General features: G+C 39.7%; 7 protein-coding genes and 1 pseudogene across 10 annotated transcripts; 6 read left to right on the plus strand and 2 right to left on the minus strand.

Annotated features, from left to right (window-relative positions):
- Window positions 1–8,606: 8,606 nt before the first annotated feature.
- has1 (hyaluronan synthase 1) lies at window positions 8,607–12,555 on the minus strand. Of its 2 annotated transcripts, none has more exons than XM_028579532.1 (5): window positions 12,470–12,555; window positions 10,810–11,518; window positions 10,474–10,699; window positions 10,213–10,345; window positions 8,607–10,095 (listed from the first exon to the last, which is right to left on the minus strand). In XM_028579532.1, the coding sequence occupies exons 2-5, from the start codon at window positions 11,503–11,505 to the stop codon at window positions 9,420–9,422; spliced, it is 1,731 nt and encodes a 576-aa protein (XP_028435333.1). In that variant the 5' UTR covers window positions 11,506–11,518; window positions 12,470–12,555; the 3' UTR covers window positions 8,607–9,419. The 2 variants fall into 2 exon arrangements, with proteins under 2 accessions (XP_028435333.1, XP_028435334.1); XM_028579533.1 differs by lacking the exon at window positions 12,470–12,555 and adding an exon at window positions 12,222–12,237.
- Window positions 12,556–15,750: 3,195 nt separating this feature from the next.
- Window positions 15,751–17,036, minus strand: LOC114556582 (trypsin-3-like; annotated as a pseudogene).
- A 7,431-nt stretch (window positions 17,037–24,467) lies between these two features.
- On the plus strand, window positions 24,468–29,238 carry LOC114556567 (chemokine-like receptor 1). The gene is made up of 2 exons (XM_028579551.1): window positions 24,468–24,552; window positions 26,081–29,238. Exon 2 carries the CDS (start codon window positions 26,092–26,094, stop codon window positions 27,232–27,234), a length of 1,143 nt encoding a protein of 380 aa, XP_028435352.1. The 5' UTR covers window positions 24,468–24,552; window positions 26,081–26,091; the 3' UTR covers window positions 27,235–29,238.
- Window positions 29,239–30,368: 1,130 nt separating this feature from the next.
- LOC114557361 (chemokine-like receptor 1) lies at window positions 30,369–34,556 on the plus strand. The gene is made up of 2 exons (XM_028580791.1): window positions 30,369–30,465; window positions 33,255–34,556. The coding sequence occupies exons 1-2, from the start codon at window positions 30,369–30,371 to the stop codon at window positions 34,343–34,345; spliced, it is 1,188 nt and encodes a 395-aa protein (XP_028436592.1). The 3' UTR covers window positions 34,346–34,556.
- Window positions 34,557–36,319: 1,763 nt separating this feature from the next.
- LOC114556584 (chemokine-like receptor 1) lies at window positions 36,320–38,605 on the plus strand. The gene has a single exon (XM_028579576.1). It carries the CDS (start codon window positions 37,251–37,253, stop codon window positions 37,899–37,901), a length of 651 nt encoding a protein of 216 aa, XP_028435377.1. The 5' UTR covers window positions 36,320–37,250; the 3' UTR covers window positions 37,902–38,605.
- LOC114556568 (chemokine-like receptor 1) lies at window positions 36,423–42,474 on the plus strand. 3 transcript variants are annotated; one of them, XM_028579552.1, is made up of 3 exons: window positions 39,085–39,252; window positions 39,604–39,609; window positions 39,815–42,474. In XM_028579552.1, the coding sequence occupies exon 3, from the start codon at window positions 39,820–39,822 to the stop codon at window positions 40,927–40,929; it is 1,110 nt and encodes a 369-aa protein (XP_028435353.1). In that variant the 5' UTR covers window positions 39,085–39,252; window positions 39,604–39,609; window positions 39,815–39,819; the 3' UTR covers window positions 40,930–42,474. The 3 variants fall into 3 exon arrangements, with proteins under 3 accessions (XP_028435355.1, XP_028435353.1, XP_028435354.1); XM_028579554.1 differs by lacking the exons at window positions 39,085–39,252; window positions 39,604–39,609 and adding an exon at window positions 36,423–36,435 and having other exon boundaries at window positions 39,806–42,474; XM_028579553.1 differs by lacking the exon at window positions 39,604–39,609 and having other exon boundaries at window positions 39,806–42,474.
- Window positions 42,475–43,420: 946 nt separating this feature from the next.
- LOC114556589 (chemokine-like receptor 1) lies at window positions 43,421–44,026 on the plus strand. Its single transcript, XM_028579579.1, has one exon. It carries the CDS (start codon window positions 43,430–43,432, stop codon window positions 44,024–44,026), a length of 597 nt encoding a protein of 198 aa, XP_028435380.1. The 5' UTR covers window positions 43,421–43,429.
- Window positions 44,027–47,158: 3,132 nt separating this feature from the next.
- Window positions 47,159–56,866, plus strand: LOC114556554 (zinc finger protein 135). The gene is made up of 2 exons (XM_028579531.1): window positions 47,159–47,295; window positions 54,167–56,866. The coding sequence occupies exon 2, from the start codon at window positions 54,345–54,347 to the stop codon at window positions 56,259–56,261; it is 1,917 nt and encodes a 638-aa protein (XP_028435332.1). The 5' UTR covers window positions 47,159–47,295; window positions 54,167–54,344; the 3' UTR covers window positions 56,262–56,866.
- Window positions 56,867–60,948: the final 4,082 nt, after the last annotated feature.

The raw sequence follows: 60,948 nt of genomic DNA on the forward strand, positions 1-60,948 counted from the left end.
TCGGAAACTCAGGTTTAGCTGTAGCCTTCTAAGCAGATGGAAGAGTTTCAAAATGTTGCGTTCTTTTATTCCAATTAGCCTGACCAGTGTTAGGCATTTTAGTTAACCCTTAAATCCGCAATACATGAAGCACAATGGTGGATCAACTGAGAAATGGCTGATAGCCTATACTGGGGCAGGGCCATCACAGAAAAGAAGTTAAACAAAGAACAAAAGCTAAAAGGGAAAGTGATCACTTTCCCTTTTAGCTTTAGTTCTTCTTTTACCTTTTTAAATGAAAGAAGTGAATTTTTTTAGTAGTGAAAATCGCTCTATTGATAGATTCTTGTTTTAAATATGTTCACCTAATAGTTAAAAAAACGAAATCAAGCACAAAAGTATTGTTATTAGCCTAAAAATATTCTCTTGCTATGTTTATCTTACTTAGATTTTATAAGACCAATCATTTTTGAGAGAATCTAAATCAAGTGACCGCAAACCTTTTTATATGCTACTTCAAAAACTTAAATGGAGCTGGTATAAATAAACCATAACTAAAACCGCACTCAGAACAACCAAAGACCACCAGAAACAACCAAACGGGAACTTGCGTGGATGTAGGGGAGCGCGGGGCACAAAGTAACGCAGGGTTAAATGTAACACAGGTTTTTTAGGTGGTTGCACAGTGTAGAACTGGATATGCTTCAGGGCATGTAGGGAGATGGGTCCAACTGCAGCTTGCAGCACGCCACGCCCCCTACTCACGCCACGCCCGCTCACGCCACGCCCCCGCTGGCACGCAACTTCCGACTTTCAGGGTTAGTTTACAAGACGCAGTTTGACCATGGATGTATTAAAGCCCATGTTGCAGGTTAACCACCACTGTTGATTCATAGGTACATATAGCACTCAATATATGTATATCATTGTTAAACATGTCTCCAAATAGTGTTAAAGGTAAACTTAGAGGTACTGGTAAACTTAGAAAATACAAAGCATCAAGCTAGCTATATGCTAGCTATGGGCTAACTTGCCAGTCCCACCTGTGAAACCCCCCGACAGTTGTAAACATATTGATTAGATATCTCACGTTTTGATGGTAGCCTACTAGCTTCAGTAACAACATATTTGCCTAGTGTTTATTTATTACTTGGACGGGGATGTTGTTCAGCTTTTCACAAGTTTAGACAGCTAGCTAATGCTACGCCGACGTTTCGCTAACGTTAGCGTAAGAACGTTAGCCTAGACGGCTAGCTAGGTAAATATTAAGAGTGCCTTCGGAGTTTCCTATATCTGCGTCCACGTTGTCAACATAAGACCTGTGGCCCTAGTGCTCCTTTTGAACCATAATGTTATTGAATGAAACGTTAAACTTCGCTCCTACGAGATGGGTGAGTTTTTTTTAGTTACACACAAAGGTAACTGGCTATAGTTAGCCTGTACGTATGTTAGCGGACATTAGCTAATGTTGCATAGCCAGCCAGCAGCTTCGGCAGTAGTTTCGGCGAGCTAACAACGACAGCTAACACATCCATGTGTCTCCATTTCAAACATCACTGCAGATTGACTGCTTTTTAGCTTTTTGATTGTGGGCGACATACTGTCGTGGTTAGCTCGCCGATTGCCGAAGTTGCTGGCTGGCTACGCAACGTTAGCTAATACCGCTAGTATACATACAGGCTAACTATAGCCAGTTAGCTTTGTGTGTAATGTTACAAAAACACCTATTTCATAGGAGCTAAGCTTAATATTTCATTCAATAAAAGTATGATAAAAAAGGAGCACTAACGCCACATGTCTTATGTTGACAACGTGGACGCAGCTCCGAAGGCAGTTGTAATACCGGTATTTAACTAACGCTGCTGTGCTAACGTTAGCAAACGTCGGCGTAGCGTTAGCTAACTAGCTAAACTTGTGAAAAGCCAACAGCATCCCCGTCCAAGCTGTGTTTCACTTTCCCTCCAATGTTATTATACACATAACAAAGACACATTGACTCGGTCGAGACCAAAAGCCATATTTTTCCAGAACAGTGGCATAAACCGTGACCAGGACAATGAAAATATTCATGTTAAACATTGTGTTTTCGTTGTTGCTGATCGTTTACATACTTAGCTAAATAAACGATAGATGTATTTAGCTAGACAACCAAGGAGATTTAATCATTATGTCGTGCTACTAGCTAGCGCTAGCAGTTAGCCTGCAGTTTCAGGAAGAGAGCTCATCCATGGCTTTATCCAGAGACTATTTAGAACAGACATGCCACTTCCTCAATCCTCAATACAAGTGCCGATTGAAGTGCCGAAATCATCTCAGTTTCCAAATTATATTCCTGTGGAATTGTGGGTCTCTGATTAAAGACACATCTCTGATTTTAGGTTTACCCCAGGTCACAGTCAAAGGTCGTTTCACATGGTAGTGCCGATTCTGTTCAAGTTTACAGAGTTTGCATTTCCTTTGTTCTAATCACGTCTGGCCCTGCAGGGAGTGGCTCCCCAAAACCAGAAACAATAGTTACCTTTCCTGTGGGGACAATGAGTCTTCTTCATATGCTAAATGTCAGACATGACCTGATTAATTCTTTAGAAGCTAGGTTTTGGGTGAGGCAGTCAAATGCTGATTAGTGTAGTTACTTGATTAACTTTAGCTGCAGGCCCCATTAAACATTGTTTTCAAAACATAAGCCGGGTTTTAACTTTTTAACTTCAACAACGCATGCGCACAGTTGAGGTTTTGCGACAGCGGAGACCTACTAAACCAGCCTAACGGTAAGTAACGTTAAAAGACTAGACTAGCTATGCTAACGTTAGCATCCGAAACAGCTAATTTTTTTTGCTAATATTAGCAACGCGACGAAGCTAACTTCATGACGTAGCATCAGTTATCAACGCTATAATGTTAGCTAGCATTAACGTAACTGTTAAAACAACAAGAAAAAGTGAGACCCAAGAAGAACAAGACACAAGAAAAATAATAATTCAAAATATTGTACTGTACACTGATAAAACAAATGACATTGAGCATTTGTTTAAGTGCTTGGCCAAAGTCCTTAAATTGTCTCTGGCTTGGCACAACCATAGATATCTATGGGCACAACACCGGCATTCTGGATAGAGGCGTAAATGAAGTTGGTGTCGTGAACCCTTGCGCATGCGTAGTAACAGTATAACCTGTGGGGAAAAAGGCATTTTAAACCTTATTTTGGGGCAAAGTCATCAAACTTTTTCGGCGATTTTTATCATATTCTACTGCTGTTTCTATACATGTAGTTTTTATGTCCCGATGACCAGTGAAAGTGCAGTTCTGACTCTCTGCCCATTCATTTAGATAGGAGCCTGGTCTTGTTAGTCCGAAATAGCTGCCCGGAGGCGTTGCCAAGATGGCGGCCGAGTGGTATGACTTGCCTAAAAGGACTTTGCTTTATCTCTCATCCACGTTACAAGCTTTACAGCATACAGCTGTAAAGAAGGGTGCTTTTATTTTGAAGGCAAAGAAAATAAGGGGGCTTTTATTTTGAAGGCAAATAAAACAAGGGGCGTGGCGTGAGCAAAGTGAGCAGGGGGCGTGGCGTGAGCGATTGCTGCAAGCTGCAGTTGGACCCTGTTGCATGTAGGGGCAATTGACGTGTTCCAGCCAATTTGGAATTCTGTTTACTTCCGCTGTCTCCGAGAGAGAGACAAAATTGTGTTTTGGCGTCATAAAAGTATTTTTTTTGGTCAGAAGTATTTTTCGATTTCTAAAGAGTGTGTGAAAGTCAGTGTATCTAATCTTATATTGCCTTGATCACCGTCCTCCTGATGTCTACTCAAATTTCTTTGGTTAAGTCCTGTTGTCTATATTATTAACGATTTTTGAAAGTCTAAAAGTTGCATAAATATCCCACATATTCCATCGCATTTTTTAAGAAAACGTGCCGCATAATCAAGGATTTTTGCCCGCAACAATCACAAAAAAACTCTGCATTTTTCTGGAAGGACTGGAAAGTGCGGTTGGCATTTGATTGACAGTAAATCCAGATCAGGTGAGCAGGATAGCAATTTATTATTCCTGCTGTCATACCAGTCCTTATTCACCATAAAGCATATGCCTGCTTCCTTTATTTTTTTCTTCTTCCTCTGTTCTGTTTCTGTATAGACAAAGAGTCACTTGGTTGTATAGCGTTGTCAGGTATTTCAGGATTAAGCCAAGTTTCAGTGAAACAGTTCCTGATATCCTGTTGGAAACTAATACGGGCATGGAAATCGTCCAGTTTAAGGACCGTTCGGTATTTATGGAATGGACCACCGGAGGAAAATAGGGGAGGGTCATGTCTTTTTATTCTTTGTTGATGTCAGGGTCATCCACATTTTTTTTAGTCTAGGTGGGAGGGTCACCCAACTTTTGTATTCATAAGAACAGCAAAATTTCAAAGTGGCTTGTTTTGGTGCTCTCTCAGTCTCTGCCCCTATTACTAGCAGATTGGTCCCTCCTTGTTTAGTCAGCCAGACAATTTGAGCTGTAGTTTTAGAGACCGTGGGACTTCCCAAACTGAATAAATCCCGCTTGCATATATGAACACAAAACGGCTTTGCTAGCTCCATTGTGTTGTAACTAACACATCTGCTGAAAAATAATTTTATTCATTAGCATGATTGCCGTAGTATTTAGTTCAAAAACATCCAAAACACCGTACAAAATCATAGCGGACCGGATGCAAGCTTTTATTTTGAAAAGTCGAAGCTCGCGGGCAGCACCTATCTGGGAGGGCATGAGACGGGAGGTCTCCAGGCTGCAGCCCTACCCGACTCAAATATCCTTTCGGTCCAGTGATTATTTGTGAACTTGTGCAAACAAAAGTCTTTTCAAGGCATTTGAGAAGGATGGAGTGGTAGCGTGCAAGCTCCCAAATTGATGCTTGTCTTCGGCAGCTTTACTTATGCTAAAATATACAATGACTGAGGAAGCTGATAGTGACGAGTCCATAGCAACCAGCAACCAATTTCTTATTACCCAGTGTGCTTTGTTGGTCTCAATGTTTTATTGTTTAATTTCATGTAAATACTAGTTTACTAGATGAGTAAGTTAGTATTTGAAGTAATGCCGTAATGCAGGAAGTGTACATTGAGTTTCCATGCTTATTGTGTTTCCACAGCAATGTTCGTGAGTAAATCTACTGAAATGGCCACCACACCATAACAGAGGAGTGTGATGCTTAAGATAAGAATGCAGAGGTTAAGTCATGTATGTCATAGCTGTACAAAATCAATGAGCATCTCTACATCTTTGCACAAGTGCTAACCAGTACAGAAGGCATCAATAAGTTGTTGGAGAGGGTTGTCTCTTTTTATTTTTCCATATCATTTTGGAGGGTCATCCAAATAAAATTCTGGAGAAGGGAGTCAAGTCAGGTCTAGCCTGACAAGCCAGACCCACATCAAGATGTTGGGTCTTGGAACTCACCATTGACAGGGCTCAAATTTGAGGGGTGGGTTAAACGGTTGTCTTTCAAATTATTTCTGCACATAATAGGATAACGCTACAACGAGGCAGAGCAATGAAGAAGGTAGCGAAGCTAGTTGATAGATTAAACTTTTGCTGTATCCGGTCGGCAAAACTCCGAACACATCTTCCTTTTTTAAGAAAGATCTAAGTGCCGTTCTATGTTCTTTTCTCAAAGAAAAGCTTAACTCCAAGGCTTCCAGGGGACCGCTGTTCCCAGCAGCAGCCAACAAGCCCGCCTTGTGTTCTGTGTCTTGTGTTATAATTTTGTCCAAACAAAAATTGTAAAAAGAATAAATACAAAAAATAGCATAAATGAAGCATTTTTCACAGAACAAACAGTAAGGCAGCTGGACAGGTCCACACCTTCTAGAATTTTTGTTTTTTGTTTAGAATTGCCTTAGTTTAATTTCCATCTATTTCTATATGTTATATAATATCATCCAGGCTGTACTACTGTAATTTCCCTCTTCCTTGGCATTTCCCAGGCTACCATATACCGGCTACAACTAGTCCAAAATGCAGCCGCCTTGTAAATAACAGGACAAAGAAGCAAGACCACATCACCCCTGTCCTCACATCCTTACACTGGCTCCCCGTTCACTTCAGGATACATTTCAAAACCCTCTTAATTCTCTCCCTCCGCCCCTGCATATAGATCAGAACTTCTCACCCCTTCCAGCACCACCAGACCCCTTAGATCAGCCCAAGGTTGCATGTTGACTGTGACCCAATCATAGTTAAAAAGACCTTTTCTGTTGCTGCTCCTCGGATCTGGAATAGCTTACCAGAAGCCATTAGACAGGCTGAGTCTGTGGATGTTTTTAAGATGCGCCTTAAAGGAACACGCCACCGTTTTGTCAAATAGGGGTTATTCACCGTCTCCCCTAGATTTAGATAGGTGGGCAAACGCATTTTTGTCTCAGTGCGTGCATTGTCTTAGTCCGGCAGCGCCATCGCTAGTTTAGCTTAGCATAGTGAATGGAATCCTTTGTTGCCGGATAGCATAGTCGGATAGTCGTGAGTAAAAGTGAGCCAACAACAGAACACAAAAAAACCGAATTACTTCTTGTGGTCTGCGTATTCACGAGTTCAAATAGCAATGCAGATTAAGACTAGGCGATATCCTAAGCAGATAATGACATGGGACTATATATACACTGCTACTTGGGCGCAGAGATATCACACAACACCTGAAACCCCCCAACTTCCGTCAACATACCGGTGTGAATATTAGCTGGCTATTTTTCCTACAGTAGACATAGTGAATGGCGATGAACATGGCAGATTTTGTGAGAGATAAAGACGATGACTTCTTAGCACTTGTATTCTCTCTCTCTCTCTCTCTCTCTCTATATATATATATATATATATATAATGATTTCAAGGGTTTCAATTTGTGTCGCAACTTTATTCTACTTGAATATTGTTGTATTTCCACCATATCTATGCATATACTGTATGTGTGTTTTGTGCTTGTATACATATTTTTTGTCTTTGTGAAGCAATTTGGTGCAACTTGTTTGCTTTAAAGTGCTATCTAAATGTACTATACTTGCATTTTCTACTGTATTGTATTTGTATTTACTTTTACTTTGTCAAACATAAAGATCACTGACAAAAGTGCAAAAAAAGTATCTGTATGGCCAAGTGCCACTTGGATGTTTGTGCATTCGGCAACACATTATTGATGATGTTATCTGTGTACTGAACATAAATAACTGTTTGTCCATCCAAACTTTTGATTGCCAGTGGAATTGTGACAACTCTGCTCTCTCTCTAGCAGTAAAAGACAGCTTTAAAGTCATTTTAAGTATTACAGAACAGGGAGTCATTAGCATCAGAAGTGATTAAAGGTCCCATGGCATGAAAATGTCACTTTATGAGGTTTTTTAACATTAATATGAGTTCCCCCAGCCTGCTTATGGTCCCCCAGTGGCTAGAAATGGTGCTAGATAGAGAGAATTTGGCCCACCCATGAGAAAGAGAGAGACATCATTGCTTTCAAACGAGCAAAGTGGCAGTTGTTCAAGGCCACACCCCCACTCGCCACATTTTTCAATTGCACTCAACATAAGTTTAGGAAGATGTTCTTATATGTAAAATATTGAAATTTTCCAATGTGAATTTATCCAAATCACAACACAGAACATGTCTTCCATTAGTGTTTGACTCAGTATTGGGGCAACAACTCTGCACTTTTTTACACAAGCACTTATTGTTCATTTTAGTGACATGAAATATATATATTATTTAAAGTTTATGTTCAGTGACAAGTAAACCCAAGTTTAAGACACCTATTCTGTGAGGCTGTATCCTACCAGCAAATCATGGGGGAAAACTTTGCAATTTGCTTTAAGAATGGGTGAACTGTACACACTCACCCTCCTCGACCAGGTTTAAAAGCCTCTGAAAACTCAGGGAGAACTTTCTCACCATCACATTTTGTAATTTGACTTTTTCTATTTCAGATGTTTGTGTTTATATCAACACTCCTGCCAACCAAGTTTCCGTCTCAGAGATAGTAATACTAATAATTTACCTTGAAGTAGCAGACGGTCAGTCTGCAACACTGCTAATCATTGGAAACAGAGATAAACTATACTTATACATGGAAACTTCTTTTTTTCTGTCTTCTGATTCATCAGGTTGTACTTTGCACTTCAATCTGTGACTTTACGGTTTATTTTACTGGGCGATTCTTGTTACTTAGCCTGACCCCTGCCTTCTAGCAGTTTAACATTTTTCTTATCAATGCAGTCAAGATTGTCATGTGATTCTGGATAACTTGGACATTCACTGCCACTCCCTCAGATGGCAGCAGCGATGCTGATGCTAACCATGAAGAAGGGTTTATATTTAGGATGCTGGTGTGTAGCAATGTTGTGTGTTGCAATCAATGTGTCTTGTACTGTATACTGTATTATGTAACTATGTAACTGTGCACTGATTTACGTCAATGTTTCAGTTTTACTCTGTAAATATTTTGATTTTGATCCAAAGAAGACAGAGCTGTGCACATTAGAAAAATATTTAATTTTTTCAGTTCGGTACAAGTTCCCCAAACCAACATTTTCACATTTCAGACAATACAAGTGTATTGCTTAGAATATATAAATTACATAAAAAACTGCATGTTACAAATTAAACAAAGTGCATCTTACACAGTACACCCTATCAAGAAAATAGGTATAAAATATAGGTATACAATATTTAAAGAAACATCAGTCCCCATTGTTTCAGGTTTCATTAAGTGACTCCATGTTTTGATCCTCAGACTCTGCAAAACTATAACTGTTTATAACAGTTTTCTATATTTTCAAGTAAGTCTGCAACGCTGCAGAAAGTGCCATCCAGGATCCAGTGCAATGCAATACAGTGGTGAAGTAGTGGTCACTAAACTGACACAGTCATACAAGTGGAGTTAATTGTGTTGTTAAAGTAATCTATATACACATATGTGGACATATGGTCTGAATATTTTTAAAAGACACATACCCCAAGATCCATTACCCACCTTTTGAATACAAAAGAATTATCTAAATAGCAGATTTCCAATCTTTAGATATAATAAATAAATATCTGATGGAAGGCCATCTCTCCCATCATAATCTGACAAAGATAAACCTGAGAAGTGCATTGGCCCAAAAGCCCTCAGTATAGTTTCATTTAAATGTGCAACAGCACCTTTATATGAATTAAACATTTGTCTTTATAGTCTTTTTCTTTTATAGTGACATTTGTCATTATAAATTTAGTTTTTCAAAAATGCTCAGGTAATATGGATCCATATCATCAATTTTAACAATATTTTGAAGTTTGTTGGTTTAGCAGCTGCATGAAAGCCCATGTCCATTAGTTACTGAAATGTGAGATAAAATAAATAAATGAAACCCACTGAATAAAATAAGGTATATTGTTGAATTCAAATAAATTATCTTCCTTTACTAGACACTTTGGGCCTACACACTCAATGCGTAACTTTGGCTGCGTTTCCTACATAACTGGCGGAACCATACCCAGTAGAGGAACATCATAAGCAGCCAGTAGCACGTGTAGGCCACACAGCCAAAGACAATAAACTTTGTTTCCAGTATCTTGGCTGGTGTAGACCAATCCTGTTGACTCTCCTTGTAGATTGTGTAACCGAGCCCACCTAATAAAATGGCTGCCCACACTGACAGAGGGAGGAGGGGCATGTAATTCCCTACAATCTTACGCCTGCCTGATGTCCCCCAACTGCTTTTGTTCATGGTGAGAATGGCAAAGTACTTAGCAGGCAGCAGGCTGGTCATGTACAGAGCCGAGTAGAGGGACATAAACACCATCCCCATGTCTCTTCGCAGGATGCAGGCGTATGCCGCTTTCACCAGCCCGATCAGCTGGATGCAGCACAAGATCCAAAGGATGTCCCACAGCGTGCCTGTCCAAAACAGCTGGATGATGGTGGCGGTGACAAAGAAGGGGAAAATACCTGAGACGATGGACTCGTAGGTCATCCAGAAGTGGTGCTTGTGCCACCACATTGCATTGTAGAGCCACTCGCGGAAGTAAGATTTTGTCCAGCGGGTCTGCTGGTTAAGCCAGCGCAGAAACTGAGCAGGTGTCTCTGTGTAGCATTTGGAGCGGGCTGTGTATCTGAAGGAAATGGCAAAAATAAAATCTATGAAATCTTTATCATCACACCAAAGATAACACCATCAAGATAATTGAGTCTGACATCATTTCTGCACCCAATATTGATAAGCTTCTTACTTTGTAGCATAGCCCATGCTCAGCATTCGGTTGGTAAGATGTCTGTCATCACCAAACGTGCAGTGACTTCCCAAAAACATCTGATTGTACCAGGACTCCAGAAACTGCTGGAGGAGATCATTCCTGTACAGACCTTCGTGAAGAAAGTCAAGAAAGAATTATCAGTTGCAAGTTACAACAGTGCGTTAAAGCCATGACAACCACTGCTCGACATGTAGAATCATTACTTTGACCCACGTCACAGAAAAGCTTTTTCCTTACCCAAAGGGCCACTTATGCAGGACACACAGTTGAAGAAGGACTGGCAGGACCTTTCGATGTTGAAAGCCATCCAGTACCTCAGACTGCTCATGAAGCTGATGTAAGAGTCTTTCAGGTTGAGGATCATCACATCTCCTCCCACAGCTCCATACTTGTGGTTACTCTCCAACACTTTACACAGCTCCATGGTTGCCAGAGGGTCCAGCTTGGTGTCCGAGTCACACACCTGGGGATGGAGAACCAGAGTTATGTCATATAAAATGAGCATTTTTCTATAAAATGATCTTAACTGAAACAAAATATAAGGAATATGAATTCTAAAAGAAAAATACATACTTGTATATAGTCAACTGATGGCCCGAGTGCTTTAAAGGCTGTGTACATCACCTCCCGCTTGCCGCCCCACTTCTGCATGATGCATACGCACCTCTTGCTCTGGATCAGGCGCTCTACCTCCTTTCGCTGTAGATCCTCACCTACAATATGATCAGCATCCCCTCCTGGGCCCATTTCTGTTGCCATTTCCACATCCTGCTGGGCCTGAATGAGGTCCCATGTATGGTAGTTGTTCTTCCACACATAACAGCCAGGGTCTTGGTCCGCAAACACCTCCCTGAACATGTCCATCATATACCGGTCATCATCTTTGTTCCCGTCTATCACCATGATGATGCGCAGCAGCTCAGGGGGATACTTGAGGGCCCTGATGGAGTTTAGGCACTCTCTGAGATACACAGGGTCCTCCTGGAACGCTGATATAGTGAAGCCAATGGTTTTGGTTAATGTGCAGGGGTCTGTGCGAGCTCTCATTCGCCGGTGCTCAATGAAGGCAAATAAGCTCTGGACCAACACGTGGAGTGAGAGGAGTAGTCCATAAAAGCCAAAGGAGATGATTCCATACTTGGAGGTGGCCAGCTGGAAACCGTCAACATAGGCCCACACCATTACGCCCAGGACCAGCAGAGCAAAGGTGAAAGTGAGGATGGCACGAACTGTTGTGCCCAGCTTCTTCAATAAAGGTTTCAGCTCCATTGTGTTTCTTCACCTTACAGACACAAAGAACCCACATTTATGGTATGGCTTGTACATAAAGGACGGATTCCTGCTGGTCCTTGTCATGCTAAAAATGTCCACAGACACTCACTGTGTTTGGATAAAAGGCTGTATTAAATGGAATTAGTTGTTTTATGTGGACGCTTGTAAGACATGTTAACTATACAAGTTGGAAAATAATACAGCTACCAGGCATACATAACACTTTAAGCTCCAGGCCAGAACTTGTTAAAGTTCTCAGTGCCAAGACTGTTAATCCTAGAATGTAGCTATATCACTGACAACTAGAACCCATGTAACAGTGCAGGGGATAATATCATACAGGCTACAGAGTATCCTTAAGACGGAATACTTTCTTAACATAATTTATCATTTTTAACTTGTTTTATTTACATATTTTAATGTATTCAATGATATCGTAATTTATGATATTATTGGGAAGAAATAATCTTTTTTAATTTGCTTGAATGTACAAATTTAAAATACTACAGGTCAACTACAAACCATACTTATTCATCCTAAATGTCCCATACAGGCTTAAAACCTTATTCTGAAACTAGCTGACCTAAACTGTGGCAATATGAAGCAAGAAGTGACACCATGTTAATCAATTAAACTATCAAATAAATAAATAAAACAGTAAAAGATTAAATATAGCCAGTAAATGATATGTGTAAAGGCATCATGCATCTTACCGCTAGCAGAAATCTGATAGGCTACCTGTTTTTATTTAAAAATATATATTTTAAATCATATCATTTTTAATGACTTGCCATGATTCTACAGTCCTTTTTTTGTTTGTATTTAAATTACAGCCTATCTATAGTAATTCCAATGTAATTATAGCCTACTGTAATTATCACTTTTTAAGTAAATGTATCAGCAAAACAACAATGAAAGAACGTGACCAAACACATTACAAAGTTATCTGTTTTAACCCTACCTGATGTCAAGTTCCCCTGCTTTAAATTTGCGAGACATCCACTTGGTGTTTCTCTTGTGCGGCAACTTGGCATAAAGTTTGTTGGCTTTATAGGCTACTAGGTTGAACACGGATGGAGCCATGTGCGCGCTTTGTATGTCTGGGGAATGATCAATTACGCGCGCCCCCGCTGACTCACAGCCGTGCGTCAGGAGCAAGGCGGTGGTCCCGACTGAGCGTGCGGTACATACGGCTGCTTTGTTTTTTCTTTTACCATAGAGATGCTTAGTCTGTCAACTCTGACCAGACTGTTTCCTAAAGAAAAAGAGGTTCCCAAACTGAGCGGCACTATTAGGAGCTTCAAATAGATTCACAGGAGACCAATCAACTCACATTTCTGTTTGGAACATCTAGGAGGATTTTGTTGGGTTGCCTATTGTGAGGTTTGCGCTACTATTTCGCATTTACAGACAGCCTAAATCGCTTCAGACCTAACACTAACCGAGACCTATTTTAATAACACCGTTTTATTTTATTTTATTTCATTGCTCAACCCGCTTTTTAGATCTGTGCACAAGAATTGTAAAAAAAAAAAAAAAACATTAAAAAAGCATTGCAGTCGATTGTTCAAGACAGTGAGTATTAAACAGTGGTGGAATGTAAGCACATTTACACAAGTACTGTAGGCCACTTAAGTAGCTTATTACCTTCGTACTTGAGTATTTCATTTTGGAGGCAAATAATGTACTTTTTACTCTTTAGTTACTTTGCAGATTGAAATAATAATAGAAAATATATATAATCTAACGAATTATGATATATTATTATAAATTAGGTTACACAGCACTATATAAAGTAATTAAAATTGGCTCCACCTTTACCAGCTGCAACATTTAAGTGATTACATGAAGTGAACAGATTAATGCATTAATAATTAGTAAAATATATTATTCTGAAATGGGCCATTCTGCATAGTGAGTAATTTTAACTTTAAATATATTTTGATGCTGACACTGGTATTTTTACTTAAGTAAGATTTTGAATGCAGGGCATTTACTTGTAACCGAGTATTTTTACAGTAATGGTTACTTTCATGTAGGTAAAACATCTGAACACTTCTTTCATCTCTGGTATTGAAAATTAAAGTCTTGAAGTTATTCTGTTTTGCTAGAAATGCAGAATGTCTGGTATTCAATCACATTAACCTTGAGAGAGAAAAGATAAGTAGCCTCAAGCTAATGCAGTCCAGCTTGTATACAAGTTGGATGTTGCCCTCTGCTGGCTCCTATCTGACATTACAGAAGTCCAAAAACCAAAGTGGTAGTAAAGTAGTGGGAGGTAGGCAAAAAGGGAGGTCTTTTTCATTGTGAAGTGTAATAGGAGTCAAAACTGGAGTCACAGAGTAAAGGAAGTCTTGTCTCTGTTCTATACTACTAATCAGTAACTTCAGAGTACTGAAGCTGCCCCTTCTGGTACACTAAGTCGCTGCCGCTGTTCTGACTTAACAATGATTACATCCCTGTAGAGTTACTTTACAGGGAAATCTGTTGACCGCTCATGAGGGTCCACACCCTAAGCCGCAGGAGCTGGCCTAAAGCGTCAACACGCTTCATGTCAGACCCAAATAGAAGCCACCAGGCAGTTGATGTCATGTGTGGAGGCTGAGCCAGTCGATGAGTTTAGGGACGGTAAACAGGCTTAACTTACTACATATGTTAACATACAGTATATGCTATGGGTTTTCTCCATGATATCTGTATGTTTTCAGAAATGTAGGCCTATATACAACACTGTATGCTTTTTGCCATTGTTTTACCACTTTTAATTCATCACCTCTAATATGTTCTCTAAAACGTTTTCTGTTAAATTGTTTTATATATTTATGTGTAAGGTGCTTTGATTAAATCTTTTCACATGCCATTATTATGAAATTGTTACTCTGTCAATCAGCTTGTCAGATATTTCCCTTTGTCTTTATTTCCTTTTTATAGCTCCATTTTTATAAAAAAGGTCACGGCTAAACTCTGGTTTCTTCTGACACGGCTAATTATTGCAGTCGCTAAAGGAATAAACTGCATTGGTCTGTAGCCACATCAAGAACATGTACTGCAAAGGACACTACACTTCAGAAGGAGGAGGACTCTTTTACCAAGCTACCAAAACTTCTAAGTAGCTCGTAAACATGGTTTGTGGAATTCTGTAGGATTTAAAACATGGAGATCTAAGTCGCCAGAACGAACATCCTGTCCAAAGCAGTGTTTTCAAAAATAAAAAGTGCATCCAGCATCATAGCAATAAGAGTTATTTTTTGTACACAGGCTATGAGTCCTCGTTATGCCTCTTTATTTGGTGGTCAAGCAAATGCCTGGTGACTCACCCCGCTGCTCTGCACCACACCCAAGCAACCAAAATCACTCGGGCATTTTGGGATTGAGTTTTCTCATATGTGCACCTGATGCTGTTGTTAATTGCCGGTTTGTGACCTTCCACAGAAAGGGTACAGCACGGTGTCACTGGCAGGGAGTTGGTGACTTGCAGCGCATACGATTCTTCCTTTAAGGGCTCAAAACTCAAAACCTCTGGTTGATAATGTCCGCCTACATTTCCATTTTACTCCAAACACAAACTGCACAAACATTCAGGCCCAACTACAGCTAAAAAACAGTTACTGGATAGTCAACTGTCTAAGTACCATATTTGTAGCAGACAGTGCTCCATAATCAGTGATTATGGAGTGTGGCCAGAGTGTGCAACATGCTTTACAGTTTCCACCCACAGAGAGCAGTGTAGCAGCATTTTTTTTTTGCCCTTTGTGATTTACTGTTGGCTTACTGTAAATGTCAGGTTTACTCCTTAACTGCTCTGTATTCTACCATGGTATCCGTGAGCAAGAGACATGTCTGCCCATTCATTTTAAAGTCATTCTCAGAGTCAGAGTTCGTATAGAGTCAAACACTGTGACAGCATGGGAGGTAGATAGATAGATAGATAGATAGATAGATAGATAGATAGATAGATAGATAGATAGATAGATAGATAGATAGATGCCATTTTGATTTACAGTCATGCTCACCAAAGCTATGAATTATGGTGCTGAGCACAAGTGGCTTTTCAGACACACTTGTTCTAGACACCCGCAGAGCAAAACACCTGTCTGTTAATTTACTGTAATGTAAAGCCAAAGTGCGTGTGGGAGGCAGATGTGTTTCTCTTCACATAGGATGTTGTATTCTAGATACTCAATGTCATTCTCATTCTAATGCCTCACTAATATAACTGTAAAAACCACACTGTACACACAGTGCATCATATAGTTGACTTTACTGCCAGTTCACATGTGAATTTTTTTATATCTTTGCTGCTCAGCCAAATGCCATGGTGTTCTTGATACAGGAGATGTAATTGCAAACTTTTGTGTACACCCCAGGTTTTTTTCTCAAAGCACAGCCATGCCCCCAAGACACGACTCCCTGGAGTTCTCCATCACAGATCATGGGACCCCCAGAGTCACCCTGAGGATAAAAAAAGATGATTATCTTAACTGGTGCATCCTTTATTTCAAGAGGCGGAAACAGTACTTTTGTGTAGCCATGAGCTCTATATTACCTGGCAGGAGTCCTTCCCTCCCTCCAGAAAGCCAGCGCAGATCATGTTTTCAGTGATTTGGAAAGGATATGAATTAGGGCATGTGTCATCACTCAGGAGAGGGGTGTCCAGGCACTGCAACTTATCAGGGTACCTCGCTGAAAAAGACGTACATTAATGGCATGAAATAGCATTTTTGGAGCATTCTTACACAGTCAGATAGTTTCTCTGTAACTTACAGCCCTCATTGCTGGGACGAAGACTCCCCCATCCAGAGATTTGGCACATTGTCCCATCGCTGGCACACTTTGAAGGCTCACGTAGCTGTTCAGAGTGGCAGGTCGACTCAGTTTAATCAGCATGATATCACTGTCCTGTGTGCGGGAGTTGTAGTCAGGGTGGCGAATAAACTTGGCAGACATAATGTGCTGTTCAGTCCCTTCAGGTTCCCAGATGTCATGCTCTCCCAGTTGAACTTCTACATCTGACCTAGAAGAAATACATCCATTTTGAAAGTGACTTTGTACTCTTACAGCGACATTTTACAAACACAATATAAATCTATAATTGTTAACCACCTGCTAGAGTTTTGTTTTACATGCTGTAAACAGAGGTAAGCAATCATCTTTCTTACTTTGTTTGGCAGTGTGCAGCAGAGAGCACCCACTCATCAGACAGAAGAGTCCCACCACAGAAGTTGTACCCAGTGAAGAGAGACACTTGGTGGGGCACAGAATTCTTCGGACACTCATACCCTCCAATAATCTTGTTATCTTCCTTCAGGGCAACTGCAGCTGTTAAAAAAAAACACACAAATAGTAATAAAGACAAAAACAGACAAAAAAGTGTTTTGACATCTATCATATCAACACGTAAGTCTGTGGCACCATTTGATACCCCATAATCACACTTTTGACAGTACAGTATCTATCAGTTCTGTACTATTACCTGCCCCTCCAAAGAGAGTCAAAAGAAGGAAAAGCTTCATGCCTACACTGTCTGTCTGTCTGTCTGTCTGCCCTCACCCTCTTAGTTTCAGGTATTTTAGTCCTCTTATCTCCTTTTTTTCAAGGTCTTCTGTCGTCAGAGCGAGGTACACCTCAAACACTAAACATGTTACATTTCCTCAGAACACTGGGTTTATTGTACAGTATACAGTAAAAGACAGAAAAACAAACTGGAGAAAACAGCTTGGCTGAGGAAACCATTTGAATTGCAAACACTGACATTTGGAATTCCCCTTTGTCAGTATGCTTTCAGTCAGAGGGACTTTCTTTAGATTTTGAGTTCTTTGTAAGTTTGAGCTCAATGTGGAATCGGTGCATTTTCATTAAGCTAAGTCACTATGGCAATGTTTTTTTTTTCTTTTTTCAGGTTTATTAGACAATCACATACTGGATATGAGCTGTGTACTGCTTTCAAGCAAAGCACAAAGTGACATTCACATGTGTGGATGTTGAGTAAGACTTGGTTGTGTGGGTGTAATTCATGTGGTTAAAGATGCTCTGGGCCAGAATAAAATTGTTTTTAATTTATGTATTTATTTTTCAACATCCAGACCCCCAAAAAATAACTTAAAGTAGTATTTCCTGTTTTAATATTCCGCTTACTCATACAAGACAGGCTGTCTGCTTATCAGCAAGTTGCTCCCCGGGAAAAAAAAGCATGCCATGTATTGCAACACAGCAATACATGACATGAATGTGTTAATATGTTCACCTTTTGCATTGCTCAACCTTAACATGAAATAATCCTAACATAGAACAAAATCTAACATGGTCACAAAATGTTATACAGAGCATTTTCAGTTTCCCTATGTTGCAGATCAGTGAAGTGAAGTTTTTTTTTAATTTATTTTAGTTCCTTATAACTAACACAGATTTTTTGTTTCATGCAATATTACACAATTTCAGAAGAAAGGAAGATTTCCTGGAAAGCAGAACTTTGTATTTTGAAATTCAATTTGTGCAACCATTTGGGAAACCAATGTTTCTTTTTTCTCTATCTCTCTGGTTTGGGTATGAAATATTCAAAAGAAACCAGCACTCTGAATGTTTCACCATCGCAAAACTGCATATCATTGCTGAGTCAATGCTTCAGAATGGAGACGTACTGAGAGGTACGAGGCTCCGTTACTCATGTATGAGCATAGGTGTTTATCAGCACCAGACAGGAAAACATTTAAATGTGAGGGTACATTTAACCAAACCCTGTGATTATACACTTAAGGCTAAAATATAACGCATTCCCATCCAGTACAGGCAAGTTCTCCCCTCATTATCCAGATGTGGCACACGTCTGCTTCATTCCTTTTACAACCTAAATATCATTGCTTGTATTCTATAATTGCAATCAAGTGCAACAACTTTCCACTGAGAAGCGTACTCTTTGTAACGTACTTTCTGTTAAGATAAAACACCCCAGTAACATTTTGATTTGTCATTAAGATATCATAGATAAGACTTGCTGTCATTACCACATTATGACAGTGTAACAAATACATTCTTTGACCTCATGTAAAGTGGTATTAATATAAACAGAAATATGGCATACATACAGATAAACTAACTGAAAAAATAAAGTGTGCACACAAAAGAAACCCTTTTCAGTTCTATGAGCTCAATTGTTCTTTGATGACAAGAGTTCAGAGATGTTCAACATTGGGGCCCATATGAGTTTGGTTTCCGTTTGTCCTTCCATCATGAAGAATGAATCAAGGGAAATACGTCTACGTTCAGAGTCTCGATCCTGTAGCTCGCCACCCAGCCCACTGAACTGGGAATCTCTAAACCCTGGAAGTCTCTGGGATGTTTAGAATCAATGTGATTCAATATCCCTCTGTGGACTGGGCCTCCCCTGTGTAGCCTTTTCACCTCCTCCACCTGTAGATAAGGCCAAAAAAATGTCTCTCAATTACTATTCAGTAATAAAATCAATTGCTTAGGCTACAATGAAAATAAAATGAGGTCATATTTCAGTTAACCCCTATTGAAATATCTAAACCTCTTAAATTTCTTCTCTTAGGTATCAAACGTATATAAATCCCTTTCATGTACCAAAAGCACATTTATATTAATAGGCAACCTTTATACAAACAATGCATTTCTAATTCAAGTTGTATGGAACCTTAGTAACATTAACAATATCCTAAATATAATTGCATGAATTGCATGTAAACATCTCTCAAATTGTATTATTTTCCCATAACTGAAGCTACAGTGTTGTAATCTAGAGGCATTATGACATGCGTGCTTATTTATCCCTCCCTGCACCGGTAACTGTAGAAAGAATGCACTAAAAGTTAGCAATAGTGTTGAAAAGCAACATTACTTTCCATAACCAATAGATAGAATCATTAGCCTTTTCAAGGGCAATATGTGGCTAATTACCCTATTAGCATATGAATACAGCACCTTAGCTAACCCGTTAGTTTAATGCTATTAGCACCGATTAGCATGGATGCTAGCAAACTCTAGTGTTAAGGAGTGACTCACCATTTTGCTGCCTATAACTCCGTGATGATAGTTGATTCAGGCACAGCTCTCTTTTGCTCTATTTACAACAAGGTATAGCCGGTATTAGATAATATTTAGTATGTAGAATTGATTTATTTATTATATTTTTATCTTACTGAGTGAATACAATACAATTGGTACCACTTTACTTGAGGTCAAAATATTTATTAGTTACACTGTCATAATGTTGTCATGACAACAAGTCTTATCCATGATATCTTAATTTGTCATGACAAAGACATCCTCTGGTCATGTCATCCTGGTTAATGTCAAGTTGTCATGACCAAGACAACGTCTGGTAATAACACTTTGATTAATGTCAAAGTGTCATAATCAAGACAAATTTAATGTCAAGTTGTCATGACCAAGACCACTTCTGGTAATATCACTTTGATTAATGTAAAGTTGTCATAATCAAGTCAAGCCAAACAATGTCAACTTGTCATGACAAAAACCGAATGACACTTAATGACAGAAGTCATAAACGTTTATGACTTGTTAATTGGGTTTATGACACATTCATGACAGTGTCATGTCATAGTTATGACAATGTCATGTCATGGTTATGTCGGTACTGTCAAGTAAAGTGTTACCGAATGTTTTGTAGTATGCGGCCCAGCATTTATAGTACTGCATCATGTTTTCTTCACTTGAGGAGCAGCTTAGAGCACATTTCATCACATTTTCTCGACTGGAATGGCACTTTAGAGGTCAGTGTCATCATGTGTTCTCCACTGGAACGGCATCCACAAGGGCACTTTTGCACTTTTATCCCCACTGTTTCCACCAGTGTCTACACTAGTGATACATTTTCATTAAGTTTTCAATAGTAACCACGAGGTTATGCAAAGAGTCCCTGCTCTATTGCAGAGAAACGTCTCTTTGATAGTCTCACATATGACACCCAGATGCCTGTTTTAGTTGCACATCTGCAAAACAGCATTCAGGGTGTGATCAATCGGATGAATAAAGAAACAAGATAACTAGTTTGCTGCAATCTAAAACTGCCATCTACCTTAAATATTGACCACAGATATTTTTTTCCCCAGAATTTGCCACCCTAACCCTCAGTTACAGTAGATATGGAAAGGATCAAAACTTCCATTGATTTCACCATCTGGTGCTCCCTGTTTAACCAGTTCCGGTTCCCCTAATCCCATTCCACTCTAGCTCAAAATACCCTCAGAGAAACACAGAGAGAGCACTGTGTCAAAGCACTGTATGACTTATGCACTACCAGGCTTGTTTGCTGTCAGACAGAGCCCAGGCTGATTATTCATACCCCTTAGGTCTGCTGAAGGGGACCAGGCATTGCGGTTGAAAGTAGGGACGAATGTAAGGAAGTGGTTTAGGTTATTGAGGTTGAGCTTTTTTTCCCTGTGTGTGGTGTATTTCATGGAAAAAAAACATCACTCAGCCCTATAGGGGCGAAAGCCGTTGGCACTGGTTTTTACTTGAAAAACAAAATTCCTGACCTCTCTGCACCCGTAAGACAAGGGTTTGATTTCCATTCAGGACCGCAACAAGATCAACAAACCCTTGAGGTTTCAGGACGCAGCAGATTCCCACTATTTGTGTCCTTACGGCAGCGTTACTGGAGTCTGGAAGTTTCAACACAACAGTTGGTATACCAGCATTTTACAAAAGGAGTTGTGGATTTCAAAATGCTATGAGCTCACGGTGTTTTGTACTCCACAGCAATGAAAAATACTGGGTGTATTACAGTGACGCTGGGAGCAGGAGTATGTCATTAGTACCACACTGTCCCACACGCAGACACAAACAGACATGCATGCATTTTGGTTGTGCCTTTCAGGTTGTTTCCCCACCCTCACAGCTGCTGTAGTGAATAATAAAGCCCCAAACTCCACCTGCATATATCAATCTCTACTAAAACTGAATTCCCTTTAAACCTCCACTAGTTGTTTTACACACCCAAATTGGTATTTGTGCAGCACACACATAATTGCATGTTGGGTTGGTAAATCAAGAACTCTGGCAAGCCCTTGGCTCTGAAGGCTTCCCTCAAACTATAGCCTTGGGATAGCTATTAATATCCCCTACAGACACCAGCAAAATGCTCTGCCTTTAAGTTCTGTTACAAGACGATACAGCAGAAAATTCAAAAAACACATTTAAGCACAGAAATGAAAAGTGGAGGATGTATTGCCCAAGAGGGTCCAAATTAAACAAAGTAGTCATACTGTCTAGACTTTAGCTAAAACAGTAATGTCTTTTAGTGTTGCAAATGGAGCTGAACAGTTCAGATTTAAAGCAAGTGAGGAAGAAAGTAACTGGGTCAGCTTATTTTAAACTGTTTCCTGTTGTTAGAATGAATTGAATTTTGATCCTGGTGTAAAATATCTCTCCGTGGGGACGGATATTCATGTGTTGAATATTGATGTATCCCCCAAAAAACTGCCATGATAACAGAGAAATGAGTCCTCCTACACACTCAAATAAGGGTGCTGCTCTGAGCTCATGCAGAGCGTGTACCCAGACACATGTAGTGTCTCTCACTCACTCACTCTCTCTCTCTTTCCTTCCTTCCTCCCCCTCACATCTGGACTATTGGCAGGACATAGTTCCTGTGTGGTGTGTGTGTACATTAGCAGGGGGATTCAGCTTTTTAGGGTTGGGCAGGTTCTAGCAGCTCACACTGTGTGAATTTGATCAGTTCAAGATACTGAGGCTCAGTGTGTTTCACTGTGTGAACTGTTGTGGTGTAGATCACCAAAGCCACTTAGATGCTCCTTAGTCTGATTGTTTGAATTATATATTATGACGTTTATTTACTCAGGCGTATATCAATAACACTTGTGTTGGTTTATTGATATTAAGAATGGCCTTTATTTTTGGAAAAGAAAATACAGATATGTGTACTTTCATGTCAAAGTATGAGTTTTAAGTCAGTTTTAGTTTTACTGCATATTATTTATATAATGAATTTATACTGTAAAATTCTTTAAAACTTCCAATTCAGTATGTGCCATCAAGTTTGCTTCCGTGAAAGATGTTGGCCAAGTGCTTCTCAACATCTGTTTAATCTCTGTTGATAAAGTTTGTTTTTCGAGGTACTGTGCAATGATGTCAATTGACGTAAAAAATATTTCATCTTGCACAATGGTGTTCTTCAGTGTGTTTGCAGAAAGAAACACTGATTACTGAGATTGAAGGAAAGAGATCATGCATCATGTGTGCAATTTTCCACATAACATAAAAATGGAAAAAAAAAACATGTCATACAGATGTGTGGGTAGTTTTGCAAAAACATTAAGAGGAAAGAGGAACCATGTGGGAGGAAATAGGATCATGAAGTCAATAGATGAAACGGATCTTCCCCAGTGAAAGGTAGGGCTGTACTCTGAGGACATGAGACTGATTATCAGTCCCTCCAGCCAACACCCCCCATGTCCATGCCTTGATCTTGCTATACAAACAATTTAAACTTTTAGTGAGTCTGGAAGTTTTTCAGTTCCTTCAGATGTTCGTGTTTGCCCTTTTATTTGTTCAAAACAAAGTTTTTAACTCTAATTATTCATCTAATCTCTAGGTCCATGTTATTGCAAGGTCATGGGATAGATTTAAATTTTCAGGACTCTGATAACTTGACTGGGTTATATCTGAAGTACAGAAGCAGCAGGAATGTGCCAGGCAGGTTTTAAAAGATAAAATTGCTTAGATTGATGGCTTAGATTTGCTTCAGGGTGGGCACATAAATTCCCTTTTGTTTTAAGGTTGCAGTCAGGTCTGCGGCTGTTTGCCAGTCCCGTTCTGTCGTGATGCCTACACTTATGCACCTTTACTTTAAAAGTCAGATGTTTCAGGAATGCACGGTTCATTGTAATGAGTAACCAAAAATATCCCATCCAATCCCAAGAAGTTCCACTTTTAGCATTTTTATTTCAATGTACCATAACATAACTAAGCTGCAAAACACTGTTGTTTTTTTAATGTTTGAGCACTGCCAGTAGTGTTTCAGCTCACTTCACTTACGACAAAAAAGATCAGATTACAAGTGCAAAATGGGAAGCTGACGAGAAAATACTGTATGCCTAGGCATATGCGCAATTTACTGGGGGGATAATCAAAACTGGCCAGTGAAACTGGCCCAATATCTAATAATAATAATTTCCTTTACATGAATAAAGACATTGGTACCATGGGTTGAATCCACTGAGGCACTGTCGTTTTTGTGCCCAGCTTTAAGTGGACAGTGGCACAGAGGGAGTAGCCTGCTATTTTATAAAACTTCACAGCAACCCTAAATCATGGACAGATTCTGCTGTGACTTTCTTATACGTGCTGCAGGGTGAAGAGAGGGGAGATTGGAAATATGTAACCTACATGTTCAGATGCCGATTCACACAGTCAACACAGAGTTTAACCACAAGCTAACGTGAGGTCAACCCACAGAGAGAAAAACACATTATGCAGTGGGATCACTGGTACATATGAGAAGTCATAGCTTCACTCTTTCTCAGGTAGTCATCTCAACAACCCACAATTTATGTATTTAGTTGTTTGGCTACTTGGTGTTTTCACTTGTGGAGTTTCCCAAAGGATAAAGGCTCTATAGTTTGTCATCTGAAGAAGGCATGTTTTGGCAGGATTTTGCATCAGACTTCAGATTAGTCAGCAGCATGTTTCACTATAAACAGAATGTCTGTATATTATATACACATACACTGCATCTTCATACAGTATGCATTAATGTAACCCGTCTATTGATGAAGACAAAATTGTGAATATATATTTTTTTGCTTTAGAAAATGTAAAAATATTTGTTGAACTGCTTTGCATAAACAGCCAAGTACGAGAAGTTGAATGGTCTTCAAAGGAGGGGGGTGCGAGCGGACCCGGGTCCCTCCTCCCTGTGAGCGATGACGTCACATATTTAAGGAGTCAGGGATCAGAATTCCACGATATCCACAGACTGCTCTGAGTTGTCCGGTGTGAGTCTTGCAGCGGACACCTCCTCATCGGACTGGCGCTTTGAAGAAGGTACTGTACCTTTGTTACCCTCTGTTTGAAATACGACAATAAAGGCATCTGATGCTGGTCATGTTCTGGCAAACAGCTTATGGCGTTTTTCCATTACATGGTACCTGCTCGACTCGCCTCGACTCGCTGTGCGTTCGTTTTCCATTGCAGATTTTAGTATCAGCGTGGCTGGTCGTCATAGCGACTGCCGTGGGCGTGGCTTAGTAGCTTGCTTTCCCATTGACATATCCCCGACGCATTTCCTGGTTCTCCGTCTCCGTAAACAACATGATATCAAAGAGATAGTTAACGTTTACTGCTCCAGATTTCCCACCGTGGTCACATATATATGACTCTAGAGTCGCTACTCGCTTTGTTTCTCTCACAGATATCGCCGTCACTCTCTCACTTCTCCCTCGCTCACTAGCTCCCCACACACACACATACGGCGACTCCATACACACACATCACACTTGCACACACCAGCACACCAGTATAACCATCAGGCCACTTGTATGCTACAGAGAAAGCTCTCGCTAGCAATGCAGTGATCAGTGACGCTTCTTTCCGACCAATCAGCAGCCTGCAGGGTTTCACGTCACCTTCTCGGCTCGCCTCAGCTCGCTTGGAACCTCGACTGAGCAGGTACTAAAAAAAGTACCTGTTAGCAGGTACCAGGTACTTTTTTTCGTAATGGAAAACCAAAAAAGGCGAGTCGAGGCGAGGCGAGTAGGTACCATGTAATGGAAAAGCGCCATTAGTCTGTAATTTGAACCGCTTCGTTTTAGCTAGACAGTTGCTGCTCTTTGAGGTCGACAAAGTTCTTTGTAAGCAATTAACAGCGCAAATATGTCAAACTGTTAATTAAGCCTGGATATGAAGAGTTCACTTACAAACACAGACGAGGCTAAAAGTCATCTGAGAGAGATATCTTAAATATATTTTAAAACAACTCAACACCAGTTTGACTGATATTCTATGGCTTGCACAAAAAAATTATTTAGGAAAATAAATTAAACGGATGCATGCAAATAAACCCTTCACATAGTGCGTGGGGACGCTTGCTTTTATTCAACAGTGGTTTATTTGCTGTGTTCAGACTTCCTGAGCCTGTTTCATATGTGCATAGTGCACTAATGTGAATTTAATTCAGTGCGTAAATTGGTGCACTGTTCACATACTGCATGTTGTGCAAGACTTTTCAAGTTTGTTTTTTAAGCCTTATTATGAAGTTCTAACTAGCATAAAAAGAAGGGAAAATCATTAAGATGTTTCTAAATGTCTAATGTGGCTCACCAAATGGTTCCATAATGAAGTCCAAATAGTAGTTGGGACTGTTACACCACAATTCAAGTCATGTCGTCTTCTAGGCCTTATTTCTGAGCTGACATAAGTGAAGGTACAACTTGTCATTTTCAGGAGTTGACTGAATATCCTAACTTTTAATGAAAATAATTTGGGAAAACATTAATCTCATGCATTATTAGGGAATTTGATTGGCCTCTAGGTAAAATATAAATAGCTTAACATTTATTTATTTTTATTGCAGGTCTCAAGACAATGATGGAGCTAATGGCCACTACCCCTTTCTATCACATCAATGCAACAGATGCTACTGGAAGAAATGGCTCTTTGTATGATGACGGCGATGAGTATGAGTATAAAGATGAACATGCTGAGCTGAGACAATCTCTTAACATCATGTCTCTCATTGTTTACTGTCTGGCCTTTGTTCTTGGTGTGCTCGGTAATGGAGTGGTTATCTGGGTGACCGGTTTCAAGATGAAGAAAACTGTCAACACAGTTTGGTTCCTCAACCTCGCTTTGGCCGACTTCCTCTTCACAGCATTCCTGCCCCTGAGTGTGACATACACAGCTATGGACTTCCACTGGCCTTTCGGCAACTTCATGTGCAAACTCAACAGCACTATAAGTTTTCTGAACATGTTTGCCAGTGTCTACATTCTGGTGGTGATCAGTGTGGACAGATGTGTGTCTGTGGTGTGGCCCGTCTGGGCCCAGAACCACCGAAGTGTACGCAAGGCGTCCGTTGTGAGTCTGGGTGTTTGGGTTCTGGCTCTGATTCTCAGCGCTCCATACTTCATCTTCAGAGACACTGGGCCATCATATAACAATGAAAACATCATCAACTGCTTCAACAACTTTGCTTTTTCTGATGACTATGAAACACCGTCTGTGAATCAACTGCGACAGTTTCGTCATCAGGCCATGACCATCACCCGCTTCCTCCTGGGATTTGTTGTTCCCTTCACTGTCATTGTCTCCTGTTATGCTGTGATAATCCATCGTCTCAGAAGAAACCGTACCCTGGCCAGCCAATCAAGTCGCCCTTTTAAGATCATCGCTGCAGTTATCACCACTTTCTTCCTGTGCTGGGCTCCTTATCACATCATGGCTTTAATTGAGTTGGTAAACCACGTGGCTAATTATACAAGTGAAACATTAGACCATGTCACTACTATTGGAGTCCCTATAGCAACCAGCCTGGCCTTTCTCAACAGTTGCCTGAACCCACTGCTATATGTGTTCATGGGCCAAGATTTCAAGGATAAAGTCCGCAAATCCATCCTGAATGTTTTGGAGACTGCCTTCCAGGAAGAGGTTTCTCGTTCTTATACCTACACAAATTCAATGGTTACCAGTCGGAGCAAAGAAAAGTCTGTTTCTGATGCCGAGGTATAAGGTTATCCATGACATAAAAAAACAAATACTGTAACTGTACATAGCAAATGTAACTGTATATAACAAATATCTTAGCTTGTGTTGTTTTTTATTCCCTCAAGGCGATCTGTATACTTTATCTGAAATTGAAACATTTCACCTGTTACTATTTGATTGATATAGGTTTTTTTATGATTGGAAACTTGACATACAGCTTTCACCGTGTTTAAAGTCTGTTAGAGCAGACAGGTGGTAATATTACACAATAACTTCTAGATCCATTTGTGATGCATTTGTGGGATAAAACATTTTGAAATTATAAAAAAGGTTTATAAGTAATAATAATAATAATAATAAAGCGTATTTATATAGTGCTTCACAAGGGAAAAAATAAAGAAAACAGAACACACACACACATAAATAAACACATGCAGACTAATTTGCCCAAATCGAATAACCTGTAGAGCAAGTGGCTACATTTATCTTTTGAGAAACAATGGTGCCTCTTCACTCCTCTTATTGGCTGCATTTTGACTCCCCTTCAGTCTGTACCATACTACACCTAGTGGATATGTAATGTGCCATCGTCTTTGACAAGAGAAACCAGTCATAATTTAAAAAATAATAATAAAATAGGTATTACATCAGTTTATGGTTTAATTTTTTGCAACACAAGCAACAAACCTATAACATTTAGTTGGCAAAGGGAACTTTATGTTTTTCATCTATCACATACACTCCAGATATTGATTACTATAGAATATCCCTGCCTGTATGTGATGTCAAAGAAAACAAGCAACAAAACAAGTCCCAGTTGCTTATAGGCCATGATTGTAGACCACAAAGACAAAGAACATAGTAAACTAACCTTTGAAGAGTAATAATAAAGAATCTACAGTGTGAAAGTGATGAAGAAGCACTGCACAAACAGGCTTAAAGCAAGTCAATTTCCCAACTTGCCCCTCACACACAACTAACCCCAGCCACTGATCCTATCCGATGTGTGTGCATTACAAAATTGTGCCCATTACAGTGACCACAAAGACCATCTTTGGGTACATACAAAGTGAAAGTGAGGTGGGCAGCTACTTCACATAATTATACTAGTTTAGTTTAATTCATTCAGTCTGTATAGTAATTTTCATTAAGGAAATCACCCTGTAATGTCTATAACTTATGTCGCCTGCCATGTGGCATAGCCAGAAAGTGATTTAACGGACTTTTGACTGCTACATGTCTTCTGCATGCTTTGATAAATATAAATGTTTTTTTTTTACAATTGTTATTCAGCACTAGGACAGGCAAATGTAAACCCAATAAGTACCTTAAGAGTGACTTTGAGATTATTATGTTTAAAAGTAGCAGCTGCATTGTATACTTCGCTTGGTGTAATCTTTGGATCACTGTTTTTTTGGGGGACATGTCTGATATGTAAGTACATGCATATTGTGCTATAATCTGAAAGCTTTAATGTATAATTTCCCTCATTTTTCTACAGATTATTTTCATTATCAATTAATCTGCCAGTTTCTGGATTGTCTCTCAATAACGCATATGTTTTATAAATAGCAAAAAATTGTCCTTCCCACTTTCCTAGAGTTCAATGTGACATCTACAAGTGTCTTATTTTGTCTGAACAGCACACAAAAAACTAATATATTCAGTTTAAAAAGAAAGATCAAGAAAAACACCAAGTATTAACATTTTAGAAGCTAGAACCATTAAATAATTGATATTTGTTCCCCAAAAAATAAATTAAAAGATCAGTCAGGTATTAGTCGACTAATTGAATGGAAAGAATTTGGAATGGCACACATATTCTATGTACTGTATGACTTTTATATAAGTGGCATATTGTGATTTAACAACCTCTCTTTTTAACCTATCTATGAAAGATTTATTGTGATAATTTGATTGTTTTTTAGCCTCGGTGGACAACTCTACCAATAGTCCATAAATGGTGATAATAATGTTATTGTGGTTCTTGTTATTACCATTATTTCCATTATTAAAATATTATATGGACTTGACTGTTTTTTTAATCATAATGGACGTCTCATAATCACCACATCATTTAACCAAACTGACTATATACTATATATTTACTATATAATATATATACAGTATATATATGTAGTATAGTAAACTAGTGACTATATATATATATATATATGCAATATTAAAGGCATTCCAGTCAAGTAGTCTGGAAGTCAGTCAGTCATTTGTGATGATACTATTTTGAGTAGGATTTTAGTGCTTAAGTTAGTAATTATCATATCAGTAGCTTTTACATCATGTCCTATTATTCTTATAAACTCAATTGTGTAACGTCAATGGTGAATTTGTTAATGTTATCAGTGAAATAGTATTCATGATTATTTTTAAATGACTTTAAAATATGTCGACTCTTTATATATGAACAAAAAGCACATGAAAACATTTAGATCCCTCTGTATCCTTTCACAATATAATGCTAATGGTGTATGCAAAGTATTTTTTGAAGTCATTTTTTTTTTTGTTGTTTGATGTTTTAACAATAAGGACATATTTGGGACAATACTCTGCTTCTAAAAGTAATGAAAGTAGTCAACTACAACTGTGAATTGTGGAAATGTTTCAGTCAAGGCTAAATGGCAAAAGTGGATTTAGTTACTTAACAGCTCTAATAATATTTGGGAAATGTCAATTTGTTAAGTACTAGCTGGTAAATTGGTTTGTTAAAATCTGATATGTATGCTCTTCATACATTGGGGTCACAAAACAAAATAAAAAAAGATCAACATTAGGAAGACAGGGGTATTGTACTGTATGGTGTATGTTTTACAGCATGGGTTTATTATTATTACCTGTAGTACTAATAGATCTGTTGTGTAGGACTAGATGTAAACATCCCTTAGTTGCATAGTTGAGACAAACTGCTAAAAGACTCCGTGGGATAGTCGAGTAAGAGATGGCATCCTCCGGGTTATCAAGTGGGCGCCCTCTTTCACTGATGTTTCGCTGATAGGGCCACGACACCTCCAGAGGATTCAGCGGTGAATCCCAGCATCCCAGGCTCACCCCCCAGAATGCCATCTGCTCACTTGAGGGCCCAAATGGAGTCCTTTCTTTTTATCCACAGTCAATGACTCCTTTCAGCAGCTCTGGAGAGGCCAATGACTGCCTGCCGATGGACCTTCCCTCACACTCCCATCTCCCGGGGTAGCATTGAAGTAGATGTCGCTACAAACCTTCTGCAGCCTACTTCCACTGGTCAGAACTTTGCTGTCCAGCCTCGCTGTTGTGCATCAGCTGCTTGCTCAGTGTACCTTAAGGCTTCTTGCGCTCGAAGGCCTCCGACACCGCATCCTCCCAGGGCACTGTAAGCTTGATAATGTAAATGAGTTTGAGTGAGGCTGACCATAGTATGAGGTCTGGTCTGAGGTTGGTTGACGCAATCTCAGCTGGGAAGCAGAGCCTCTGACCTAAGTCTGCCACCAGCTTTTAATCACTTGTCCCGCCTAGCCATCCAGTGCTGAAGTGGAGAGTCCGGCTTGGCCCTCGCCTTCCCTGACAAATATCATTGTTGGCTGTCATTGATGAACTTAGCTAACCCCCTACACATAACACAAAGCTTCTTTTAAAAAAAAAAAACATCCTTTAATTTTTGTAATATTTTTTAATATTAAAAAATGCTATAAATCTATTATGCGGCATTTATATATATATATAGTTTTTTTTACCTTAAAAAAATTAAAGGATGGGTTTTTTGAAAAAAGAAGCTTTGTGCAATGTGTAGGGGAGTTAGCTGAGTTCATCAGAAGTATTTTGACATGAATAGGTCAAAAGGTCAAGCCACATAATAGATTTATAGCATTTGTTTACATTAAAAAATATAAAAGAATTAAAGGACAGGTTTTTTGAAAAGAAAGAAGCTTTGTGCAATGTGTAGGGGAGTTAGCTGAGTTCACCAAAAGTGGTTTGACATGAATTGGTCAAAAGGTCAAGCCGCATAATAGATTCATAGCATTTTTTAATATTAAAACATATTTTTAAAATCAAAGGATGTTTTTAAAAAAAAAAAAAAAAAAAAGCTTTGTGTTATATGTTAGTTAGCTGAATTCACCAAAAGTGGTTTGACATGAACAGGTCAAAAGGTCAGGCCGCATAATAGATTTTTTGAATGTGTCGAATTTCCAATGGCCAATATAAAACCAACTTTACCACGGTGACTTTGGCACACTTGTACTCCTCTGAAAGACTGGAAATGGGTAGCTCTAAAACTCCTTTGCCACACTGTAGAGTCCTATGCTGTTGAGGCCCCTAGGAAGACCAAGCCACTTCCTTGCATATGAGCTGATCAGTCTCTCCAGCTTTTCCACCTTTGAGAGTGCTTCATAGATGGTAAATGGCCACATTTGGCGTGGAAGGAGTCTGAACTGCATGCAACAGAGTTTCAACTTGCCAGGAAGTGTGGTTCTGTCGATGTTCTCCAGTCCGCTTACTACAGTAGTACTACTGGTAGTAGTAGTAGTAGCAGAGGTGTGGACTCGAGTCATGTGACTTGGACTCGAGTCAGACTCGAGTCATGAATTTGATGACTTCAGACTCGACTCGACAAAATGTACAAAGACTTGCAACTCGACTTGGACTTTAACATCAATGACTCGTGACTTCACTTGGACTTGCGCCTTTTGACTCGAGAAGACTTGCTACTTCCCTTGAAAACTGGGGGAAAACATGTTCACACGGCCGCGCCGCTCTCAGTTTATCTGCATCTGTGAAAAAAATTTGAAATGTGCACCACCTGTATGCATGCAGAGAACACGCGCGCTGCCTGCACAACATCCAATCACTGTAGTCCCACGTTGTTTTGATTCGACAGCATCTAAGCAGGCACATTGCAAGACAACCAATGAAGCGCAACAACGCGCCAGTTGGCAAAATGATACCGAAGATAGTTTCGTTTGGCTATAAAAATTACAAGGTAGTCGACAAAAAACGAGTTGCAATTTGCAAAACATGCGGGTCGAAGATTACATACGGAGCTGCCACAACGTCCAACTTTGTTCGACACCTGAAGTTGCACAAAGAAAGGTAAGTTTTGAACGAATGCTAAGCACCTTATCGGATGTACCGTAACTTACTAGCTGCTGCGTATTTACTGTATCAACGAGACAGTAAACGCACGTCTCCCTTGCTGGTTCATGCTTACAAAAATAGGGATTTTTGAACCCGGATTATATGAGGTACATGAGTGTAGCACACTCAGATGGAAAACCTCACCAACATCATGTCAACGTCTGTTTTAAAGTACCATAACACAGTCACAGTAGATCCACCATTAGCCTTCCCTTTTCATATCATGCCCAAACAGCAGGCAGCACATGGACATAGAGTGCTACGTAGTCTAGGTCTGTGAGGCAGCGCACCACTGGGTTATACAGTACAGGCCAAAAGTTTGGACACACCTTCTCATTCAATGTGTTTCTTTATTTTCATGACTATTTACATTGTAGATTCTCACTGAAGGCATCAAAACTATGAATGAACACATATGGAATTATGTACTTAACAAAAAAGTGTGAAATAACTGAAAACATGTCTTAAATTTTAGATTCTTCAAAGTAGCCACCCTTTGCTTTTTTTGATAACTCTGCAAACCCTTGGTGTTCTCTCAATGAGCTTCATGAGGTAGTCACCTGAAATGGTTTTCACTTCACAGGTGTGCTTTGTCAGGGTTAATTAGTGGAAGTTTTTCCCTTATTAATAAAAAAGCAAAGGGTGACTACAATGAAGAATCTAAAATATAAGACATGTTTTAAGTTATTTCACACTTTTTTTTTAAGTACATAATTCCATATGTGTTCATTCATAGTTTTGATGCCTTTAGAATCTACAATGTAAATAGTCATGAAAATAAAAGGAAACTCATGTGAATGAGAAGGTGTGTCCAAACTTTTGGCCTGTACTGTACATGATTTGTATAAATATTATTTCTGTGGTAAGAGGACTTGAAATGACTCGAAATTAAAATGGTAAGACTTTGGACTCGACTTGAGACTTGTTGGCTTTGACTTTTGACTCGACTCGGGACTTGCCCGAGTCGAGTCAAAACAAGCATGCTGAGCTGAGAAAGTCTCTCACCACCATGTCTCTCATTATTTGCTGTCTGGCCTTTGTTCTTGGTGTGCTCGGTAATGGAGTGGTTATCTGGGTGACCGGGTTCAAGATGAAGAAAACAGTTAACACAGTTTGGTTTCTCAACTTCGCTGTGGCCAACTTCCTCTTCACAGCATCCATGCCCCTCAGAGTGACATACGTGGCTTTGAATTCCCACTGGCCTTTCGGCAAGTTCATGTGCAAACTGAACAGCACATTAGGCTTTCTGAACATGTTTGCCAGTGTCTACATTCTGGTGGTGATCAGTGTGGACAGATGTGTGTCTGTGGTGTGGCCCGTCTGGACCCGGAACCATCGAAGTGTACGCAAGGCGTCCTTTGTGAGTCTGGGTGTTTGGGTTCTGGCTCTGATTCTCAGCGCTCCATACTTCATCTTCAGAGACACTGGGCCATCATATAACAATGAAAACATCATCAACTGCTTCAACAACTTTGCTTTTTCTGATGACTATAAAACACCATCTGTGAATCAGCTGCGACAGTTTCGTCATCAGGCCATGACCATCACCCGCTTCCTCCTGGGATTTGTTGTTCCCTTCACTGTCATTGTCTCCTGTTATGCTGTGATAATCCATCATCTGAGAAGAAACCGTACTCTGGCCAGCCAATCAAGTCGCCCCTTTAAGATCATCGCTGCAGTTATCACCATTTTTTTCCTTTGCTGGGCTCCTTATCACATCATGGCTTTAATTGAGTTGGTGAGTTTAATACCTTCTTATCAAAGTGAAACATTAGACTATGTCACCACTATCGGAGTCCCTATAACCAACAGCCTGGCCGATATCAACAGTTGCTGGAACCCACTGCTGTATGTGGTCATTGACCAAGATTTCAAGGTTAAAGTCCCCAAATCCTTCCTGACGATTTTGGAGACTGCCTTCAAGGAAGAGGTTTTTGGCTCTCACACTGACACAAATTCAGTGGACACCAGTTCGAGCACTGGGAAGTCAGCTCTTGGTACTGAAGTTTGAGGCTGTCCATGACAAGAAGAAACAAATCCTGAAACTGTTGGCAGTTGACTGATCGGGAATTAAAGTGCACCACCTTTTAACTACACTTATAGTTTTTCAACCTGATGGAACTGATGGTAATATTGTACAATATGTTGTGAAGACTTTTCAGAGCTAAACCTTTGTTGAATAAGGTGTTAGTGGGATAAAACCAAGAAAGTGGATCACATCACTCCCGTACTGAAGTCTCTACACTGGCTTCCAGTGCCTCAAAGAATTGATTTCAAAATACTTTTACTGGTTTAGGGCCAAAATACATTTCTGATCTGCTACTACACTATGACCCACCCAGACCTCTCAGGTCGTCTGGGACAGGTCTACTTGTTGTCCCCAGAGTCAGAACTAAACAGGGGGAAGCAGCGTTCAGTTTTTATGCTCCACATATCTGGAACAAACTCCCAGAAACCTGTAGGTCCGCTGCAACTCTCAGTTCTTTTAAATCTAAGCTAAAGACCTATCTTTTTGATGTTGCTTTTCTTTAAATAATCAATTTTATTAACTTTAATTTCTTATACTGCACTGTAACTTTTATTCTTATACTGCACTATCAATTTTATTCTTGTTTTTTAATGTTTTTAATTTGTTTATTATTGTTTTTTAATTGTTTTCTAACTGCTCTTTAATGTTTTATGTAAAGCACTTTGAATTGCCCTGTTGCTGAAATGTGCTATACAAATAAAGCTGCCTTGCCTTGCCTTGCCTTGGGATGTTTTAGTCACACAGATCAAATGGATACAAGAGATCTACCCAATCCGCCTTAAGTCTGTACTACTGTATAAAGAGCTAAGGGTGGGGTGTATGTCTGATATGTGAGTACATGTATATTGTTCCATAATCTGAGAATGTAGCCTATACTTTTCTCCATGTTTTTTTAACAGAGAATTTTCATTATCTAATTATCTTATTTATACGTTTGTTATTTCATCACTTTAATCAGTTTAATCAGTTAATGTTATAAATTAATTTCCACACTTTCTTTAAAAGTAAATGTAAGCACTTCATTGGTTATACTGTATATTACACAAGTAGCTTGTTTAATATTTTTTGTTCATATTACAGTAAGTTTGGACATTTGATGTTATTTTACATAATTGTGGCCCAATTAACATTATTCCTTAAATTGCTATAAAATACATAAAAGTATTGTAGATTATTGATGATTATTTATTGTATTTTTTTTCACACATTCCCTCATTGGCTGTCTAATGTAATTGCCAAACTGGCGTACAGTTTATTTTGCATCCTCCATGGGTTGCCCCCTTTTTTTACTATTCATACTCCTTGATACAATCTTGAGCTACTAGTGCAGTCCGCTTTTCAACAACCACCATTTACACAGTTAAAAAATACTGCGTTAGTAGTTGGTAAATCGGTTTGTTACAAATTGGATGGGTGTGCTCTTTATCCATGGGGTCATACATTTTTTTAAAGTTAAACATTAGGAATATAGTGACATTGTGCATGTATGTTTTACTGCATGGTATAATTTGGTATTGTATGTTTGAGTGATACTAAAGTGGTGCCAGTACTGTTTGTGGAAACATTTTGTGCTTGCTCAAACGTATTTCTTAAAGTATGAGTAATAGCCAAATGCAATGACATGACAGTAGAAAACGGGATGCTGACAGGAAAGAGCTAGACGTGTGTAATTTCCTTGATAGCCAAAATAATATGTCAAAAGATATATTCTCGCTTCAGATCTCTTTTGCTTGCCGGGGCGCATCCACAGAAGCAGCAACATTTGTGGCCAGCTTAAGTGGAAAGTGGCAAAAAGGAAATGACCTCCTATTTTACAAAACTATTTGGCAAATCTGAGTTATTAACAGATTGTGCTTTGACTTTCTTATAAGGTGGGGCAGGGTAAAGACTGCTCAAATAGTTGTGTTGAATAATGTGTTTGGGCTACAAGAGATGTAGGCTAAAATAAATTATTTTTTGTGTGCGCTGGCACTTACTGTCTGTGGCTCCGCCTCAATGTGGTAATATAAATCTGTCAGTTTGATACTTCTGCCACAGATTTATCCTCAACCAACTAGAGAGCTTTGAGAAAGGTACGTAACCTTTGTTACTCCTAGACTTTGTAATTTTTACGTGAGATTCCTCCAACAAGGCTGTTAAAATGAAATATGACAAAAATTGAATTGGGTATAGAGTGTAGGGTATTGATTTGAATAATAGAGCAAATAGCCTTATTAAAATGAATTATGTAAGATAAACAGCTTTGTTTCAGAGAGCATGCTGATGTTGTGGGTCAATAATTATTTTTAAAAAGAAAACACAGCTGGTCAAACTAAAAAGCTTTTTTGGTCACCAAAATATGTTCCTCGTTTACGTGTCTAAAGAGATTTAAAAGTTTATTAGAATAAAATAGAAAAGATCTAACAGTTACTGTGAGCAAGTTTAAATGTTTTGTTGACATCCACAAACTTCAGTTGCAGTTCATCAACAAGTGTTTCTAAATAATATTCAAATGTACATTTCGCATCAAGCCCCATGACAAGAAAGCCTATTTGTATTCTGCAACCTAGCCAATATTGTATATTATTGTAATCTTTATCATTGGATCTGGAGAATTGCATGAATTCTGTTTTATTTGAAATACTTTCATCACTTCAAATCATTTTGTTCAGTTCATTTCAAAGATGTGTCCTCATTGATTCATTCATAAATGCATTGAAAACTAAGTATTATTTTAAGATTAATAAGTAGGCCTACACGTCCCATGAAAAATTGAACATCTATGTAAGGGGGAAAAGGAAAAAGTTCATATTATGAATGAATGAATGAATGAATGAATGAATGAAGGTTTATTCGGTTACTAAACACTAAACATATTAATGTTGCTATTGCATTTCTCAAGACAGTGATGGAGATGAATACTACCCCTTCCTATCACATCACTACAACAGACGTATCTAGAAAAAATGGCTCTATGTTTATCGACCAGTACGCTGAGCTGAGACAGTCTCTTAACATCATGTCTCTCATTGTTTACTGCCTGGCCTTTGTTCTTGGTGTGCTCGGTAATGGAGTGGTTATCTGGGTGACCGGGTTCATGATGAAGAAAACAGTTAACACAGTTTGGTTCCTCAACCTCGCTGTGGCCGACTTCCTCTTCACAGCATTTTTGCCCCTGAGTGTGACGTACCTGGCTACGGACTTCCACTGTTCTTTCGGCAACTTCATGTGCAAACTCAACAGCACTATAAGTTTTCTGAACATGTTTGCCAGTGTCTACAGTCTGGTGGTGATCAGTGTGGACAGATGTGTGTCTGTGGTGTGGCCCGTCTGGACCCGGAACCATCGAAATGTACGCAAGGCGTCCTTTGTGAGTCTGGGTGTTTGGGTTCTGGCTCTGATTCTCAGCGCTCCACACTTCACCTTCAGGGACACTGGGCCATCACATGACAATATCGACATCATCAACTGCTTCAACAACTTTGCTTTATCTGATGACTATGAAACACCGTCTGTGAAGCAGCTGCGACAGTTTTGTTCAGAAATGAAATTTCATTGACTTTCTTCATAATATTAATTGACCAGCAGAGGGAACTGTTTTACATATTTAAGTATAGACCAGTTCCAAAGGGGTTCTCCATGCAACATCCAGTAATAATGTGCTGCAGAATGAGGAGCATCTCAGACCAGGGACCGCCAACTTTAGAGAGAAATAAAAAGACTGCAGCACACTGATTAATGTTCAGCCATTAATAGTGTAAACTGATTTGTTTCATTGTCTGTGCTATTAAAGGTTAAAAATCATTTAGCACAGGGTGACATCTAGCTCACCCAGTAAGAGCGTGCTCCCCGTGTAGGCTCAGTCCGTTGCAGCGGTCTGGGTTTGAGTCCGATGTGCGGCCCTTTGCTGCGTGTCATCCCCAATCTCTCTCCCACCTTTCCTGTCTATCCACTGTCACTAATAAAGGGAAAAAATAAATAATCACTTAGTGTGTTTCAGTCTTTTTTTCTTCCTTCATGAGTATATTATAGTCAATTGCGTGAGTACCTCCTTAGTCAATGATTATTTTTTCTTTGAATATTTTAAGGTTTTTTGTGCCAAAGTGAATTATTACCAGTAGCTTTTATATTCCTGAATAGATGTTGTTCTGATAATCTTAATGGGATAACCTATGATGAATTTGTTTATTTTATTAATAAAATAGTTTGGACAGTTTGTGGAAAAAACATTTAGATCCTCCTGTATATTTTCACAATTTAATTTTCTGTGTGAAAAGTATTTTGTAAATTTGGACTGATAATAAAGTACTGTCAGTAGTGGTTGGGGGAAAGTTTGGTCCTTTAGTACGCAAACTAACAAGTACTTTCTAAACTCAAGATATCAGTTGCATCTTGTATGCATTTCTTAATTTAGAGGAAGTCTGATTAAGGAGGAAGCTGACAGGAAGGAACATAGTCGAGATAACTTAGACCTGTGCAATTCCTCTTATACTAATATTGATTATAATAATATATCAGACAAGGATATATTTTTACTTCAGATCTATTTCTCTTTGTTCAGAAATTTGTTCAAACAGTAACACAGAGCTTTTACATCTTGCGGCTTTCATTTGAATCAGGATAGACTTGTTTGCAGATATGCAAAGTTTATTGTACATAGCATAATAAAGTGTACAGTTTCTTTGGCGGGGTTGCAACGCTGTGATTGGCCCTTGGAATTCAAGGCCGATCCTGATTGGTTTACAGGAAAGTGAACGCCTCCAACAGCTGATTGATTTAGAAGAGAGCATAGATAAAAAGTTAAGTCTTCCTGAAAGAATTTACGCTGAGCTACATTAGTCTTTCAGATTACCACCACGATTACTGCTGCTGCAGACACATCCTCATCCGACTGACAAACTTCAAGAAAGGTACTTTTATTCTTGCTATAAGAATATGTCATCCTTCAAATTTAATCAAGGTAAACAAGACATTAAAAGCACCTGATGAAGGCTACACAGGTAGCATACCTTGACCAATATCTTAAATTGGACTTAATACATGAACAAAAAGGCTTAGATAAAGCAAAAACGCTGTATTTCAGAGAGCTGTCTGGTTTTCCTTTTTTTGATGGACAAAGATTCTTATAGCCCAGGCCTTGTATGTTAAGTTAAAACTGATGATTAAGTCAATATTTATATTTGTTTATACATCTCATTTGAGTAGGAGAAGTGGTTTAATGTGAGTAGATGCTGATGACTCATCTTTGCCAAAACTCATCAAATTTGGTTCCTGTTCTATGTTTGCTAGTATATATATATATATATATATATATATATATATATATATATATATATATATATATATATATATATATTTTTTTTTTTATTATTATTGGCACAAGAGACTGGCATGAAAAGTTCAGAAACATTTTTTAAATTTCCTCTTGGCTATGAATATTTAGTTTTCATGTTGTCTTTGCAGGTCTCAAAACAAGAATGGAGAAAATTACTACTGCACCTTTTTCTCACAACAATACAACAGATGCCACTGGAAAAAATGGCTCTTTGTATCATGAACATGCTGAGCTGAGACAGTCTCTTAACATCATGTCTCTCATTGTTTACTGTCTGGCATTTGTTCTTGGTGTGCTCGGTAATGGAGTGGTTATCTGGGTGACCGGGTTCAAGATGAAGAAAACTGTTAACACAGTTTGGTTCCTCAACCTCGCTTTGGCCGACTTCCTCTTCACAGCATTCCTGCCCCTGAGTGTGACATACACAGCTATGGACTTCCACTGGCCTTTCGGCAACTTCACGTGCAAACTCAACAGCACTATAAGTTTTCTGAACATGTTTGCCAGTGTCTACATTCTGGTGGTGATCAGTGTGGACAGATGTGTGTCTGTGGTGTGGCCCGTCTGGACCCGGAACCATCGAAGTGTACGCAAGGCGTCCTTTGTGAGTCTGGGTGTTTGGGTTCTGGCTCTGATTCTCAGCGCTCCATACTTCATCTTCAGAGACACTGGGCCATCACATGACAATAACGACATCATCAACTGCTTCAACAACTTTGCTTTTTCTGATGACTATGAAACACCGTCTGTGAATCAGCTGCGACAGTTTCGTAATCAGGCCCTGACCATCACCCGCTTCCTCCTGGGATTTGTTGTTCCCTTCACTGTCATTGTCTCCTGTTATGCTGTGATAATCCATCGTCTCAGAAGAAACCGTACCCTGGCCAGCCAATCAAGTCGCCCTTTTAAGATCATCGCTGCAGTTATCACCACTTTCTTCCTGTGCTGGGCTCCTTATCACATCATGGCTTTAATTGACTTGGTAAACCACATGAATAATTATACATGTGAAACATTAGAGCATGTCACCACTATCGGAGTCCCTATAGCAACCAGCCTGGCCTTTCTCAACAGTTGCCTGAACCCACTGCTGTATGTGTTCATGGGCCAAGATTTCAAGGATAAAGTCCGCAAATCCATCCTGAATGTTTTGGAGACTGCCTTCCAGGAAGAGGTTACTGGCTCTCACACTTACACAAAGTCAGTGGACACCAGTCAGAGCACTGGGAAGTCAGTTAGTACTGAAGTATAAGTCTGTCCATAACAAGAAGAAACAAATACTGAAACTGTAAATAGCAAATAATTTTGACCCAAAATGTATATGTCAAATTACTTTTTTTTCTTTTGTTGTCTTTATACATGGCGAGCTGTAAACATTATCTGAGATTGAAGCTTTCCACTGATGTAGTTTGATTAATGTGATCGAACTGATCTGGTATCAAAGTGTAGGCCTACCACCTTTTAACTACGCCTACAGCATTCACAACCTGATAGAACAAACTGATGGTAATATTGTACAATAAGTTGTTATGCCTTCTGTGATCTAAATCTTTGTTGAATAAGGTGTGGGATGTTTTTAGTCACACAGTTCTGTTATTAGCTGAGAATCACAGCAATGCCCCAGGGACGTGCACAGGTACGTTGCCCAGGCAACAATAACCTGTTTGCCCTGATTGGCACAGCTGCCCCTCTGGAGAAATAGCCTAAATAAACTTTTCTTTCATTTTTTTCTTTTTTCTTTTTTTTCTAGTCATGTGACTTTGTTTATTCTCACACACGGAGCACCGCCAGAGACGGTTTAGAAGTTACAGGAAAAATAGTAGTAAAATACTTTTAATAGCTGAAATATGGGATGATAAGGCCAGATAACTGGTTCACAAAGGCTTAATAATGTGTTGTAATTGTTTGTTTATACAATATATATAAACAAAAATATTCATTGTGCCAAATAATAACAAAAGTTATCTCAACCAGAATCCATGAGTGAAGCCACAGTCTATAAAAAGTCAACTGGCCGCACTAGAGTGTTCAGTTGTCTTAGTGTGTTTTTTTGCAGTGAAAAGTACAGTAGGCTATACTGTATAAGTTTATTCTGATTCAATAATTCCATTTAAGATGAGGCCCTAACACAAGGCTCCAGACCAGAGAGTGAGGGAGAGCAGGCGGAGCATCATGCAACAAATCAGACAGGGCCCTCCGAATGTCTGTGCACGTCCCTGCCTCAGGGGATCGTAAAATGCCATTTTCTGAACAAAAGAACCCAGCAGTTGTTTCAAAATAGGTATTACATAAGTTTACAGTAAAGAAAACATGCAAACAATACAAGTCCCACTTGTTTATATCTGCACCACCATTTTGGGATCTTGTAGATCTTGTATTTTCATTTTGCTCATTCAGCCTGTATGGTCATTTTTACTGCACAAATCACCCTGAAATGCATATTTCTTAAAATGAACTGAGCACCTGCATCTACAGTACGTTGTTGCTTTCCATGTATTGACACCATAGAAAGTAATTTACCTGAATTTGAACTGCTGGTTTGATAAACTTTCAATGTATTTATTGTAAGGACAAATTAAACAGGGCAAATAGTCTTATCACTAAATATGACAACATAGAACCACAGAAAAATGGAATGGCCCACTTGTTCTATATGTAAGACTGTGGGTTGAAGATGTAGCGACCTGTCTATAAGAGCTTAATTTTAATGATGATGATGATGATTGTTATTGTAATTATTCTTGCTATTATTATTTTTCCATTATTCAAATATTTTTTGGACTTCACTGTCTTACCCCTTGACATATAATCACATAATAAAAAAATCTCATAATTTTACAAAAGATTGTGCCTGTAATCTCTTTCTCTAGTATGATTGATGCATACTATACATACAGGATACTCTTTTTGTTGTTGATGGTCTTTCTAATTTAATTGACTTTCTTCATAATATTAATTGACCAGCAGAGGGAACTGTTTTACATATTTAAGTATAGACCAGTTCCAAAGGGGTTCTCCATGCAACATCCAGTAATAATGTGCTGCAGAATGAGGAGCATCTCAGACCAGGGACAGCCAACTTTAGAGAGAAATAAAAAGACTGCAGCACACTGATTAATGTTCAGCCATTAATAGTGTAAACTGATTTGTTTCATTGTCTGTGCTATTAAAGGTTAAAAATCATTTAGCACAGGGTGACATCTAGCTCACCCAGTAAGAGCGTGCTCCCCGTGTAGGCTCAGTCCGTTGCAGCGGTCTGGGTTTGAGTCCGATGTGCGGCCCTTTGCTGCGTGTCATCCCCAATCTCTCTCCCACCTTTCCTGTCTATCCACTGTCACTAATAAAGGGAAAAAATAAATAATCACTTAGTGTGTTTCAGTCTTTTTTTCTTCCTTCATGAGTATATTATAGTCAATTGCGTGAGTACCTCCTTAGTCAATGATTATTTTTTCTTTGAATATTTTAAAGCTTTTTGTGCCAAAGTGAATTATTACCAGTAGCTTTTATATTCCTGAATATATGTTGTTCTGATAATCCTAATGGGATAACCTATGATGAATTTGTTTATTTTATTAATAAAATAGTTTGGACAGTTTGTGGAAAAAACATTTAGATCCTCCTGTATATTTATATATATGTTTTTTTATTATTATTATTATTGGCACAAGAGACTGGCATGAAAATCTTTTTAAATTTCCTCTTGGCTATGAATATTTAATTTTCATGTTGTCTTTGCAGGTCTCAAAACAAGAATGGAGAAAATTACTACTGCACCTTTTTCTCACAACAATACAACAGATGCCACTGGAAAAAATGGCTCTTTGTATGATGAACATGCTGAGCTGAGACAGTCTCTTAACATCATGTCTCTCATCGTTTACTGTCTGGCCTTTGTTCTTGGTGTGCTCGGTAATGGAGTGGTTATCTGGGTGACCGGGTTCAAGATGAAGAAAACTGTTAACACAGTTTGGTTCCTCAACCTCGCTTTGGCCGACTTCCTCTTCACAGCATTCCTGCCCCTGAGTGTTACATACACAGCTATGGACTTCCACTGGCCTTTCGGCAAGTTCATGTGCAAACTTCACAGCACTATGACCTTCCTGAACATGTTTGCCAGTGTCTACATTCTGGTGGTGATCAGTGTTGACAGATGTGTGTCTGTGGTGTGGCCCGTCTGGACCCGGAACCATCGAAGTGTACGCAAGGCGTCCTTTGTGAGTCTGGGTGTTTGGGTTCTGGCTCTGATTCTCAGCGCTCCATACTTCATCTTCAGAAACACTGGGCCATCACATGACAATAACGACATCATCAACTGCTTCAACAACATGACTATGAAACACCGTCTGTGAATCAGCTGCGACAGTTTCGTCATCAGGCCATGACCATCACCCGCTTCCTCCTGGGATTTGTTGTTCCCTTCACTGTCATTGTCTCCTGTTATGCTGTGATAATCCATCGTATCAGAAGAAACCGTACCCTGGCCAGCCAATCAAGTCGCCCCTTTAAGATCATCACTGCCGTTATCACCAGATATTTTTTTTCCTGTGCTGGGCTCCTTATCATGGTATGACTTTAATTGAGATAGTGAATTCTAATCATGCAAGTGAAACATTAGACCATGTCACCACTATCGGAGTCCCTATAGCAACCAGCCTGGCCTTTCTCAACAGTTGTTTAAACCCACTGCTGTATGTGTTCATGGGCCAAGATTTCAAAGACAAAGTTCATAAATCCATCCTGAATGTTTTGGAGACTGCCTTCCAGGAAGAGGTTTCTCGCTCTCACACTTACAAAAAGTCTATGGTCACCAGTCAAAGCACTGAGATGTCAGTTAGTGTTGCTGAGGTATAAGGTTATCCACGATATGAATAAACAAATACTGTAACAGTACATATAGCAAATCTTTTTCACATAAATGTAACTGTAAAAAATAATGATTGAATGATGAATGTTTGATGTTCTTGTATTATAAATACCTACATTTGAGTTAATTATATTACAAAGGTAGCAGTTGTAGGGTTTATATAACTTAGTTTTTCGTTATTCCTTAACCCTTGGACAACATACAGACCACTTATTCTTTGTATAAATGTGGTTCATGAATATTATTTTATGTAACATGAGCATGTCTACAAAAGCATTATTCTAATGTAAATTATTGTATTTTTATTTTAATATTTTTTTGCCCGGTTGGCTAACTCTTTAAATAATCTGTAAATGATGATGATGCCATCATTATTTTCCGTTATTGAAATATTATTTGGACGTGTCTGTTTTCCACCCATAACACATACTGTAAAATCATTAAATAATAATTCACATATTGTTTCTAGTATCATATACTGAACCTGTAGATACAGAGGAGGTATGTTTGTATCACACACACAACTCATCTGATAACACCTCATGATAATTTTTCCTAACTACCAAATTGTCTATCACATAATGTACATTTTGCTCTTGGCAGTCTTTCTTTTTATCATTATAGCCTTTTTTCATCATATTCATATACCAGCAGTGGGAACTGTTTTACATCTTAAAGTATATTTCAAGTCAAATGTGTGGCTGACTCATCATTAATAGCGCTGTTTTGCATTAAAGAGCAAGATCGCCAGTCTTTTGCTGCAGAAAATACTCAGGGTCTTTTGATTGAATAAATATCTATATATATATAATTGCACAATCCTGTCTCCCTGAAAATTCCTTAATTTGAAAAATCGGCCTAGGAAATCCACAACAATACACAAACAGTGCTTTTTGCAGAAACTCAGTTAGTGTGCTCCAGTTCCCCCCCTTGATTGTCTTACATTTAATATGCTATTCTTTTTTTAAAGACATTAACACTCTTTATTCTTGGAGAAAATCATAGATCCCTACATATCCTTTAATATTATAGCTGTAATGATTATTATTTTACAAATAACTTATCCCCAACACACTAAAGATAGCAGTTGCACTTCACAGGATGCTAACAGGAAGAGATGCCGACAGGAAGATCCATACAAGTGACCTAGAGTTGTGAAATTATCTCATAAAATCTAATCAAGAAATTCATAGGCCAAGATTTCAAGGATAAAGTCCGCAAATCTTAACCTTAACTTTTGGTGCACATTTTTGCATCTTAATTTCTCAACTTCACTCTGGGAAAATATTGTAAAATTGAGTTTCTGTTTCATGAAATTCCATTGGGCAATTTTAGATTAGTGAAAGGGTGTCCATTCACCAAAAGAGTAGAAAGATTTGGATTTACATTGCTTGGATATAAATTGATAACCTGACTCCGCCAGATGGATTGCTTCGCATTTGCTCGGCATATCCATCTGGGAACTTTCCGTTGGAGAACTTTTGGGAAGGGGCGGAAATACTGGTTAGCTGATTGGATGAATCATCTGTCTATCACCTATGTTGGTGATAGACGGGCCAAATTAACCAATCAGATCCACGAAACGTATGAAAATACAACCACAAGCCCGCCCCTGCTGCTGCAGGCAAAGCATAGCTCGTTAGCTCAGCATGCAAGCAACATGTCGGTAAAGGAGATTTGCCGTTTGTGTAACGAGAATTTAGGAATAAAAGGCACCATTTCAGGTTCCCGGACCATATTCCAAAAGAAGGATCCAAGAGAAAAAAAGCATTAGCGAGCGGCTAACAGAATTAGGGCTACCGCTGTCTGAAAATATTGGTTAGCTGATTGGATAAACCATCTGTCTATCACCACCTAACCCACCTCAAAACCAACGCTGATTGGTCTGGTCGTTTGGCTAACAGCTCCAAATTTTCTCTACCTCAAGATGCCAGACTGATCTGCGAGTGGAAAACTGGAGCTCGCGAGATCAGGACGGTCTCACGAGGCTAATAAATTGACATCCCAATTATAGATTGTGGGATTGCTTTGATAACATTATCATACTGTTTTAATTTCCCTGACCCTCAGTCACTTGTGATTATGTCAGCCATAAATATCTTATTGGACTATCAGTAGGCTATCTTTTACATCTATGAGTATTATTCTAATAATTTAGGCAGAATCTATGACAAATGTGTACATGTTTCTGTTAGTGAAATAGTTTATAAGCTATTTATTGTTTTCTTCTTTTTTCTACATCCTTTTACAAGAACATTTAATGGTGAATGCAAGGTATTTCAATTCTTAATAACCCACTGTCATTTTTTTTAAACCAGTGTTAAGATGTTGTTTTATACAATCCAATAATGGATTTGTGGAAAACTTGACTCCAGTCAACTAGAATTGTGAGTAGCCTAATTGTGGGACAATTTAATCCAAGACAGTCTACGTTCAATATAGTTCTGATAATTGAGTTTCTTAGTTGTTTAGGGGGTCTTATAATTAAATATAAAGTAGCCTACCAATAAACATGGGGTGTATGGGGCAGGTATGGGGACATTTTACTGTAGGATGTCTTTTATGTATATCGTAAAAACGTCATAAACGTATGCAGCGTGCGTCATGACGTCATAGTCGTAACCATCCTACCATCGATGCTCCGGGAGAGATAGCTCCGGCCTATGCTGCAGCAGTTAACACCAGCCACAGAGCAGTGCTAACGTTTTGTTGCACATGAAATTCACTTTACTCTGAGATGTATCAGATTGCGTGGTAAGTTATGTCTATATCGAGCTAACTTGTTGGTTCCTAAATGCTTGGTTATATTGAAATCACAGTGCTTTTCACCCCTTGCTATACAGCGTTAGCTAGCATCAGCTAACGTTAGCTAACGTTATCGTCTGACCACAATAGTAATGTTAGCCCACAGTTTAACGTTTTAGTTGAAGCAGTTTGTGGGCTGGTCGTACCTCATGCCTTTCTGTAGCTTTATCTCTTTCAAGGAGCCCTTTCCAGTCCGTTGACTTTCCAGTCAATTCAATATTAGCTTTCAAGGCAGGCTAACGTTAACTAGCTAGCTGCCTATCGACAATAGATGTCTGCTAGGGAAGGATTCAGTCGCCCCCTTGCTGCATACATTTCTTTCTAACATACTCGTGAAATGCTGCACACAGACCATAGTCAATGGCTTTGGACAACGCCTGGGAAAATGTAAATATTTTTATTTTGGTAACGTTAATAATACTAACGTTATCCCCAAAACGGCTCTGCTCTTTCATATGCTCGTTATTTAATTTTGACGTATATTTGATATTTATTTTAGTATTTTGAATAACAGAATATGACTACAGTAACCCTACATTCAAATTAATGAAAAAATGTTGATGTATTTAAAAAATATAACCTACATCAAAGCTATTTTTCTTTTTATTGGAAACCGTAAATATTGTGTAGTGTCCTTTTGTGTTTTGTATGATCTGTGGAGAGAAGAAGCATTAGGCTGGATCTGTTGTTGCAGGACTGGGCAGGAGTTGTCAACTATTCTTTAACACTTATTTTCTAATGAGGTAAGATGTAGTTTTCAAAGATCAGCAACACTGTAGAAGTGGGCTTCACCTGCAGAATTATGCTAAAATAGACACAAAATACAGCTAAACAACTGACACTGACTGCCATATCATTAATTGAAAACGTGCTTTGCGGTAACATTGATCTGATGCACTTCATCTAGCCAGAAAAGTTTAACTCTGCATCAAAAAAATTATATTAAAATTTCCCCTCAAACAGCCTATGCTTAGATTGTGAATTTTTTGGGTAGGCATGCCTTCAAAAAGTTAGGAAACACTTCTTTAGGCTATATGTATAAATGAACAGTGCAAAAATAATGTTCCTAGGTGTTTTCTTTAAAGAAACTATAATCCATATATGTTAATGATGAATCAAATGACAACTTGAAAACAATGTATAAAGGGGTTTTTACACTAGACGCATCCAAGGTGGCGCGCAACATCGTGATGTCAAAATGATTTTTTTTTTTCAACGCCGTGCGACAAAGCGGAAACGAGAGACCTGAATGAGTTCGCCGACAACCGGATGCCGGGACTCTCAGAGTGACTGCAAGTCTCTCTTACTTACTGGGTTAAGATGAGCTCTTTTTATGATGAATGAAAGGCTTGATCCGACGAAGTAGGTCATCGAATCAAATCGAAGCATTGACGGCAATGCTGCTGCCAGTTCTGCCATTGTTTACCTTTTTTCTTCTTCTTCCAGTCCGTAGAAAGAGCAATGTCGGTAGCCTTTGCTCATTAGCGCCACCGCTGTTCAGGAGAAGACTGCAACTAGTGTCGCGAGCACCAGCGCAGGTATAAATAGTCACGGGATCTCATGACGTCACATTTGTAAAGGGGTCACTCATAGTGATGAACCTAAAGAGAATTATCACCTGAATCTGCAGCTCCCCTGGGTTTTACTGAGCTTTATTACTATTTTCATGTTTAGCTGTCTGGTCCTCAGTTCTACTGTTCGGGTTTACTCTCACCGCTCTCATCGTTACTAGTTTAACTGCTTCTACTTTTCAATAGTGTCACTGTTGTCTGAATAAAATGGCTAAGCTTTTCAGTAGCTTAGTGCTTTTTTTGTTTAAGTAGAGCAGTTCTTAAGCTAAACTCGAAAAATCAATTATTGTCCGTCACTGATGAGAGTCAGATATTTCTCTCAGGAGTTGGCACAGACAAAAATGCAAAGTGTGTCCAGCTCAGCTATAGTTCGCTGTATCATAAGCCTCTTGGTGACCTCCCTTAAGCGGGATTCATGCTTCTGCAGGGGCTCTATGCAGAGTTTACGCCATAGCCTGCGTAAGTTGCCTGAGGTTTATACTTTTGCGCTAGTGTTTACATCATTCTAGCAAATCTCTTTAAGAAAATAGCAGAGCCGACATATGTGTATGATCCGATACCGCTGCTAAAATGATACTTTTAAAATGGTGCCGGTGCCTAAACTGTGCCTGAATCAATACTTAAAAAAAAAAATTTAAAAAAACTAGTCACACTTTGACTTTACACTGTTGAGCTGTCAGCATTTTAATCGTATTTAAGCCAGCTACTAGCTAACAGTAGGCTAACGTTACCTGCTGCCAAGTGTAGTGTTAACTAGCGCCCCATGCAACGATGTTTCTGTTGCCTCTAGGGTTGGGTACCTTTCACATCTGAACCAATACCACTACCGGTACCTGGAATTCAGTTCCGGTACCCAACAGTACTTTTTCTGTACTTTCCCTTTCTGTAAAACCCCTCCCTCTCTCCTCCCAAACCTGTCCCTAAAACCTATTAAATTGAATAATTATTCTACTTTAACTCTTGTATTTGTATATTATTCTACTTTAGCCTGTTTTATTTTCATCATGACCGTTTTTAATTGCTCTTTAATGTTTCATGTAAAGAACTTTGAATTGCCTTATTGCTGAAAGGTGCTGTAGAAGTAAATTTGCCTTGCCTTGCAACCTCAGCCTGTCAGTCAGTCCCCAGGGCACAGAAACCACCGTTGTGCCTGCTCATGTCAGAGGAAGTGTAATGTCAACAGCACCACGACCGCTTTTGGCTCGCCATTAATATCCTATCACGGTGAAAGGTGTCTGTGAAGTTTTGAAAAGCTGTAACCACACTTGAAACCACTTTATCGGCATTGCCGTGACTCTCTGTGACTTTAACAAAACTGCAGAGCCAATGTAGTTTGCTCCTTCCGCACCTCTGCACGCGCGTGTGTCAGACCTCTGCTCTCTGTCAACATGCAGAGAGGACAGATAAGCTTGCACTTACCCTCAAGTACCAACATTTGGCACCATTTGACTTTACGTGAACCAATACTCTGTTGTACCGACGTGATTCGGTCGGTACTGGTAAAAGTACCGGGTTCGGTACCCAACCCCAGTTGCCTCTATAGGCAACTAGGGTTTCGGAGCATCAGAGAGCAGCGCAGGCATTTAAGTGGCACCGAAATCCGTGTTGCTAGATACCGGTCGTTTTGGCGCCGGTGCCGTATTAGCACTGAATTTCGGTACCCAACTCTATAGGGGACAGCATGTCAGTACCTTGTAAGTTTCCTTGCATTCTTCCTGGCTAAACCACATAATTAATTACATAATATTATAAAGCATTGCATTAAGTTAAGAGTACCGAACAAGTCTCAGTTGCACGTTCTCTCTCCTGCAAACTTTCTTTCTCTCTCCATTAGGGTTGGGCATCGTTTAGATTTTAACGATTCTGATTCCAATTCCGATTCTTTCTTTCGAATCCGGTTCTTATCGATTCTCGATTCCGATTCTTTGAGGGGTGGAGTTGAAACAGGTCACATGCCTATTTTCACAAATAAGAGGAAAGTTTTATTTTGATTCAGTGGTGGTTTGCAGTTTTACAGCTTTTTCAATGTAAAATAAAGCCACACTATAGCGCCGCTTACTGTGCTCCATGGCTGCAACACAACAAGCACCTGGCTGCTATGTAAACCCAAACTTGCGCATGTTAAATTGGGAAGTGATGATCGGATTTGAAACCAAATCCTCCAAACGATTCCAATAAAGAAACGATTCCGATGGAATCGTAATTTTTGAAACGATTCCGATGGAATCGTAATTTTTGAAACGATTCCGATTAGAGAATGTGACGTGAGCAACGTGTCTGAAAATTATAAGTCTTCTGGTAGCTGTGCCAAGAGAAATCTCAATCATTCCCAATCTTACAGATACGGAGACTGTAGGTGTATGTAAGGAGATAACATGGGCACAGGCTAATTATTGATCAGTAACATGCTAGTTAACATTAGTAATTAAACCTAAACATCTCATGTAAGTTGAAACTGCCTGCGAGCTTCTCCTGTACTATACGGTAATTCCTCTACTATGCGACAGTAAGTCACTTGGTTATGACACAATCGTTAGCCTATTTTTACAAAAACGTCTGCTACGGAGCCATAACGTGAGGTACAAGGTAATGGAGCCTTTTATACATTGTCGTGTTTCTTTGGAACTAAACAACGGACAAATAGTCTTTAAACGCTTCAGATGTAAAGTTAGTCGCAGTCAAGTGACGTAAAAAAAAAATGGCGGTCAGCGGAATGCTAACAGGAGGTGATGGCCAGTTAGCAACAAAATGGCGCCATGACGGCTCAAGTTCTGAAGCGAAGCTTACCCCCTTGCATTTAACCTATCTTTTGGTTATGAAGCAAGGTGGGTAATGTGGGTTGACCCTTTTAGATTGACCAGAGAGTTAAGTCACTTTATTGGTCTGAAAGGGGCATGAGAGACTTGGGCATGTTGGAGTCTGGTAATGCAGGGCTTCTCATAGGTCACGTTTAGACTGCAGGCAAAAGTGGCCCAAATCCAATACATTTTTTTGGGGTCAAGTGACCAGGTCAGACAAGTAGTGTGAACACTCAAATCTAGCCCAGATCCGATTTTTCGTTTCTTCAAATCAGATTCAGGCCACTTCCATATGTGGTCCTGAATCAGACCCAGATCAGATTTTTTTCAATGCGGCTGCAGTGTGAACAACCAAGGTGGATTTGATGCAACTTTTACCTCAATAACCCTCGCTGCGCCCTCTCTCTCTCCGCGGGGAGGGGCGGGACCCCCTGCTCCCGGTGCGGCTGTCAACTGGGGCGGATTGTCCTCAGTGTGCCCCAACCGCGTTGCGTTGCCAGGGCGGGGATCGGCTCACATAAAAAGGCGACGTCAGCAACCCGCCCGACCCGTCTTGAAACACGGACCATGGAGTCTAACGCGCACGCAAGTCAGAGGGTCGCCCCGTGGCGCAATGAAAGTGAGTGCCGGCGCGCGTCGGCTGAGGTGGGATCACTGGCCCGTCTCACTCGCACCGTCGGGGAGGTGGAGCGTGAGCGCATGCGATAGGACCTGAAAGATGGTGAACTATGCCTGGGCAGGGCGAAGCCCTGGAGGAGGCCTGGAGGAGGCCCGTAGCGGTACTGACGTGCAAATTGGTCGTCCGGTCACAAAGACTTGAATTTGCAGCCATAACCTCGCAAAAGGCCAATTTGTCTCTCTTTCTCTTCATTCTTCTCCTCCTCAGCACTTGCTCATTAATGTTACCGCTGCCATTACAAAGATTTTTTTTCAAATCAGATTTAGACCACTTCCATTTGGTCCTGAATCAGACCCATTTTTTCAATATGGCCGCAGTGTGAACAACCAAGGTGGATTTGATGCAACTTTTAGTTCAATCTACATCGACATTTGTCACAATTCTGCGCCAGCGGGAGTTAGCCCTAGACAGTGACATTAAAAACTTGACTAGGCCTACAACAAAACTGCATCTCTGAGAAGCTATTCACAATGCAGTCCCACCGCTCCTGGCTTGGTCTCTGCATCCACACAGACCTCTGTAGTGAATGTGCAGCCCACACAGACTTGAATTTGCAGCCATTACCCCACAAAAGGCCAAAATAGCCAATTTGTCTCTTTCTCTTCATTCTTCTCCTCCTCAGCACTTGCTCATTAATGTTACTGCTGCCATTACACAAACATTTTGAAATAAAAGCGAAAATGCTTACTTCCTCCATAACCTCCCTAACTTTTAAAAGGTTATGTGAACAGCCAAACAAAAAATCAGATATGAGCAAAAAAATCTGAATTAAGCATTAAGACTTGCCGTGTGAACGTAGCCATAGGCACTTCTTGCTACTAATATACGTTGTGGATGTTGGAGCACTCCGATAAATTGGACTGAACACCTTGTTTTGGTTTGACCCTTTTTAAGTCGAGAGGACAGAGGTATGCTTTTTGCACTAGGGGTTGGGGGCAGTTGCTCTGAGCCATGTAAACTGCAACCACTTAAGATGTGCAATGGTTTTCCATAGGATAGCAAGGCAAAGAAGAAGTTGGTTGATGACATGTTTGATACATCAAATGCTGTGGCACTAAAACGTGAGACTGGATTAATGCAACTGATAGCAGAAAGACTCAATTTTATGACATTAACAAAGAAACTGCACGTAATGTGAATTGATCACATAACGACCAAAACCTGATTCACTTAATAAGTACCGTCCGTACCATTGGCGATGCCAATTCGGTATATCTGATCGGTGCTCGCTAGTGGTCAGGCAAGGTACTAGGACCAGCACCAGGACCAGACTTTAAAGACCTGTAAATAGGTAGAGTAGTGAACAGTCTCAAAAGGCAAATTAAATCAATTTCCACGTAAAAATGAATCATTGCTTCCTTGTATATAGCATTGGTAGTCGATGTGAATTAGTCAACATGTGTCATCCGCCTGGCTTTGGTTTTTTGAAGTGATTGTTAAACCCTTGTGTTGTCCTTCGGGTCCCAGTGACCCGAAGGACAACACAAGGATTATGTACTTCCGTTTACTTTGTTGGGAATTGCTCTCTAAACCCTGTTTCTTGTAAAGTAAAACGTTTATTTCTAGAGCACATTTAAACACAGTTTAAGCTGACCAAAATGCTGTACAAACAAGCACTAAGGTGCTGTATTAACCCTTGTTTTGTCCTTCGGGTCCCGGTGACCGAACACAAGGGTTTAAGTAACCCTGCACAGTGATCTGGCATACATTTTAAATTTTTGTTTTCAAATTTTGGCTTCAGTGGTTTTTTAATTCTCATTTTATCCCCTCAGGTGCTGATACAACATGGAAACCCTTCACAGAGGGATGAACATTGATGAACAACTCGCAAGGACGTCTTGTAAAAACTCTGTTTGTCTGTCGGGAGAGTGGACATACTGATTCTCACATGGAAACCAATTTTGTGGGTGTCTGGATAGAGTTCTACTCATACTTGCAGATTAAAAAGTGATGCCATCAGCACATTGCCAAAATAATTTCATCATGGAAAAACAGAAATCAGTGTATACTGTTGCTTCAATGCAGTTGGGTGGAGAAACAAGTACCTTCATATGCACGGAGTGTGGTGATGGATTCAGTCAGTACTCTAATGTGTTGACCCACATGGCCGTTCATGGACCTCTGGAGTCATTTTCCTTCGATGGCTCATCCAATGGATTTGAAGTCTCTCGAGAATATGTGCTACAAGACAATGGCACACTGACAGTTGTAAATGGCTTGGAGTCACATTCTTCCATAAAACCAGTATCTCCTGGTGTCCTGCCATCGCATTTCCCATCCCCTATCAAACCAGTGTCTCCAACTCTAAGGCCACAGCCTTCTCCTTATAGAGATGTGTTCAGGCTAAGGCCATCAGACTTGAATTCGGACAAGTCTCGGCAGGGCCATTACAGTTGTGAAATATGTAGCAGATCATTTAACAGCCTGCAGAGTTTACATCGTCACCAGCAGTATCGAAACACAGAGCGAGGTTACAAGTGTACTTTGTGCTGTAAGATCTTTGAAGGTAGACAGGACCTTAAGAAACACCTCCAAGGCCACGCCAGTGAAAGGTTTCACTGCTGTAGTCATTGTGGTAAGCGATTCCTTAAAGTGGATGCACTTAATGCTCATCAAAAAGAAAGTCACCTGTTCCCCAAGGCTACATCTTTAGATAACTCTGTGAATAAGCTGGAAAAGAAGATAGAGAAAACATATACTTGTAGAAAGTGCAAGCTGAATTTTTTCTGGATGTCAGATTTTCAGACACATTCACTGCACCATTGCAAAGGAAAAGAGCCTGATGCTACTTTAGGATCTGAAATCGAAATTGAATTGAATTCTAAGAACACAGAAGACACTCCACTTGAAAACTGCTACAGTAATGGTCCATCTATTGATGTTAAGAATGGGGATAGTAAAATCTTTAGGGATACTAGCTATGAGATTGATACTGAATCCTCTTCCACACCATACAGATGTGGTTTGTGTGGGGATCGTTTCCAAAAGTTATCAGCTCTAAAGGAGCATCATCTCACACATCAAACTCAGGAGGAAATAGATCAGCTGAATCAAGAATCACAAAGAACCTTTAAGCGAAGAATGCCGCCTAAAGGCAGACGTAGAAGAGGGAGTAATCCAAATGGCAAGCTGCATCCTTGCAAGCATTGTCATCGGGTCTTTAATCATTCCAGTAGTTTATCTCGGCACATGAGATACCATAAGGGTACTATGCACACATGTACATTATGTGGTAGACATTTTCCACAGCGCTGTGATTTGAGAAGGCATATAGCCATGTACCACAAAGCTGAAATGGAAAAGAAACCAGGTTTGAAACACTTGAACACAAATCCACAAAATGGGTCTTCCCCCAGTTCTCTAAATGGCGAGAAAAACACAAGCTTTCCTGACGAGAAAACCAATAGCTCCTCTGACAATGAACAAATGCCATCGCAAGAGCAGCCTTCAACGGGCAAGCAATCGGGGAAAGCGGGCAGAGTTAACTACAAGTGTCAGGAATGTGGAAAGAGATTTGGGCTGTTGTGTGTGTACCAACGGCACTTGCGCTATCACAAAAAGGAACCCAGTAAGTGCCCGAGGTGTCCAGCTCAATTTAGGAATTCTTCATCCCTTGAGCTTCACCTTCATAATCACCCAAGCACTGAAGAAGCAAATAATGTTGGGCAGACATCTCACGGCACTGGTTTTAGTGGGGACCCTGTCTTAAAAAAGGACATAGAAGATGACTATATGGACCATACTCAAAATGATAAAGGACATTCTTCAGAGGTTCTTTACGAGTGCACTGAGTGCACAGAGACATTCTCATGCTTGGATACATTTCTTCAGCACCAGACTTCTCATGGCTCAGAAAACAACGGGTAACTATGTCAGACCCAGTAGTTATTTTTTGACAACAATCATGCTCTCAGGAGTTGAGTGTTTTTGACTATTTTGAATGCAAATATTTGATTAAGTATAAAGGTTGATGTATAGTTTGTTTATAGCGGTGTTTTTTAAACCACTTTTATACACTTTTTTTTTTTTTTTTTTTTTTTTTTTTTTTTTTTTTTTGGCGCAAGATGAAAATTCATGTTAATTGCTGATTTCAGAAACTAATAGGAACCAGGAAATAAGGCATGGGTGGGGAGCATACAAAATGCTACCAAATTTAAAAAAACAAAAAAAAAAAACAGGCTTTGTCTATCATCGGTAAATTGCAAGTTTAAACCTAGTATTCTCCCTACCTGTGTAGTTAAGATGATGTCCCCCCCAATTGTTGACTAGCTAGGATGAATATCTTTCTTTCATTCTATTTTCTGTGGCTACCGATGCTATTATTGTCAATCATATTGCTGCATTTTTTTACTTGAAATTGTCATTTTGAGATTGTCTTTATTATGTGCTATGTGTATGTCTTCCTTTTGAAAAGGTAGCATTGCCACAGAGTGAATTATTAATTGTGCCATTAAAGCTGTACAGAGAAATTACTTTGTGCTCCCTTTTTGCTGCTATCTGGCAATAAGAACCCCCATTGACAATACTTTGTTGGTTCTTATACATGTCATTTAGGGGTCTTATTGCACATTTTTATTGAACTGTAGTACAGCAAATTAATGGCAACTGCAGAGAGAAACCCTTGTTGGTTGTGGATCAGAAATGTTGGCAAATGTATAAGCTACTCTATTTGAAAGATGGCCCAATGACATGTAAGATGGAAATACATAAAAACGGGAAAAAAAAGAGTACATATGTTCATACCTGCACACAGCTGAGTTGAGTGCTCTTTCCACTTTCAGACTCTTAAGTGCATGTCTGCCTAAAATCCACCTTCTGCTGTATCATCATAGCTTTTCAATGGAGTATTCTGGATTCATGAACAGTTCTAAATTAAATAACCTCTCCATTATACTGCACCTTCCGCATTACTAATGTAGTAACAACCACAGCATCTTAACTTCGTCAGAGTCTGAGCCCTGTGTTTTTTATATTAAATACATTTGGATTATACTTAGCCAATATTTTTGTTATGAGCAGCTTTGTCCATTTCAAAGTATTAGCAAAAGAGCTGGCCAACCCAAAGTACTGTAATAATCTCCTGTGGCCCAAAAACGTTCTTTCACATAGGCTTCTGATTATTGAGACCTTTTTCTACCTTATAAAGTGACAGCAGTACAGTGCAGACAAGAAAACGCTTGCTTTAAGATTTCTTGAACCTGAATTGACCCAGTGTTCAACATTAAGGTTTTTTTCACTTGTTCGGTCAGGCAAGAAAAAAAAAACTTCTACTTGCCCGAAGTAAATTTTTACTGGCCCCTATACAAATAGTTTATTTTAAATAAAAAAACAAACCTCACAAGCACCAAGAAAGTAAAAATATAACAACAACAAATGTCAAACGTTAAAAAAATACAAGAAAAAAAGCATCGGAAACATTGAAAAATAAAAGTGTAAAATAATGTCCAAAACTGTCTAGGACCAACTCAATTTTTGATTGGCTAGCAGCACCTTCTAATCATCATTCAACAAGCATTCTCCGACAGGGGCAAGTGAACAATAACATAATTTATTATACGGGGAGGTTATACAGTGTTTCCTCTATGTTGATTTGACCCCCTGGCGGCCCCCCACGGCAACATTTCTGCCCCCCACGGTATCAGAAATAGGGCTGCATTGTTACGGTAAAGATCCACTTGTCCGTGCGACGCTTGTGTCGCGCCGTGCTCCACTCTATTCCTATGGGTGACGTCAAGCGACTTCAACGCTCCTGCAAAGCATTCTGGGAAGGCGGCGCATTGGAAAAAATGTTGCGCGTCAAAAAGCTGGCCGATGCCCAGCTTTATGCAAATTAATCCGTTGAACACGACGCAACTATCCAGTAGAAGTAGACGAAAATCTTTCAAACTAACCTTTGTTGATCTGAAATGAAGACAGATTCAGCTACTGCATGGCCTATTTCTTGCTTAAAATGTTTTCAGAAACACATTTCGGTGAACTATTTTTGTAAAATACGAGATCGTATTCTCAACGAGCCGCCATGACGCTCTTGAGAATGCTCGAGTAGCCACACCCACCTCACCCATGTGTCCAATCAACTGCTGGTCAGGGGCGTGGAGCATCAACCATGGCTGTATGATGTCGTGACACCACGCGTTAGTCGTGTCGCAAAAGTGTCCGTTCAACGCGATTCAACGGACAAGTGGATCTGCACCGTCGGAGTGCATGTCGGAGAATAGCGCAGACACGCGCTTCACACCACGAGTGGACACGCGCGTCACTCGGCAGAAAAATGGAGAAAGGAAAAAGAGACGCTGTCAAGATGATAAGCCAGTTGAGATCGTGTGTGTGCAAACTTTAAGTGGTATAACTTATGTTGTCAGTTCATTTAAGCCTGATCTTGCAAATTTAAATTAAGTTAACTGGTGATTTTGTTGTGTTTGTATTCTTCACCTGCTAGCTAAATTGCACGTGGCTGTTGATTCGATATAATAGCGTTTGCTCAACGCCCTTGCTCATGTTTGTATTTGAGGTGCATTATTTACATGCTGAAGTAGTTACACTGCATTAAGATAATGTAATTAATAGTGGGTTTATTGTTATTTGCTACAGAATACTTAGCCTGTATGTCAAGATCAAAGTTGGCCTATATAGTAACTCAAAAAATACAGTTCAATCACAACTGAAAATATGCCTCATTGTGTGAATTGAGGTGAATAAATATATTTGTGTTGCAGTGACGTGTCAGTTCCGTTTCATGTGGGGGGGGTGTTTGGACCTGCCCCCCACTGCTAAAAAAAAACCTAAGGGAACACTGTTATAGTTACTTGCGCAATGTGGCATTTTACCTGTCCCAGGCCATCGGGCAACCCTTATTGTTGAACCATGTGACCCCTCGCCAAGTCCCGCCTTTTTGTTGTTAGCCGATGATGCTCCATCAATCTGGCAGGGCTAGCATGGAAACCTCACTCAGTAACTGCACTCCCTTAAAATATAGACAGAAGAGTCTACAATATGCATTTGAATGATATCCAGAATGTCAAACTGATTCAGCAGCTAAAACAGGTCTTTCTTGGCAAAGCTCTGCAGCGGATGAGTCAGGGCCAGGCGCCGTTCATCTGCATGGGCCGGCTGTGGCTCAGAGCAGTTGTCCAATCGTAAGGTCAGTGGTTTGATCACTGGCCCTGCAGTGTCGAAGGGTCCTTGGGCAAGACACTGAACCCCAGATTGCTGCACCATTGGTGTGTGATTATTTATCTGATGAGCAGGTGGCACCCTGTATGGCAGCCTCAGCCACCAGTGTGTGAATGGTGCCCGTAGTATTTAAAAGCTCTTCGAGTAGTCGTTTAGACTAGAAAAGCGCTATATAAATGCAGTCCATCTACATAAATTGCAGAGACACAACCGGTTGAAAATACCGAAAGTTTCCCTTTTAAGGAGCAACACTGTTCCTGTAAAGCAGGCCAGGGTAGGTCTTTATTCACTGTTACAATAAAGTAAAACCAGCATGTGTAGCCTATACATTCAGTAATCCTTCAGTAGCTAGCGTAGCATTATGCAAGTGCTAGTTAACGATGTGCTGTACTCTGCTAATTTTATATCCTTTCGAGCATGTTTCGAGAGGGTTTTCTGAGTCAGGTACAGTCCTATCTAGCCTGGCTCCGCCCTCCTACGTACTTACGCTCAATTTTCATTTCCCTTCAGTACTACATCTGGGTTGGAGGTATAGTCTTGGGTTTTCTTCTTCAAAATTTTTGGCGGTCCAATCAGCGAACAGAGGGAGTGGCTGAGAACGATGACGTTGAGGCCGTGCGCTAGAGTTGCGGTGGAGAATGATGCGAGCGAAGCCATTCAGTCCGTTGTGGTAACGCTGCCGAATATCCAGAAGTTAAAGCCCGAGCAAGAACAATCTTTGCTGAGTTTTGTTGGTGGCCATGATGTTGTGGCCCTCCTCAAAGGGCCACAAAGTACCCGCCTCAAGGAAGTTAACACTTGTCAATGGAGAGAGGCCAGACTCTGTACAAATGAAATGTACAAGAGTCTGGTAGCACCAGGCTAAGTCCTATCGGGGCCGAGTATCACTATTACACATGCCCCAGGCACAACCATGACTAACTCAAAATCCACAAAACCAGCCTGAAAATGAAGAAAAGCTGAAACGATGGCATGAGAATCTATGGAGCAGAGCAATAGAGTCATATGTTGGACCCTGATGGGAGCTGGCAGATGATATGCTAGGCCAGTCTGATTGGCCAGTCTGTGTTCCAAGGGCAGGGCTTAGGAAAGGGTTGATTCATGCAGACATACTGGTTTGTGTAGACTGTACCAATGGTTTTGGTTCTTGCTGTTTTGTTGGGTGGTTATAAGACACATAAAGCGTTTAAACTGCAAATAAGACTGACATATTCTTATAGGCCTATGGAGGTGGTGTATTTGAGATACCGAAGGCCTGTAAGTCTAAAATGGAAAGTCTACTGCTTAGGTCTGACTGTTTTGCCTCTGTGAAATTAGAAGCATTATAGATGTGGCCGAGCTATGTACTGGCATACTATTTCGGCAGTGAGAAATTAAGTTG

Source organism: Perca flavescens, chromosome 6 (genome assembly GCF_004354835.1).
Source record: "Perca flavescens isolate YP-PL-M2 chromosome 6, PFLA_1.0, whole genome shotgun sequence".
NCBI lineage: Eukaryota > Metazoa > Chordata > Actinopteri > Perciformes > Percidae > Perca > Perca flavescens.

Bases quoted from the DNA above. Each gene is read 5' to 3' on its own strand.
- has1 (XM_028579532.1), bottom strand. From the start codon at position 11,505: ATGGAGCTGAAACCTTTATTGAAGAAGCTGGGCACAACAGTTCGTGCC. The intron at 10,700-10,809 runs GTATGTATTTTT...CTCCATCCCCAG, and splicing joins CATCAGTTGACTATATACAA to GTGTGTGACTCGGACACCAA. The intron at 10,346-10,473 runs GTAAGGAAAAAG...TTCTTCACGAAG, and splicing joins CTGCATAAGTGGCCCTTTGG to GTCTGTACAGGAATGATCTC.
- LOC114556567 (XM_028579551.1), top strand. From the start codon at position 26,092: ATGATGGAGCTAATGGCCACTACCCCTTTCTATCACATCAATGCAACA.
- LOC114557361 (XM_028580791.1), top strand. From the start codon at position 30,369: ATGACTGCCTGCCGATGGACCTTCCCTCACACTCCCATCTCCCGGGGT. The intron at 30,466-33,254 runs GTCAGAACTTTG...ACTCGACTTGAG, and splicing joins TCTGCAGCCTACTTCCACTG to ACTTGTTGGCTTTGACTTTT.
- LOC114556584 (XM_028579576.1), top strand. From the start codon at position 37,251: ATGGAGATGAATACTACCCCTTCCTATCACATCACTACAACAGACGTA.
- LOC114556568 (XM_028579554.1), top strand. From the start codon at position 39,820: ATGGAGAAAATTACTACTGCACCTTTTTCTCACAACAATACAACAGAT.
- LOC114556589 (XM_028579579.1), top strand. From the start codon at position 43,430: ATGGAGAAAATTACTACTGCACCTTTTTCTCACAACAATACAACAGAT.
- LOC114556554 (XM_028579531.1), top strand. From the start codon at position 54,345: ATGCCATCAGCACATTGCCAAAATAATTTCATCATGGAAAAACAGAAA.